Source organism: Camarhynchus parvulus, chromosome 3 (assembly GCF_901933205.1).
Source record: "Camarhynchus parvulus chromosome 3, STF_HiC, whole genome shotgun sequence".
Taxonomy (NCBI): Eukaryota; Metazoa; Chordata; class Aves; order Passeriformes; family Thraupidae; genus Camarhynchus; species Camarhynchus parvulus.
Window position 1 is genome coordinate 49071473 of NC_044573.1, and position 72089 is coordinate 49143561.

The 72089-nt window shown below is 40.7% G+C and overlaps 2 protein-coding genes across 2 annotated transcripts; both read left to right on the forward strand.

Moving 5' to 3' along the window:
• Window positions 1-514: 514 nt before the first annotated feature.
• PEX7 (peroxisomal biogenesis factor 7) lies at window positions 515-41742 on the forward strand. Its single transcript, XM_030945697.1, has 10 exons — window positions 515-662; window positions 2046-2103; window positions 3592-3742; window positions 8121-8198; window positions 8501-8609; window positions 18857-18963; window positions 19357-19470; window positions 22466-22521; window positions 28837-28936; window positions 39092-41742. Exons 1-10 carry the CDS (start codon window positions 539-541, stop codon window positions 39158-39160), a joined length of 966 nt encoding a protein of 321 aa, XP_030801557.1. The 5' UTR covers window positions 515-538; the 3' UTR covers window positions 39161-41742.
• Window positions 41743-44935: 3193 nt separating this feature from the next.
• On the forward strand, window positions 44936-49691 carry SLC35D3 (solute carrier family 35 member D3). Its single transcript, XM_030945774.1, has 2 exons — window positions 44936-45371; window positions 46514-49691. The coding sequence occupies exons 1-2, from the start codon at window positions 44936-44938 to the stop codon at window positions 47341-47343; spliced, it is 1266 nt and encodes a 421-aa protein (XP_030801634.1). The 3' UTR covers window positions 47344-49691.
• The last annotated feature ends 22398 nt before the right edge of the window (window positions 49692-72089 follow it).

A 72089-nucleotide genomic window follows, 5' to 3' on the forward strand; every position in this document is an offset into this window, starting at 1 on the left:
GCTATGAATTTTCTAAGCCTGAACACCCCCTGCCCACCTCTTCCTTTCAAAGGCAAAATTCCCGCTGTGTTAAACAGAAGTTGTCACAGGTCTAAGAAGTTTATTCATAAAAGGACTACCATAAAGAACAATTGTATACTGAGAAGAATGATAAAATATGCACCTCTATTCAAGAAATTAGGAGAATGAAAAGCTTAGGTGGTCTTTCTAAATGGAAAAATGAAAACTAACGCACACATTTATGATGGAAACATCTCATGTATTCAAGCTGATGCACACACACCGAGCGGATCTATGTGGCGTATAAAAGAGCGGATTGTTTCTGCAATTTGGCAGTGATTCCTCCTGGGCAGAAGGCGATCCCGAGGGCCGGCTTTCCCTTGCTCGCCGCACTGCCAGCGCTGGGCCGCCCCCTGCCATGGCCAAAGATGGCGGTGGCGGCGCCGCGGCTCCGGCACCGCCCGGCGGGCGGGCGCTTCCGCCGGGGCCGGGGGCGCGGCGGCTCCTCCGCGGCTCGGCGGAGGCCCGGGCAGGGGCCATGGGCACGGCGGCGGGCGCGGGCGCCCTGCGGCTGCCCGGGCTGCACGGGTACGCGGTGGAGTTCTCGCCATACTGCCCGGGGCGCGTGGCCTGCGCCGCCGCGCAGTACTACGGCATGGCAGGTGCGGGGGGCGGCGCGGCGGGGGTGACCGGGAACGTGGCTGAGCAGGAGGAGGCTGGAAACGTGGGTGTGCGGAAGGACAGACGGTGTCTGTCAAATGCCAAAGCATTTGGGGACGGCTTCCCTTTCCGCTGCGTTTGTTCTGCCGTGAGACGGCGGCTGTGCCCCGCGGGCGGGCCGGGGGGGTCGCGGGCGCTGCCCCTCGCCCTCCACAGCCCGGCGGGATCCGCCTCTTCCCAGCTCGCCGCTGCCCTGGTGCTTCTCACAACGCTCTCGGAAGGAGCGCTCGTTTGATAGGGTCGAGAATAAATGTGGTAGTAAAGACGTACACAGTGTGAATAAAATGTCTGAAGATAACTTTCTCCGGTGACAGGACCCGAGGGAATGGCCTGAAGTTGTGTCAGGGGAGGTTTAGGTTGGATATTAGGAAAAGGTTCTTCACCCCGAGGGTGGTTGGGCACTGGAACAGGCTCCCCAGGGAAGCTGTCACAGCACCCAGTCGGACAGAAGCTCAAGAAGTGTTTGGACGATGCTCTGGATGCTCTCTTTGGGATGGTGCTGTGCAGGGCCGGGAGCTGGACTCGATCCTGGTGGGTCCTTTCCAGCTCAGCTCATGCTGTGATTCTGCACCTTCTTGAGCTGTTCCTGTTTGAGTCCTTGAGCGTCCAGGCAGGCCCTGCTGACCCCGTGGTCTCTTGAGAGAGCCAAGCTGAGCGTTCTTCAATACTGGCATATTTTCCATTTCCAGTGGGAATATTGCTCCCTAAAACATCATTTTAAAAGAAAAATTCCAAGTGTAGAATTACTTTAATGAGATCCCCATCAGATAAGGAGGAAAAACCGATGTGTGTTTTATCAGAACTGAGGAAAAACCGATGTGTGTTTTACCAGAACTGAGTTATTTATTTAGTTTTGGTGAGCTGTGTTTGTATTACTGTATTCAGGAAGGGGTGAAAAAAGTGTTTGGTCTGCTATGTTACCAAAAAGACAAAAGGGAGCTCAATGTTGGTATGTCTGTCATGTGAGGCCCATGGGGAAAATGCACTTTCATGCTTTATAAGCAAGTCTTTTTCAACCTCACCGACAGATATACTGGAGTAAAATTAAAAAAAAAATGACAACAAAAAAGCCAAAAAAACCCCCACCACCAAAAAACCAAAATTAAACCAGGATGATGTGATGTAAATTAATTACTGTTTTAGAGAACATGAGACCACAAGATGTTTAATTATGCAAGTAATTGTTTTAAGGCTAAGTAATTTTAAGGTTTCTTAAAGTTCATGCGCCCTTTGTGTTTGCACACTGAAGCTACTTCAGAACCGCCCCAGTCTCCTTTGGCATCGGGCAATTAGTTGTGATGTTTTGTTTCATTTTGCTGGTTTAGGTTGTGGAACTCTGGCAGTGCTGGAACAAAACGAAGCTGGGATTGTTCTGCTCAGGAGGTAATACAGGTTTATCTTTTCTTTTTGTAAGATAAAAACTTACTTTGTACTTGTGAGTACCAGGCGCAACTGAAATATTTTTGGTTATTTTTAGCGATATAAAGTATTTTTTCAATTCTGAAGTAACTACTGAATGCAGGTCTTTTTATTTACATAGAAAGTGATGTATTTGTATTTACATACAGTACAAAAGATATGTTTACATTTCTTCGGTTTTGTTATGGGAAATCATCTGGTTTGCACCATTTCCGTAGTGTAAACCATTTTGTAGAAAACTGACAATGTGAATTAAGAGCAGCTTCTCTGCCCTAGCTTGAAATTATAAGTTCTACCTTTTTAGGAATAGTGCCTTGATACCTAGATTTATACCCTTATGATTGATTTATGCTGAAAATAGAGCAGGAAGCTACATCAGGTCATGGAGGTCCTTCCTAGGAGATACAGTTTTCTAGGGGTTTTAAGGAGATGGATTTTGTTGTGGATGGAAGGAGGAGAAAGGTTAGAAAGGAGGGGGTTTAATACTTGTCTGCATTTTATTAACCTAAAATGTTTTAAGGAAAGTCTTGAAGCAGTGATTGTTTAGATTAAGGTGGCTGATGTGGAAATGATTAAAAATAATTAATCATGTTCCAACAAACCTTTTTTTGATTCATAATTGTAAAACAAGACTTTTTGAAGATGTTCAACACTGTTTCTTCTGGTAGGTACTCTGGTTTAGTACAGTTAATTTCTGTTTTCAGTGAGTCCACTTCTTTTGTGGTAGAAAGTCTTCTTAAGTCCTGACCCACAGACTGTGTTGTTTATCAAAGTGTTCCATGTGCACCTGATCATTGCTGCAGGGTGCTATCAAATTTGACCTAAGCTTAGCTAAAGCTTCAGTGAGAAGGGAGTAGGCATTCTTTTTTCTCATCAGATAATATTGCAGTAATTGGTAGCTGTTGCAGAGTAACTAATGTATGGCATCAGATACCATATGGTGAATTGTAGGTGTGTTGAAAGCATTTTCAAGGGAGTGTAGAGTTCTTCAGTAAATTCATGACTGTGTTTCTGTTGGGTTTTCATTGTGGCTCAGATTCATAGTGGTGTGAATTGGATAAGGCTCTCCCAGCACAGTTTTATTTCTTTCTTTATCACAGTTGTTAGAAACAAACTGCCTCTTACATTCTGGAGAAACCATAAATCAGACTGAGCCGTGTTGTACCTCTGTTTGTGTGGCAAGTTTTAGACTGGAATCAGAGTTCCTTCTTTGTGTGTTGAAGGTCCTTGGCACATTTATGCTTTAACTTAATCAATCTATTCTGGCATAGAGTTGTAGAAATTGACATTCAAACAAGTAAATTAATAGGAAATTCACTTGAAACTCAAATATGTAAAAATGCTGTTTAGAATGGTAAAAAGGGCGATTTAAAGATGTTCTTTGCATGGAACTAGTCCAGACTTTTATGTCATGCTTTCTCACAGACAAATATCTTCATTTTGTCAATTTAGTTTTGACTGGAATGATGGCCTGTTTGATGTGACCTGGAGTGAGAACAATGAAAGCATGTTAATCACTTGTAGTGGAGATGGATCTCTGCAAATCTGGGATATGGCTAAAACCAAAGGTCCACTGCAAGTCTATAAGGAGCACACTCTGGAGGTAAATCAATCGGACTTAAAAAATGTAATAGATACTCTTATGTTGGAATAATTAAAATATTTATTTGTAGTCTTATAATCAAAAGCAGCTTGTTATTTTCTAACTTCTTTGGGTCTGTGCTTTGAATTAATAACTTGAATATAAAGTGGATGTACATATTCTTGGGCATGTTCATACACTGTAGTATGTGCTGCTTGATTACACAAATCTAATCTATTCTGAAAATAGCATTTGTGGTTCCTTACAGCCTAAGTAATCATTGTGATGTATGAAATTACTGCAGTTACGCTGTGATTTTTAGAGCACCTTATTAGCTAGGTCTAAATGAGACAGCTGATACATCAGTCTTATTCTTGAGGTTGTGGAGTGATGCACATTATGCAGATCCTTAGCAAGTGGATTGCGCTCAGATCTGCTTATCCTTTTCCCTCCTAGCATCTTGAGATCCTACTCAAATAACAGCAGTCAAATGTTGAGACAGTGTGTATGTTTTTTTAGCCTTGGTTTGATGCTGTTGCATTTGATTTTCTTAAAATCTCAGTTTTTTTGAGCAGTGGTGTATGGGTAGAGAAGAATATTATATTCAAGTTCATAAATATATTTGCATAGTTTTGAGGATATCTATTCTGTAGTACATATATTTTCCCTGAAGTGATTTTTCTTTCCTTTTTTTTTAAGCTTTCCTTCTAACCCTCCACTCACTTAATGAGTTTCAGCCTGCATTTTACTGACTTTACTGATACATTATCTAAAGGACATCAATCTCAATAAAATAATGTAGTAGATATGCAGTCAAAAAGCTGATTGAGGGAATTCAATTTCATTCCCAAAAACCTCAAGATTTTTTCAGATATGAAGCACTAAGCTAAAAGCTGAGTGACTGTAGTTACACAAGAGCCCATCTTCTGTAGCTTACTTCTTTGTAGTTTTTCTACTTTGGTTTAATACACTTACTGTATAAAGTGAGAATTTTGAGAGAGAAGTTTCTAGTTGTGGTCAGGATTTTGGTAATGTTCAAAGGGTGATAGTAGTTACAGAAAGATGTAGGTGAAGCATAGTACCAATTTTGTTTTGTTTGTTTCGGCCATTTTCTCATTGAAATTGCGTCAGTAAGTTTATTTGGTTCTGTTACACCATCTGTTGTTTGTGAAATAAACATTTCTATGTCTATGTCTTAGCTGAGCTGGTAGCATGGGAGGTGGACATATTCAGCTGTGCTCAGAAAGACAGTATAGGAAACATGGGCTAAGTGAGAGTTTATTGTGAGATATGAAAGGTTTGTATTGATTCTTTACGAACTTGTGTTAAGAGGGTAGAGTTCAGAAGGAATTTACCTAGCAATTTCTGGCAAACACTGGCACAGACAGTGTTCCCACTACGTTCCTAATCCTTAATCCCTATCTGACATTTTTAATGGCAGTTTTTTCACTGCATTTTATATTATTTCTAATGCATGATTGACAGGGATCTATTTCTTTTTTTTCTAAATGAGATCATTGTTCCTTCTCAAAAAGAATGTGCATTTTTAATTTAAGAGTGAATTTGCATTATCAAAGGACGATGAGTTTTATTCCAGCACTAGTTAATTGCTGAATTTTATGAATAAATTAGTCTAATTTACTTTGGTTTTGATGAAATCTAACTGGATTGTGAGATAACAGAATGCTTGAATTAAATTTGTCTTGTAAAGTGAACCTGAACATTTATTTTAAGCTATTTTTTATATTTTTACATCTTTTTTTCTTCATTTTTTCATCCTGCCTGAGGCATTTCTTGCTGCTGTTTAGGAATAAGCTAGGGTTCATTATTTTATGATTGAAGATAAAGCACTAAAAGATTAACAGCTAAGGTATATGCTGTGTTATTAGTCTTTCCCAGTTGGTCAACACAGCTTCCATTGAAGTGTCTATAAGTTTATGTTGGAGGATGGCATGAGAAAGAAAGAAGAGTATAAGTGAACCTTACTGGGTTGTTCACACTGTCTTCTTTTCATCCTCTCCCTATTACCTAGACCTGTCACATGCCAAATGGACAGGATCTCTTGTTTTTCCTGAGCCTGTTGTCTGTTCTGTTGGTAATTCTTGCCCGAAGCAGAGTTTGCCCAGGTGCCGCTGCCTCTGCTGCAGCTGCAGAGCGCTGAGCAGTGCCAGCCCTGTGTGCCATATGTGCCCAGGCCTGTGTCACAGCACCTGCTCTGCAGATCTACATGCTGATAGCTTGGGGGGCAGCTGGGAGCCCTGTGTGTGCTTTGCCTTATCCCTGCAGTAGATCTGATACATCCCACGTAGGATGTATTGAATGGCAGCTACATGGATTGTGTGACACAGGTGCCTGTTTCCCAAAGATCTGTTTCTCTCTGGAAAATCTTGAATATGAGAGCTAAACATTGAGCTGTTACGTGAAAGAGGCATACTGTGTAGTCATACAATTAGGGGCATTTCCAAACAGCAGCAGCTTAGGAGTTGAGTTCAGGCCACCACACAGATTCGAAGGCAAAGAGAGAAATATTTGTGAGGAGCTTGGAAGCCCCTTTGGAGAAGTGTCGTGTCTTCCGTTCTTAGAATCTATGGAGAGGTACTGGTGTGTTTCCTTTGTTACTATTTTAGTGGAAGAGTTAGAGTGGAAAGGAGCATGTTTTAATGAACTGTAGTATAAAAAGTTAGCTAACAAAAGTAAGAAAAGTCAACAGTATGGTTGGTAAAAAAACCCGAAATAATTACGTCTCAATTGGTTATATGGATTTTGTTAAGTACTGTCCCAGTGTCTTGTACATTTGGGCTGTAAGCTCCTCAAGGAAGGGAGTTCAGTACAAAATGGTTCTTAGAGCAGTTTGGCTTTCAGTATATGGAAAGTAGGACTTTGTCAAATAAAAAAGGAGAGCTGCAGATAAAACAGCTTGTTTTTCTCTGGGCAGTGGTTGTGTTCGACTTCTGGAAGATAAGCAAATAGATGAAAACCAATTCATCTAAGCTAGCATAGACTGAAATATTTCTTAGAAAGGAAAATGCTCAGAAATAGCTAAATATTGCCTCAATTTCCATTCTCACACAGGACCCTTTCCATAGAAGACTTCCAGACAGCTGCTGGATTTCTTTCCCTTTCAGCTACTCTGCTTTTTTAATCTGGCAACACAGATCCAAGCACTTCCACCTTCAAAACAGGGTTGCTGTTATTAAATGCACAGTTTCATCTATCCAAGACAAACCCAATATTTGCTGACTTGCAGACCATATCCAGTGCTGTGCTAGAACTAGATTATCCCAGGTGGAGTATGAATCCTTAGTGGTTAGTGGCCCAGCTGTTGAGAGCAGTGCCACCTACTCTCGTAGGTAGCGACCACATTTCTGAGAAGTGCCCTGGGAGTTCTGATGGGGTCAGGTGGTGAAGTGAATGAACTGTTTTATCTAATATTTGTCCACCTTACACTGAAATGGTTTGTGTCCCACTGCAGGTTATTGAATCACTTTGGTGTCAGGTAAAACCAGACAAAACAGAATGCACCTTCCATCCATTAAAGATGTGAATTTGAAGATGGAAGTTGTACATGTACTTGAGACTTGAGGATTTTAAATAATTTTAAGAACTACCTTAGTGCATTTGTTTTTGTGAGGCAGCAGAGCTGAAAAATCAGCAGTGAGGGGTGGAGTTAAGGTATCCTCTGTCAAAGCAGGGGCCAGCATTAGAATATGCTGTCAGGGAGGAGGGAGCTTATTTCAACTACACAGTGGAAAGTAATTTCTTAATAGCTGAAATGAGTAGTTATGAGGGAAAGTGAGTTTTTAATTTATTCTATTTTACTTGTTTGAGAATTTGGATGGTAAAAAAGAGAATGCCATAGAACCTGGAAAAGATGGTAACCAGGAGTATCTTAAGACATATATTTCTTAGGAGAATTGGATATAATAAAAAAGCATTTATTGTTAGTCAGCTAAAATCTCAAAGTCACCTGTCAAGAGAGATGGCATTTACAATGAGAGATGACTACCAGTTGGAAACTGTAGATCTTTGAATAAAATTGGATTAGTGATAAGAAATCAAGTCTGAATTATGGCTTTTAAAGTGGTAGACTCCTAGTGATGGCAGATGTATGTGGATGTTGTTACAACTTTTTTTTCCTCCATTTTGGCCCATCTTTGCTTTTTCAGATACTTTTTTTAGCCTGTATGTACCTTTAATGTCTGACTGAGAGGCTACATTTCGTTTTTGTTCAGGTAAATGGCATTGTTGGCAAGTTTTGCTCTGCTTCAGTGGTATGTTTTTCCAGCTGACTAGGATACAATCTGCAAATCCAAGTCTATTTTGTGAAATTCTGGCTAACTACAGCCTGAAACTTGTATTCTAATGCTCCTTCTAAATTATGCTCTTATGTCATCTACAGGCATATAGTGTTGACTGGAGCCAAACTAGAGGAGAGCAGCTAGTGGTGTCTGGTTCATGGGATCAAACAGCCAAGCTGGTATGTTGTTTTTTCTGTTGAAGGTGAAAAGTGTGATTTCTTTTGGATCTCTTAGTCCTTTGTGTTACGAAACAACATGGATTCTCTTTTCCTGTTTATTTTTATCCTGCAGCTGAAATTCTGCTTTAATTGAGAGGTTGCTTAAACTCTCAGATGATACCAGTTGAAGCGTACAAGTGCCTTTTTTAAAAAACATTCATCTAATCCTTTCTATGTGTATAAAGTTGGGGTTTTTTTCAATGTATGAAACCTTTCCTTTCTTACTGACTCTGCGTCTCAACAGTCTTTTCTCCTTTATTCAGTGGGATCCAGCTGTGGGGAAGTCATTATGCACTTTTAAAGGCCATGAAGCAGTAATTTACAGCACTATATGGTCTCCACACATCCCAGGTTGTTTTGCATCTGCTTCAGGTAAGTGTGATGATAAAGAGGTTCTCAAAACAAAAACCCAAAAGCCGCCTTCTGTGTTAGTGGATCAGTTCAGCACTTTTTCCAGCAGATGGTAGTGTATGTCATATACACTTGTTCCATAAAAATGGAACAAGGAAAGATAAATGTATTGCTGCAGCTGGATTTGTAGGTTCTGTTACAGTCAGTAGATCATCCTCTTGGCCATTTAAACGGGGCTCAGCAGTTTTCTAGCAGTGACCTTGTGGCAGTTTTTTCTGTTATTTTATGTATCTCTCTTCCATTCCTCTCACTCTTGTTATTGACCACTAAATCATGTTATATACTTTATTTTGTGTTCTGGCTTATGTTTTTATTCAAATTATCTCAAGTATTGGTAGACTATTAACTCTGTGAGAAATGTAGTCAGTTCCCACTGAGCTTTTTTAAGCAATTCTGTAGATCTCTGTGCCTTGTTCAATCAATTTTTGTTCTCTGCTTTGGCAAGGGCTGTGGGTCTTGCTGGTAAATACAATCACAGTTGAGTTGGGTGTACACAGAGGCAGAGAAAGGTGAGGTGGTAGTGTTTTCCAAACACTGCTCCTGCTTCAGAGGCACAAGGAGAGCTCTGCAGTGAAACCTGGGGCCCAGCTGATGATTAACTGGCAGAGAGGTGCTGTGAGCCGCAGAGTTTGCCTGGGAATTAAAAGGGCTATAAGGAACTGTCTTAATACAAATATTGATAGATTAACTCTGGTGGCCTAAATTTCTCAGATTTCATATCTGTTGTACTTCTGTACTGATTTTAATAGAAATTGTTTGACTCTAATATCGAGAGGGTAAACATAACTATGTTCTCCTGTTACTGAAGTTGGAGAGACAGTGTGTGCACACAGATACTAGTTTTTCCTATTCTGTGGGAAGTCAGATGAAAAAAGTACATGTGGCTTTCGTAAAATTTCAGTCTGGCTGTTTCCAACTGATTCTGTCTGCAGAGTTTAGCTAGAATGATGCATGAGTAACATTTATTTGTTCTGTGTAGTAGTGCTTGAAAGCCAAATGTTGGAGCATGGGTTTTTCCACATTATGTGATGGATACCTGTCTAGCATGATGTGCAGAAACTTGTGGGATTGAGCCCTGTACACTGTATGAACGGTTCTACAGAAATACAGCTATCTATATACTACAAACAAAATAAGTACCTAAGTACCATTTGGTCAAGGTTAAGTGCTTAAGTGCTTTTTGCAAGTTCTAAAGAATGTTCTCTTTCAAGTCCTGCTTAGAACCCTCCTGTCCATGGTAGTCGTACCCATGCAAAATTTCTGGCATTCTAGATGAACAAAAAGGCTTTGCCGATGCAACTAATTACTTCGTATTTGAACCTCTAGGATATGTAGCCAAACTTTCTTCTAATACATTGCCCCTTGAACAATTTTGGGAAACATTGATTGTCAGATGCCATATGTTGTGGTACCTAAATTTGGTACAACAATTGATCTGATCTTTGAGTGACTCAGTGGATGCAGCTGGTGGAAGTTTTGACTAGAACACTACAGAGTTCCTACTCTTTTGTGAATTTTTACTTTGATGCTTGAAAGGGACTAATATGCTACTGGAGCCCAAAGCTAATTGCAGTCAGTTTTCACTCATTGATGGAAAAACAACATGCACAAAAGACACATTATTTTTCTTCTCTAAGTGTGAAGTTCTCACTTGGGTGTGAAATAAAAATCTGCTATTGGTACACTGATAGTGTAATTGTGGGTATAAAATCATTAGATTTTAGAAGAAGAAGTCTTCAAAATGATGATGAACTTTCTTACAGTTTCCAAAATAAAATGTCTGGTGTACTTCTCGATGAAATAACACAGAAATCATGACAGGCTGATGTGGAAAAGGTTTTGTGTTTGCATTGTTTGCATTGAAATTTTCCTGTGGTTTGATTGGATTGTTTCACTACAGAAAATACATATTGGCAGTCATTTCTTTGGTCAGCAGGATTGTGGATAGTAGAAGGACTCATGACCCTCTAGCTCTGTGTATAAAGGCCATTTCCTTTTAAAAAAGTATATCACATAGTTGGTGTTCAGAGCATTTATTGTTCAATGCTTAGTGACATTCTAGTCTGTCAGTCAAGGTATGTGATGAAAGTAAAGTGGAACTGTTCAAGGAGGCTGGTTGTCCTCATTTAAAACTTGCTATGATCTGCATACTTTATGAGGATGACAGAAAATCATGGGACAGAAAGCTAAATTTCACTGATGATTCATCTTCTATTGAGCTAAAGTTGGAGCTGGAGAGAAACTTGAATCTCAATGTGATAGTACTGTGTCAAATTTAGAGCTGTTCCCTTCTTTGGGATGTGCTTGCTGGAAAGGTTGACCTGCGGTTCTGTGGTCTCTTATTTTGCAACTTTTTGTTGTCTTGAAAATTAGTAACTGAAATGCTTCTGGAGGGAAATTTTATGTACTTCTTTTCATCTCACTTGGGTTTCTTCACTTTTAAAAACAATAACTTTTTTTGGATGTTGTTGAAGATTATTGAACCATTCCTTTCTTGAAGGAGTCTGTACTGCTTTGGGATTGTAGGGTGTCTGTGTGTCTGTGTCTTTTTTTTTCTCTCTTTTGCCCCACCTGTCTCCTTTCTCATCCCACCTCACACATACCTACTCACAACCATGTACTTACTGCTGTCTTAATAGTGTGGTTGTAATACTTGAGGAATGAACTGTTTCATGTGGCAGCATCTTCAATTCTGCATGTACGAGTAAGGTAAGTTAGGTATGTTGTGAACCACTGATTGGAAAATATGTTGCTCTTTAAATACTTTAGATTAAACTAAACGTAAGTAAAACAATGTGCTCTTTTTTTTCTTTTAAAGGAAGTAAGCAAGGGGAAAGAAGGTCTAAAAACATATTGCATGCCACACCCCTGCCATTTTTTTGCTTTTATTTGAATCCCCATAGAATCCTGCAGAAGTTTAATTTCCATGTAATTAATTAGTTTGTGAACACTGAAAACAGAAAACTATACAGAATTGCAAACCACAGTAAAATAGCTGTTCAAAAGGATCAGCCTATGCCTGAAGCTTATATTTGATTTTGAAATATGGCTTTTTCTCAAGCTATTATGAGACTAGAAAAGGAATACAAGTGAAGAAAATGAGAAATCCAAGATGGCAATAAAAAGCAATTGAGAAAGAATTTGATACTGGGTATAGCTTTTTTGCTTCATTAAGTCTCCATTCTGAATACATACAAGAAAACTGAGCTTGTCTGCAGTGGACAATAAAATGCAATTGAATTGCAGAAGATATATATGTCTCATGCTTCAGTCAAATTAGGTTTTATTCAGCATCTAATAAACTTCCATTTAACATTTATGGGGATGTGTGAGGTACTTTACCATGCTGTTGTCTTCATGCACAATCATTTGTACTCCAACACCTGAAAGTAAATGGCCTTTTTTTTTTTTTTTTTTAAAGAGCAGGCTGTTAATTCTGGATATGTAAATACGTGCTGTTGTGATGTCAGTAACAATTTCTGAGCAGATAAGCAGGATGTTCAGGTGTGCATGTGGCACCAAACCAGAGCCCTGGTAAATGTCTGCCTTATGCTGAAAATACACTGATGTGGAAAATGTCATTAAAGAAGTGACATGAAGCCACTAACAGTATTAACAACAGCCTCATGGCTAAAGGGGTTTAATGAGTCATTATGTCATTTGCCTAGATTTTTTTTTTTAACCCAGACAGTAAATTGGTAAGAATCTCATAAAAAAACATTAGAAATGCACACAACAGTAGTATTTAGTCAAATGTTAATCGGTTCTGCTAAATGATTCTCCATGGCTGCAGAGCAATAGGCCTTGCTTAGTCCTGTGGTTTAGAAAGAAAGCATCCTTTTTTGTATCAATTGGGTTTATTGTCCTTTAACAGTATAAAGTACTTAATAAATACCATTTTAACTTTATCTGCAAGTATTCTTTGATACAGATACAACACTGACAAGTGAAAATATGGATGTTTTGGATTTAACAAAGCCCAGATTTAGAATGACTGATAGCTATTTTATTAAATACTGGGGCCTTAGTTTTAATACTGCTTTCCTTTTTAAATCAGTCTTTAAGTTTACTGATCAGGGCAGGTACATAATTTTAATATCTTAGTTAAGGAATAAGGGAAAGAAATTTTTTTGAAATCTGCCTGACAATGTCTGTATTCATCAGAATAGATCAATTAATTGTATTCTTTGCTCAAAGACTTGTTTTTCAGACTCAAGGGCAAAAAATTTTCTTGTATCACAACAAGATGTGATAATTTCTGATACAGTTTTATTATGTTGACAGAAGTGTTGGATGACAGTAGCCTTGCTGCTTTACAAATGAATCTGTAAATCTAAGTCCCACTCTTTTAAGCCCTCATTGAGTGCTAGACTTTAATGTTGAAACTAAAAACCATTGTTTATCTCGTATTCTGTTTTACTGCCAGCCCTGAGTTAGTGAGTTGCCTTTTAAGAAGTCTCTTCTTGCTTACTGGTCTCTTGATGATAAATGTGTGTAGTAAAGGGATTGTCAAGCTGAAGTTTCATAGATCAGGCTGGAATGTAGTCTTGGTGCACCTTTCTATGTTTGGTATTCAAATTGTAAAAAACCTATGATTGAACAAATTATATTGCATGAAATAATGAGATGGGGAAGGTGTACACTAGGTGTCCTAGTGAGAGAACATTTACTGAATTAGTGCAGCTTCTCAGTAGAGGTGTTTTTTGTGTTTCTGGATCAAAATTTGGGGTTGTCAGGTTCTTGACATCAGTTTTCTAAAGTTTCAACTCACATTCCTGCCTCAGAAGTAGCACTGAGCAAAAGAAGGAGCCATTGGAGAGTAGGACTTACAGACAAGTAATTCCAAAAATGCTTATGTTTGTTGAGGTTCCGTAAAAATGGAATAAATAATCTGCTGTTTGGCTATGAAATTGGTTTCTCATGAGTTCCAAAGCACTGTTTTCTAGAGGCTTATATTCAATCCATTTGTATGCAGTGTGGGTCCACTTTTTGCTTCTTATGACTTCTGGTTATTTTCCTGTTCAGTGTGTTAGTAGAAATGCTAGACTGAAAAAGGTTCAAGGCTTTGCAAAAAAAGGGTCATTTTTGAAATCCAGACCCTAAAGGGATAAAAGAATTAGATGCTTCAATTTGTACAAATTCCTGTACAAATCAAGCATCTAGAGAGCAAGCTGACTGTGGAGTTACTGTGGCTTGGTGCAGTTCAGCCAAACTGCTGTTTATGCTAGAAGCGTTTGAAATACAATTTACTTGCTTAGTTTGTTATGTCAGGTTTATGTAGTGATGTGAGGGGAGTGTTTTAATTTGTAATCTGTTATTTCATGACTTACCAGTACATTATTGAATTCCCCCAAGTCTTGTGCTCCAGTGTTGTGGTTTAACCCCAGCCAGCCACCAAGCCCCACCAGTAGGATCAGGGAGAGAATAGGTAGGGTAAAAGTGAGAAAACTCATGGATTGATATAAAGACAGTTTAATAGGGAAAGGAAAAGCTGTGCATACAAGCAAAGAAAAACAAAGAACTAATTCACTGCTTCCCATGGGCAGACAGGTGTTCAGCCATCCCCAGGAGAGCAGGGCCCCATCAGGTGTGACAGAGACTTGTGAAGACAACCAGCATCTCTCCAAATGTCCTCCCACTTCCTCCTTCCTTCCCATACTTTGTATACTGAGAATGATGTCATAGGTCTGGAATATGCCTTTGGTCAGTTGGGGTCACCTGTCCCAGCTGTGTCTCCTCCCAGTCACCTGTGCATCCCCAGCCCCCTCATCAGCAGGGCAGTATGAAAAGCAGAAAAGGCCTTGGCTCTGTGTAAGCCCTGCTCAGCAATAACAAAAACTTCTCGATGTTAACCCTGTGCTCAGCGCAAACCCAAAACATCGCCCCATACCAGTCACTGTGAAGAAAATTAAACATACCCTAGCCAAAACCAGCGCATCAAATAAGCTTTACTAAGTCATTCTCTAATGTACAAGATGAAGTGTTTCTCAGGAAATGGGTTTATCCCTCAATTTATACTAAGTGTTAATTATAGTGAAGTACCATATGTATGTATATAGCACATGCTATAATATAATGCACTTTCAGGTTCTAGTATTTTGTATTAAAATCTCATGTTATAAAATGGTTTAGTGTTCAGAAGAAATAATCAGTAACAGTTTTTTACAGTAAATTGATTTGTGTTGTGTCATTTGGGTTACAGGTATCTAACTAATATTGCCATTTGCTGAAGAATGGCTTAATCATAAGTCATAACTTTGGTCAATTTTGAAAAAAAAAATTGTCCCAAGATTTATGTATAATCCTCTTGGGCAGCACTGAAATAAAGATTTCACTAACTTAAATTTTTTTGTTTGTTTGTTTGTTATTCTTTTTAGAAGGAGAATTAGTTGGGCTCTTCACTAAAATAACTTAATACTCTTGTAATTATTAGCTTGACAGCATTTTGTATCAGACTAGAATTGACTAGTTGGAAAGTATGTTTCCACTGATATTTATGTGTACTTGCTAGGTGAATTGTGCTACACGGTGATAGATTTTGTGTATTCAGTAGTACTCTTGGATGACTTAACTGCAGCTGTTATTTGTGTCACTGTTATTTCTGTCTCTTTGTGTAGAGCTTTATTATTCCTGCTCTAAGTTTTCTTGTACTGTTGTATTGGTTTAACCCCCATTGACAGCTCAGCCTCACACAGCCACTCAGTCACTCCCCACAGAGAAGGGAGAATCAGAAGGGTCAAAGCTGGAAAACTCATGGGTTGTGGTAAAGACAGTTTAATAGGTAAAGCAAAATCTGTGAATGTCAGAGCAAAACAAGGAATTCATTCACCACTTTCCATGGGCAGGCATGTGTTCTGGTGTGTCTTGGAAAGCACGGTTCCATCATGCATAATGGTTACTTGGGAGGACTGGTGCCATCATTCCAAACATCTCTTTCTTCCTTTCTCTTCTCCCAGCTTTGTAGGTTAAGCATGATGCCTTGTGTTATGGGGTATCCCTTTGGTCAGCTGTTCTGGCTGTGTCCCCTTCCAATTCTTGTGCAACACCAGCCTTGCCACTGGCAGGGCACCATGAGGAGCTGAAAAGTCTTGACTTAGTGCAAGCACTCCTCCATGACAACCAAAACATCAGTTGGTTATCAACATTATTCTCATCTTAAATCCAAATCACAGCACTGTACCAGCTACTTGGAAGAAAAATATCTCTATTTCGGCCAAAATCAGAACAATTATCTGTGATAGAAACAATTGACATAATCATTTTAACACGCATAAAAAGATTGGGTTTTAGAGTCATGAGATTTGGGTTTGGCTTTTAATTTCCCCGCAGATTTTCTGTTTAATTTGGGCTAAATAATTTAATCTGGTTCAGTATTTAAAAATACATGTAAGTCAGCAAGTAATGTAAACTTGTAGTCATTCAGTGGCACTGCTTTAGTTGTGATGGTTTTGTCTTTTTACAAATGAATGTATTGAAGTAGAGGTAATGCTTTAAACTGAAAGAGGGTGGGTTTAGGTTAGGTATTAGGAAGAAATTCTATACTTTGAGGGTGATGAGGCACCAGAACAGGTTGCCCAGAGAAGCTGTGGATGCCTTATCCGTGGAAGTGTTCAACACCAAGTTGGATGGGGCTTTGAGCAACCTGGTCTAGTAGAAGCTGGTTCCTGAAAAACATTGTACCTGTCCTTGTTAGAATTTTTTTCCCCTTCAGATATGTTTAAGGTTTTCTGGGGTTTTATTAATCTCCCAAATACCTAGCTATTTTTTGTAGTTACTGTTACACCTCTGCACTGTTTAGAAATGATTGCTTAGCTGGTTGTTCTCACAGGACTTTGGAGATGATGATTTATGAATTTGGGTAAAATATATCTGTGAATATAAAAGATAGTATTAAACCTACATGAAATTTAAATCTTGAATAAACTTTATCTTTTCACTATTAGACATTGTCATTCACATTAGCAATCTTTATCTTGTGTATAAGAATGATGTACTTGTAGATTAGCATCAATTGAAAAGTTTTGAATAGATGAGTGTATATTGTGTAGTTTTATTGATTCGTCCAAGATTTCACAAATATTCATTAGAAAGAAAGAAAGCAAGTACAATGTATCAACAATTCTGAAATCATAATAAATTATCTAACCGACCAGTAAAAATCTGTTGCCATAGAGAAACTGCTTCTTACAAAAATAGAAACATTTTAGGGGAGAAATGTTGGGTACTTTTCTGGTTGCTTATTTTGGTATGTCAGCTGGAAGTGTCTGTTAATAAATATTATTGTACCAGGTATGTTTTCCTTGTACATTCTGTTATTATTATCCTACTTTTGCTTTATCTTGTAGAAGTGCATCCTCAGTATTTGTAGTACTCATGGAAATGTGAAAATTGTAAAATTTTTAACGGCAGCTTTTGTTGAAATGAAATGTAAATATATATATATGGGTGGAAAGAAGTTTGAGGTTAAAAAAAGTTTGTTAAAATGTGCACTGTGTCAGGATTGCCCTTTTTTTATCAGTTTTTTTTAAAAAATAATCTGATTTTTCCACTTTGGACTTTTGTTTGCCTTTAAATCATTCTTTTCTATTCACAGAAAGGTTCACTTTCATGTTGTGTTACTCTGTTAAAAACGTTTCACTGATAGTGCCAGCCAGAATTAATAACTGCTAAGTCTAGCTTTTTCAAATTAAAAACAAAAAAACAAAAAAACCCCAAAACCAACAACAACAACAAAAAATCCCACCCCTGGAAAGTAACAATTTTTTTCCTTTTGTCATGCATCAGCATTTTCTATTAAAAAAGAAGTAATTGGGGCAATTTTACATTTAGTGTCAAAATTGATATTGGCTGAATAACTTACTTTTCCAAATGCATTTGGCCCTCATAATGCTACTGTAGCATCTCTGTAGCAGTTCATTCTAGTTCACCTGGATTTATATATTTATTTACTTGGGGAAAATGATGCTGTCTGTCATGAAATATGTGTTTCCCCTTCAAATCTATGTTATCTGATGAAATTAAAATAAAAGCTTTTTAAGAAGTCCATTATATCTCAGAAAGACTTAAAACTCAAACTGAGCTGTCCTCTGCAGGCAAGCAGATTAGCAAGGCTAATGGAGAGTGGATCCAGGGCGTGCTACCTGTTCTTTTGCCAAAACCCTGCTGCTCGTGTTTCTTCCTCTCCATATGTTACCCTGTTTTATAAGCTCTGTAGTGATGTTTGAGGCTTCAGCTGGCGGCAGGGTGCCATTGTCAGGAGTGCTATCTCTGTACTGAGCAGCAGTCTTCCTCTTGGCAGTAGGGGAGGGGAGTGAAAACGGGGAGAATTTGGGTGTTGTTCCCACCTTACAGATGAGGAATTTATCCACCAAGAGTGCAGCATCTCTCCCAGTACTGAGGGCTGAGGACGAGCCAGCCAACACCAGAGCAAGCTCCCCATGGTCTCTGTGGTCAGAAGGCTGGGCTTGTGACATGTAGTGAACCAAGTTCTCTCTGCCTTATTTATTTAAACTTCCCAAATGTTTCATGGGATTTTTTTTGGGAAGTCTGCAGGGTCTGGTGGTTCGTGCAGTTAGGAATATTGCTGTGGCTCTAGGGGTGGTTTTGATCTCTAGCCAGTTTCTTGAAAAAAGCCATGATTTTTCTTGTGCCCAGCTGTGTACTTTACAGCCAGTGACCAACAGGGCATTAAACATCAAAGTGCTTGTATATAAAGGGCATGAAAACAATAATTATACAGAATTATCAATAATTTCTTCAGTAGCAGCATAAAACAGTGTTTTTTAAATTTAGGTAGTATTGATACAAGCTTCCTATAGAAATCATGAGTGTTTTAATCACCTTTTAATGATGAAATTTGTCTCTTGAATGAACATAAGCATATTAATAATAATAAATTCAAATTCATTTCGTCTCTTTGGCAGCTAGAGAGCTAGAGAATCCATTTTTGTTGACACAAAGCTAAATATTCAGGGCTTTAAAATCCCAGTTTTAAAAATTGAAAAGCTTAGTTGTCCCGTCGGCTGATGCAGCTTTCAATATCTTTACAAACTGTTAGGAACTGAATTTGTAAGAAGGGTGTATACAAATGCTATAGGTCTTTAGGGGTAGATGAGAAAGCTAAGAAACACTTGTCTGCTAAGTACTAATGGATTAACTGAAACTTGTAACTGATGCAACAACATTGGATCGATTTCTCTTTGTTTCAGGTGATCAGACTTTAAGAATTTGGGATGTGAAAACCCCAGGAGTCAAACTTGTGATACCAGCCCACCAGGCTGAGGTCTTGAGCTGTGACTGGTGCAAATATGATGAGGTATAAAACCATTCATCCCACTGTTTTGCTAATTGAACCACTCTCATTAAATAGCAGAGGGTTTTACTACAACATTATTGCATCTTCTTTTTATGAAAACATGCCTAGTTGCATTGTTGCTCTAAATTACTATTACATCTCCAGAAGAGCTTTGTTCTAAGAGATGGTCAGCCCAAGGAGATCAAAGATTTTGCTTAACTCTAGTGGGCAGAGTAGTCAAAAATGGAAGACCAGTTTGTGTTTCTCTGTTTTTTAATTTACATACTGGGGATGTCACTACATTTATGATTTATGAATCTGTATTTTTTGATTTATCTAACTTTTGTATCCAACATATAAATTGCTACAATTTAGTAATTGTCATGATGTATCTGTGTTTTATGAAATCATCAGAACTTGCTGGTAACCGGTGCAGTTGACTGTAGCTTAAAAGGCTGGGATTTGAGGAACATCCGGCAACCAGTGTTCGTCTTGCTTGGTCATACCTATGCTATCAGAAGAGTAAAAGTAAGTTGTGTGTTTTTTCCCAGTGACCATCACTGAATTATTACACAAATTTTTCTGGAAGCCAGTAATATTTTATGTTATCTCATAACTAAGGAAAAACCAACAGGATGTTAGAGGGCTTGGAAGAGGATTTGAAGGTTACTTCAGCTAAATTATAAGGGAAATTTGAGATGGGGAAAACACTTCCCCTTACTCATTTTTAAATGATGCTTTTCTCTTTCTACACAAAGGGCCAATATTCACAGAAGAGAAGATACAAAACACATTGTGAATATATACTTTTGTGTATACAAAGAAAATATTAATGCATTCAAAGGGATTTTGAAACTTTATGCATGAAAGGCTACAAGTGACTTAAATGGATCTGTGTACAGCTAGAATACCCACCAATAAGAATTTGCTCTCAACACAGAATGACATTTTTATCATGTTGTATGAAAATATGTATCCAAATATCTTTTTAGGTAAGCTCAAAAACTAAAACTGTGTTTCAGTGTGAAACATTGAAACTAGCAAAGAGTGTGAGAGTCAAATACATCAATATCAAAGTCTCCTGGAAAAGGAGATAGTACCTAATTCTTTTAAAGCCTTTCTGGAACAGGTATGTTTATTAATATTTTCTAGGAAATAAACTTTTTCTGGCAAAAGAAGTTATCCTGGGTTGGTGTTTTGCTTCACATGGCCTTGATTTGTTTCTAACATATTTAGAAGTTACTGTGCTTAGTTTGTAATTTGTCAGAAAAGGGTGTGACTCAGGTACTCTGTATCACAAATCCTTTTCATAGTCAGATAACATGAGAAGCTCCTGCTCTCCTTATCCCAACTACCCCTGCCTGTTCTCCCCGCTGGTGATTGATGCTGAGACTTTTTTTCTAATTTAATGCCTGCATGACTATTCTCTAACCTGGCTCTGTGAAATGTTTTTCATAGGAGAAGATGCATCCATGTGCAAAGGAGGCGTACTGAGCACATGACTTCTATTCCATCTTACTAGGCTTTTATTGCTTCCATTTCAAGACAGACATAGTCCCTGAGCACATAAGATATGACAGTGTGGGCCAGCACATCGAGGTGGTGCATTATCTCCACTTGTGTGGTGTAACTCACCAGTCACACTGAATTGAGAGAGAGACCTGGATGCTGCCTCTATAGAGGCAGCTGGCCCTACTGATATCCCTTCCCTTGTGCTGTGCTGACACAAGCGATTGTGAAGCTGCCGCTGATGGCTCTGACTGAAAACCCTGTCCCTGAAAGTGATTAGTTTCTGTCTGGATCATTAAGCTGTTTCAATTTGTTGCTCAACCACACAATTACAAGCCTTGACACAAAGGAGGGGGACAGGAGTGCACAGTTTGAAGTGGAAAAGAAAGTGGAAACCACAAGTCTTGGCAGCAGATCTGAGGCTGGCAAGGAATTCTACCCAACGCAATACTGTCCGGATTCCTGCAGATTTCTTATGGTCTTTCACTGCAGTACAGGGCATTATCAGTGCACTGAGGTCATCTGGAATTATTTTTGGGTGATTTTTGATGTTGGTGCATTTGATCCTCACGTTCTTAGCCGGCTTCAATATCTTACACTGAAACACAGTTATAATTTTCAAGTTTACCTAAAAAGATATTTGGATATGTTGGAGTCAGGATGGATGATGTGGTGGTATCTTCTGCCTGTATAGCAGGCAGATGATAAAACTGTAGTATCTTACAGTTAAATTGAACAGAATTTTCTCTTGTAGCAAAAAGACAGTATGCAATTTCTTTCAACTTGCATGTGTAGCACTCTGCTAAGTATTTTGATAGAGTTTGCTTAGGTAAGTTTCTAGGATACTTCAGGTTAATGACAGAACTTTGACAGGATGGTTTTGCTTTATCTTAAACTCTGAGGACATGCAAAGGGGGCTTATGGAAAGTGTACCATTGTTTTTTGTTGCCCATTAGACTTCTTCCCCTCTATTATTTATTTTCCTGAGGATGCAGAACCCATTTTATTTTGGAGTTTTTTTCCCCTCAAAAAAAATTGCAGGAAGTCAGCAGAGGTTCAAGTTCCAGCATGCACATTCCTCAATTCTGCTATAATAAAGAGAGCTCTGTCAGCACACTTCAGCAGCCATCAACATACATTGCTCTCTTGACAACTTGGGCAGTTGTGGCAATAGCCTAGACTTAACTTTTGACTTTGTAGTTGCTGTGAATAATATTAGAAGTCTTGCAGGAAGACTTAACTGTGCACCACCACAGTGTGGGGGGACCTGCATTTCAAACTCAAGTTATGTCAGTGGCTTGATGTATTTCTTGCTGAGAAGTACAGATTTTAAAATAGTTGGAAACTGAAGGTTGCAAAAATCTAGAGCTGAGATGAATAATTTTTGCATAACTGCATCCTTCTTTTGCTGCAGTTGTTAACCCAGTCTGCAAGAGTCCATGGAAGAGTGTATCCTGTAAAATGCCCTGTAGGAGAGGGGGAAATCATGAAGTGATGTTATTTTCCCTTCAGTTTTTCCACTTATCTCCAATTTTCCCATTTGTATAAATAATTTCAAAATTGTGGGATATAGAATTGATGATGGTAATATATATTCTCTGCAGTATGGCACAGATTTTGTCTCTTAAAATAATTAACTGGTCACATAGCTGATTTGAAACTTGATTTATATAACAAGATGAAACTTAGTCTATTAGCCAAAAGCAGAACTTAATGACTGTTTATATGACTGTTGCAGAACTTCTTAACTTTACAGCAGAGTTATTTGGTACTGCTGTAATGAAATCTAAGCAAAACAGGATCCCACAGAGCGTTCCTTGTGATATTAATTCTATGATTCCTTGTAATTAGAAGCATGGGGGAGAAATACATTGATGTAGTCTGTTTTGTTGCAGCATGATGTCGTATGAACCAAAACCATTTAAGTGGTTAAACTTTGATAACTTGCTGCTTACAGTAAGCCTGTGTATGTTCACAATGTTTTAACTTTAAAAGTTGTTTTGTTTTCTTGCAGTTTTCACCATTCCATGCAACTATATTGGCCTCTTGCTCCTATGATTTTACTGTAAGGTACAGTATTTTCTCTAGATAAAACCAGAAAGGTGATCTATTTTAATATGGCTTGCAATAGAAAATAGTTCCAGAGTGGATATAGTGGAGAGCACTTAATGTTGCTGTCAGATGCTTCATAAGCTATGTTGAAAACACATGGGTTTGTCACTTAAAGGCCAGCTCAGTCACTCTGCTGAGCAATATCTGCTCTGTCGGATGCTTTCTGCAATCCTTTTCACATCACTCTACTGAACATAGTTGCATCCAGCTGTGATAATGTCTGATAAGAAGGTAATGCCCTCTTAAATTAAATTAGTTGGGTGAATTCATACGTTTCTGTGACACATTTTTATTTAGACCTTTTATGAGCAAAATTTTTGTCCTACCAGTATCTGAGGAAGCTTTAGTAGTGTTCCATAGTGTGTATGCTGAAACTCTTTAGACAGTACTTCTGCAAGTTCCCCTGGTTGCTCAGTATATCTGATACTGCTGAGGATCTCATAGTACCATTGTTTTAAAGCTAATTCAAAGTCCTAAAGAAGTTTGATTTGATACTGGGATTTCTCTAAGATACATGGTATCACAAGTCAGTACACTATAAAATATTCCCGAATACGTCAACCAAGTTCTTTGATCTACATTTTAATTTTCTAACATGGACTGAATGTAGTAGGCAGTACATTAAGAAATGGGAGAAGCCCTCTTGCTTCCATAAAGGACTGCAAAGTTATCCCACTTGTCCAGATTATCTCAAGTAATGTCACTTCTGGTTGTGTCCTAATTGGTCTGACACCGGACCTAGAGAGGTTCTTTTGCCAGAGGGTTCTGTTGCTAATTCTCAGTGCCTGTATGTGTTGCTAAATCATAAATCTATCCAGTCTTCTGCCGTAGCATCATATAAAGTTGCATCACGAAGTTAACCCATCAAGCATTGAAGTGATTTGATTGTATTGTCATGCTCTTCCCCCTTTTGACACCAGTTATATATCCTTCAGGTTTGGTGCTAATGTGCTTCATGCAGTACTGAAATCTAGTGCAATTTCAGCTCAATGTCAGCTCTGACATTTTCCTATGTGGAAATTGTCAGCAAAGGTGGAGAGAGCTACTCGCTCACAAAGCATCATGTCTATAAATGTAGAGCTTGGGGACCTCTTCACAAAATTCACTCTAGGCATAATTTTTCTGTTCAAAGATTTACTTGTCATTACTAAGGGGAGACAGCAGACTTGAAGAGATCAAATAAAGATTTTTAACAGTTTTCTAAAACTGTTGGATTTGGTATGAGTGAATAAACAACAGAGAAGGCCAGGTGAAAGTCTTTAAAAGGTATCACAAGCAGAATATTCTGTATAATGGAGGAAAATTGTTGCCATAAGAATTTGGGAACATCTCTTTTAAAGAGTATATTGTACCTCTACCACATAGTGTCATTTTACTGGATGCACCATAGACTCCACATGTACATACATGCTCACATCCTGTCATATGTGCACATACATGTACCCCACACACACATGGATGTGAATATATGCACACATACACATACATTTCAATTTCAGAGTAAAAATCCTTGATCAGTATATACAAGGTGGAAGAGAAGTAGGGATTCTAGTACATGGAATTAATTATGGATCTTGTTGAATCTGCTCAAGGCCTGTGACTTTTTAGCCCCATTTGGTGGTGGTGGTGGGGGTGCTAAATTTTGATTCTTAGAACAGCATGGTATGGCAGCCCCTTAAAAATAGAATCACTGCAGTGTTGTTTTAATAGCAGTTTATGATATTGTTCATTTATATTCTTTGGTGTGTCTGTTTGAAGCTCAGAATTACCTGCAAGCATTAGTTTATAGTAGGTAACAGAATAGAGCACAGTGTTGGAGCAATCCTTTACTATCGGAGTTCTGTAATCTTAAAAGTTACTGAAGCTTTATACTTTAACCACACAGCTGCAAGTATTAGTTCAGATTATCAAACTACCATGTAAGAAGCAGGGGTTTTGTTTATTTCAGGTCATACTGCTAGTTTGGCACATAATCACAACTGGATATCTAAAAGAAAAAATAGTAGGTTGAAAACAAAGTTAACAATGCTTAGCTTACTCCTTTGCAAATAGTGTCATCATTGAATGTGAGCACTGTAGTCAAGCTACTGAAAAGAAACCTAATTCACATGCCAGCTTGACACTGGGAGCTGAGAAAAAGAGGATGTTGATTTGAATTTGAGTTTTTACATACCTTGGTATAATGATTTATAATCCCTATCCAGTAAATGCTTCATTCAGACAAATGTTTTCTGTACCATTTCCTTACTCTTTGGAAGAGCTCAGAAAAAAATGTAGGCTAATTAAAGAGCAGATTGAACACAAATGAATCATTAAAATGCCAGGAAATACACAAAGTAATGTAACATTTCCAGAACTACTTTAAGTCTGCAGGCATATTCTTAAATGCTATCTCTGTCAAAATTCAGTTTGGAAGAACACCAGTGTCATCTTTTACTGGAATCACCATTTTGTATTTTTGGACTCTTCTGTATAAAAAAGAAATCTTGGTGCATTAGTCACAGACAGTGCTCACCAAAATCTAAACAGAAGAGCTGATAAATTATAGAGCTTCATTAAGCTGGTATCAGGCCAGATCTTGGATCATAGTCGCAAAAGCTTATCCCTAAGGCAGAAAGGCAATTTTTGTTAAAAGTTGTAGTATACTGGACATGATCTCTGCAACACACTGTAAGGTAAACCACTACCTCCAGCTCTCCATCACTGTGTACAAGTTCAGTAACTCGGATCACAAAGAAATCTTACAGAATAAGGCTGATCATAAAATAAACTGTGTTTCATTTCAGCTAGGTATCCTTACTATCCTTGTATTCTTTTTCTGGTATTTTCCTTCAAGGTGAAAAGGTGGGTGTTTGCTCATTTGCTTTTTTTTTCTTATTTTCCTCAAATGGAAAGTGTCCTTCTATACCCAAATTGCTTAATAATGCTGTTACTTCACTGGAACTATAATGAAATAATCTCTTCAGAATATTAGTGTGGAAATAGTTAGATGTTCCCAGTTAATGCCTGAAGTAACATCATTGCCCTGATTAGCCTGTATCCAAAAGTAGCTTGACACTAAGCTCTCCTCTGACAGAAATTTTTCTAGTTTGCAGGAAGAACTTTTACAAGTCAGAGCAGGAATTAGAGAATAGGAGCAGGGGAATGAATTGTGTGATACACATGTAGTAAACTGGCACTGGGTTCTGTGTTGCTCTTGAAAGGTTCTTGGCTTTATACATCCACATGCCACTGTGACTTGTGCTTGGTGTGGTTGTGTGTGAATGCTAGCATTAGTCGTTGAGTGGGCTTTTATGGAAAGCACCCTCTAAACATCTGCTTCACACCCACCTAAAAATATTATGTATGAAGACATCGTGTTGCCTAAGAGCATCAGTAAAGCTTTCAGGAATAAATATTTATCATTAATATTTTTTCCTTACCCAGAAGGATGTAGCCTTGATGAGTTGTTCTTTGTGTTTCCATCTGTGCATTTTCATAGAATCATTTCCTGGAGTAACTTTTCAACCTGTTGAAAACTTAAGTAGATTTAACAGGAAACTTGTAGTCTAAATTTACAAAGCTTTAAGCTTTTACAAATTTAATGGAAACTCATAAGCACGCAAGAGAGGGAAACCCCAAGTACTGCCTTAAGGAAGGTAAGAGACGTAGCATGAATTCAACACCACAAGTAATCATCTTAGTGATCTGCTAGCACCTCATCATGCAGCAACAGGCTGTCACAACACATGCGTTGTACAGACACTGGATCTGGAATGATACTTGCTACCTCTTTTTTCCCAACCAGTAGTGAAGGTGCAGGGGCACTTGGTAAGGGTAGAGTGGGGGTGAGGACAAGGTAGAAGATATGGAGGACAGACTATATTTGGGTTGGTAAAAGTGAATTGATCAGGGAGCACAGGTCTTTGTGACACTGCTATGGGTGGTACAAAGTACAAAATCCATAACTTGACGGGCTTTTTCTCTTCTCATAATACCTTGTTCAGAATAAGCAGTCCACTTATTCTGCACATGCAATATATGTGCAGCTGATGAATTGCATGCCAAGTACATGTAAAACAAAGAAACTGTAGAGAAATGAGGGAGAATTTATATTTTTAACAATTCCAGCCTTAAAAGTTTAAGAAAATGCACTCCTAGGTTTTGGGGTTTTGTGATCAGTGCAGATGTGACTGAAGTTGTGAATTCATACATAATATGGGTAAAAATAACAGTTTAAGTGACATACCTGTGATTGTACAGGCTGTACAAAGCTGTAAGGGACCCTAAAAGCCTATGTGGTTGTCTGGCCTGTGCTTTAAGTTCATGCTGCTAACTCTGTAGATACACTTACAACTGAAATAATTCAAGCACACCTACTTGTGCTGTGAATGCATCTTCATTTTCCTGTACAGCCTTCCTGCTGTGGTAAACAGTGTCTTAGAAAAATTGCATTGCCCTCTCAGTCTGCAGAATGTGGTGGAAGTTGACTCTGAGGAAAGCATTGCTGTCACCATGGTGGTTTTGGAAGCTGTGCAATAGACCAGTGTTTCTCGCTTTGGAGTGCAAAGTTGTTATGAGAACTATCATTAATTTGCCATCAATGGTTCTCAGTCCTGAGAATGAACAATTTTTTGAGCTTTCACTAGTAATTATTTATATATTAAAAAAAGGTATCAAAGCTTCCAGTCAGTCTGTTGAACTTGAACTAAGTTGCAGTACTCTTGATCTCTAAACTGCTTCTTTACAACATGACTTCATATAACAAACACTGTTGTCCTGCTATTTTTTAAATTGATCAAAAGGTATTTTTAGGTTCTTTATTCATGTAGATCTAAAGTTATCTCCTTTAATCGTAGTTTTCAGTTATGAGCATCTGTCTTTCAAGAATTATTAGAGAGCTCATGTGGCAAGGAAGGCTAACACTATTACTTAGAAACAAAAAGATTTGTTTCCTTACCTTCTTGTGAACAAATGTGGGAGGATGAAAATGCTGAAATGGTCTTTTGCTCCTCTCTCCTGCAAAATAAGTTGTTTATTTTAGATCTCAGGTACTAGGAAAAAATTAAGAGGGTTGTTGCTATGGCATAGCCATTGTGCTGATACCACTCTCCTTGTTTATGAAGGAGATAACATCTACATATTAAACAAACTGACCCTGCTGGCTCCAGTGTTTGCTATTTTCCCTGAATTGGTTTGAACTTACAGTACTTCCACTGCAGTTGGTCTGATAATGAGCTGTTCTTATTAAGTATTGTCACTTTTCCCAATAAAGGCAAGGCAAAGAGACCTCTATGGCTGTTGCAGAAGTAGTAAAGCATATAATTGACCCCTGTGTGAAAATGCGGGCTGTAGAAAATTTGATTACAGCTGACAGCCCACAAAATGTGCTGTGCTGTGCAGCCTGTGGACTTTTCTCAGTGGTGTATACAACACAAGAAAGAGAAATAAATCTTTGTTCTGTGCTAGCATACGGGGTTTTGTCAGTGTGTTATTATCTGGAAGTTCTGTGTTTGAATCCTTTTTTCGTGGCTGGTTGCCTTTTACCTCTGTTTTAATCCCATCTACTCTTACATCTCTCATATTTCCTGTTAATTGCTTTGATGGATGCTGCATCTATTGGGACAGTAGGTGGGGGAAGTAGAGGACCTCAGAATTGTAATTTTCTAAGTATTTTTTATAAACCAAAGCTCAAAAGAAAAATTTATTTTTAAAACATAAACTAGTGGAATTAACTGTGTAAGGCAGCTGATCTGTGTAGTACAAATTTGTTACTAAATTATAATACTAAATTCTGTTTTACAGGAACACAGTCTCAAATTTGACTATGTGCATGACTGAGATCTCTGAATGAGTGTGTAATTTTTATTTAAATAAAGACCCCATAGTTAATGATGCCAAAAACTGAGAAAAATCACAAGTTGTGCTAATATCTTTCAGGGATAAAATTCCCCAGCCATCAAGAAATATATTCTAGCCTACGTTTTTTCTTCTCTTTTACTGATGTCCCAACGACTGCTCCTTGGTGCCAACTTTGATATCAGTTTCTGCAACAGGACACAAAGATGGCTTTGCCCAGTGGGGTTTAATTTATGCAGATCAGCAGATGGTTTTACCAGGAGTATGATTTGTAATGTTTCCTAAGTGGATGAGTTTGCTTTTTTAAATACCCTGGTAGCAACAGATTCGTCAATATCTTGCATTATATTTTTGAAATGGCCTTTCAATTACTTTAATTGTGGTTTGTTTGATTTTTTTTTCCCTTTCTCTCTCCCTTCTTTATTTTCTGTGTAGATTCTGGGACTTTTCCAAGCCTAATCCTTTGCTGGAAACAGTTGAGCATCACACTGAATTTGCATGTGGTCTTGATTTAAGTCTTCACAACCGTGGTCAGGTAAGAGCTGGGATGCATGTACTGTTCACTTGCCTGTTATAGGCACTGTGGTCGTGACTGGGCTGCAGGACTCAGATCCTGAATAAGTCACCAGATTGCAGTAAGCTTCTGGAAGCGAGTCTGGCTGAATGCTTATCAAATAAACCTCATTTCAGGTCCATTTTTATTTGTGAGGCAGTTCCTTGCATTGGGTAGGAGAGGAGGGCAGAACAGACAAGACTGCAAAATCAGATAACCGAAAGCCATAGTGAGCTCTGGGAAAATGAGGTATTTTGTTTCAGAAGGAAGAATAGAGAATAGTCTAGAACACTAAGCTGAGATACAGAGTTTCTTCCATCTACTTAAATTGTCAAGTTAAATGTTGGTAGTGTCACACATGATGCCTAGACCTAGTTTGGCATACTGTTTAGAGGACTAGGAGAGGCTTAATCTGTGGCTGAAATTCAAATACCCTCAGCTATTAAAGGGAATAAGTAGAACCTATTTTATCACTAGCCCCTATTTGTGTACTGGTTCTGTAAGGACTCCCCTCTCCTTCTGTTACTACAGTTATTTCTGTTTTGTAAACAGACGATTCTTCTTTGGTAGTATGATTTTTAGACAAGAAACTTTGAAAAATTAAGTGAATTTTTTGCTTTAAAATGAGAAAGCCTTTAGTTTTCTGCACAAAAATTACTGTAAAGATATTAACTGTTATTAATGCACTATTTAACATGCCAGAGATATAGTTTACATCTAGATTCTTCTCAAATTCACAGTAAAATGATATTTTTTACCCCAGATAAAAATGGTAACATCTGCATTCACATTCTGTTTGGACAAAGCAAATTAAAACCATTGTAATTTCTGCTGGTAAAAGGACACAGGAGAAGGGTGTAAGTTTGGCCAAATACTTAACTTACTGCACATGGAATCATTCTAGTTAAATGATAGCTTGATGGATTTTCTGTGTGGTTGGTTGTTCCTTAAATTCTGTTGCTTCAGTGGTGGTGCAGTAACTATACACGAGGCCGTGCTGTGAACATGGGGGAATTTGTAAGGCTCAAAAAAGCTTTCAAGATTCAGGTTATTTTTCATCAGTGCAAGGCAAGAATACTTAAAGGCCAGCTGCTGGGGGTGGAAACTTCATCCCAAGTGACTGCACAGGTACGATTTGGCGGCAGTGGGTCCAGAGGGAGCAGTGAGCATAGCATAGTGCATTTAGGGCTTCACAGTCTCACAGCAGTGTATATGCTGAGCCCAGCTCAGTTTTCCATGAAGTTGGTGTGGGTTTGCATTTGGTCTGAATGAAGAGAGAAGATTTTTTCTTTCATTTTGTATTGAGGATGTGATTACTTTGACTACAAGCCCATTGCTTCATGGTAGATAATGAATTGAAAGAAAAATGCACATGCACTTTTACCTCGAAAAAAGGAAAATGATGGTGTGCATACCCATCAACACTAGGACATTTGTGCATTCAGGTATCTTCTTTTCTCACACAGAAATTCTACAAGTCTGATGTTGGACTTAGTGCAAAAAATCTATAAATCTGGGATACATATCCATATTTACTGAGTGCCAATGTGCGTTCCAGACAGAAGTTTGGCATTTGCAACAGCTTTGACATTCCTCTGTTTTTTTCCATTGAGTTGATTTAATGTATTGTGAGGGTTGGATATCACAGCAATGCAAATTGTGAATGGGTTTTTTTAAAGAAGTTTAAAAATCTGTGATAAAATTAAACTCTGACCAACTTAAGGAGTGAACACAAGGGAAACATAGCCCCCATTTTTATAGGAAGACCCATGAGACATCACCTTGAGTATACTTTGTTCAGCTCTGAGTAGGACATGGACCTCTTGGAATGAGTCCAGAGAAAGGCCATGAAGATGATCAGAGGGCTGAAGCATCTCTCATACAAAGACAGGCTGAGAGAGTTGGGGTTGTTCAGCCTGGAAAAGACAAGGCTCCAGGGAGACCTTGTAGCAGCCTTCCAGTACCTAAAGGGATCCTCCAAGAGAACTGGAAAGGAACATTTTACAAGGACATAGGGCAAGGGGTAATGGCTTCAAACTGAGAGATCATTGGTAGGTATAAGGGAGAAATTCTTTACTGTGAGGGTGATGAGACACTGGAACAGGCTACCCAGAGTTATGGATGGAAGAGATCAAGGCCAGGCTGAAAGGGACTTGGAATAACCTGGTCTAGTGAAAGGTATCCTTGTGCATGTTGGGGAGAGGTTTGAACTAGATGGTCTTTAAGGTCCCTTCCAGCCCAAACCATTCTATGATTCTATGAGCACCTGCTGAATAGTTGCTTCCAGTATGAGCCCTTGGAGTCTTTCCCTGGCTTCTGCATCCGTCCAACAAAGATTATTTGCTTAAATTTTATGCTGCTGTTCTCAATAAGTAGGTTGTCTTTGTTCTTTATAAATCTGATTATGACCTCCTTTATTTGTTTTTTTCATTTTTTTGCATGATTTGTGATTTTCACTGTTTGCTTTATAAGGAGTTGTGGCTTCAGATTTGAACTGCTTCTCTCCTCCAGGGAGAAAGAGAAGGATCCAGGGAGAATGCAGGGTATTTTATTTATAATGGAGAAGCTATTCATTTATGCTCAAATTAAGTACCATTTTGGTCATTAACCTTTGCTTTCATTCTTAATGATATCTTTTGTTGTCTAGACAGATTATATTTTCTTTGACTTTGCACAGTGAACTTCAGCATTTTTGAAGCATTTTTTTACACATCAAGGAAAAATTATATGCATTATTGAAAGTGTTCAGAATAGATATTGTGATTAAGTAGCTAGTAATCTAGGAATTACAAGACATTCCTGTGGAACTGATTGAGCTTTGAACAGAACCCTCAGGCAGAGAGGTACAAGCTGGTTCTTGTGCTAAGGGAGGCAACGTGGAAAAAAATCTGGTCATAAGGAATGTGAAGAGACCCACTAGTATTAGCTAGATGAAACTGTAAACTCCTTTGTGCTTAATTGAATATTCTAGTATCTATTTTGGATTATCTGCCTCTATGTAAAGTAGGTGTTTTTTGAAAGCTTTGCATTTTGAAACTCAGATGTTGTTTGGTTTAGGGTTTTTTCCCCCACTATAATGTTAGTATCAGATTCATAGAAATTTGAGACAACAAAGAAACTTTCAGGTGCATAGAAAAATGTTCATTTTGCGCTGCAAAGCATTAACAGAAATGATCCTTAGGATATTCAGTGTATTTCTCTGTTAAACTGCAAGTGCTGCTGTGAGAGTTTGCCAGGCATGTTTTCCAGGAGAAAATACTCCCAACTCCAGCTTTCAGCCAAAGTAGCCTAGGCACATATGAGAACAGTGACAAGACCCTAAGCACCAAAAATCTGTTAAATTTGTGATGTTGTATAGTATTAAGAACTGAGAAAGTCTGTTTACCCTGTCAGCAACATTAAGAGTATGCAGTTTTTAAAACCAGATAGTTCTGGCCACAATTCTCCTCCCCATGCAACCTGGTGGGGTCGGGGTGAGTGAGCAGCAGTGTGGTACTCAGTTGCTGGCAGGGATTAAACCATGACACACACACAGTACCCCATATTATGGAGACAGTGGTGGTACCAGTGTGGTACCCGTGGCTCTTGTGCCCTGTGTTACACTGGCCTTGTGATTTGGCCTTCCTGAACTTCCACTCTCTTCTTCCTAAAGCTGTGGGGTGTCATCAGCATGTTCTGCCCAGCCACTGTCTGCTCCTTCCTTGCACATGGCCAGTGGTACTGAGAAGAAGTGCTTGCATTGGTCTGCTGATCTAGTGAAACTGATCGTATCCTGCATCACTAAAATTTTAAAGCTGTAATTTCTTACTAGCTGGAGGGAGGCCATGGCCAAACTATATACAGTTGACCTGCATGCCCTGAAGGTGGCTTGAAATCTAGTTCTAAATTCATCCAGCTTTATGGGGAAATTTTTGATCATTGTCAAGTTTTGGTGTGCAGGTTTGTTCTGCTTGTTTTCTTTGTGCAGCTTTTGCAGTGTGCTGCATTAACTGTGCCAACGCAGGAAGCAGAAGGGACAGGAGGGGCTGCAGAAGCTGGCTTAACCAGTATAGCCAAATATAAATGCAGATGATGTCTTTAGTAAGGCTGTTTGGCTATGTATTTTGCTGTTCATTTAAAGTAATTGTGGATGCTCAAGAGGCCCAGAAATGTTGATTGTTCCATATAAAAGTGGAGTTACATCTTGTGGAAATGTACAGAAGAACAGATACTCTCTGCTTTTTTTCTTTTGATCACTTGCTCTTATCTTTTACACTTAATTACTAAGGACCTGATAGCTTCCACCCAGCTGTTGTGGCTATGCTACTGCTATAATTATAACACTATCTGTACTTCATTTTAGTCTCTCCTTATGGTCCTTCTCTAGGATGCTACTGAAGTTATACACTTTCTTTGATTCTTTGAGATAAAAAGAACCTACTTACCTAATTTCAGAGTGGATTTTTGCATAAAATATCAGATTTTACTAGCTGCAAGTGTTAAATCAATCTGAACACCTTACTGAGTTGGAGGGGCTAAAAGAAGGAGATATTTCTTAGTGGTGCTTACTGTATGTCTTTCCCAAACTGTGAAAATTAAACTTTCACTGTGTAAGTAAAGCCAGGCACTCATGAGTAATGGTCACTATTTGCCATTGTCAGCAAGAGTTTTTGGTGTTTGGAAAGGTTTCTGTCAGGCATCACAATTTTGTAAAAGCTGCAAGTGTTTGGAGAGGAAAATCAATTTTGATACAGAAGTACTGGGGAGGATAGGAGACAGTACTTTCTTACTCAATAAATGTATTGCTTGTGCATTTTATTTGGTGCAATGGCTTACAAATACTTGCTGCTTCTGTGAGCCCCATCTTTTACTCAGTGTACTGGATTCTGTTACTCTCCTGCATGACCGGTAAACATTTGAGAAGTCCCAGTGAATTGCACAAGTGAAACTCAGGGGAAGACAGCAGGTTGTTGCAGCTGTTACTGAAAATAGTGTTTGGCTTATGATTATTTGTGATTATATCCCAAAAGGAAGGAACTGAACTTAACTCTGAGCTGAAGGATGAATTTGAAGGTCAAATAGGGTCATTAGAAAACAGTTTCACTGGTGGAAATTGTCTGCATTTGGAGTCACCAAGGTCAGTATCAGCACAGAAAGGCATTTTGCAGTTCCAGTATACCTTCTACAGAACTTAAAATAGACTTATCAATTAAACTAGTTCTTGGAAGACTGTCTTCCTCCTAATTTTTAGAGTACAGGGGAATTGCTACAAAGTCTATGGAGATTTCAAGGATTTTTTTCTAATCTGCAACTCACATCTCCATTTCCTTTACAATTTACTGATGAAAGCACACTTGGAAGATTTGGATTCAGGAGTGTGTGGCATAACTTCCAAGTTATCTTCCTGTTACCCCTATCAGAGCAACAGAACAAATGATGAGACAGCTCTTGGCTTCTTAGATCAGTTCTTTGTGACGTATCTCTGCAATGTGAAAAATAATGCCCCTCATGTTTCTTATCTCTTTTTTTCCTTAAGAAATAAATGGATTTTTAAGCAGCATTTGGAGCATCTGTTTCTGATAACTCTAATTTTAACCTAGATCTTTATAAGAAGTTCTGTTCCGGGTTTGTTTCATTTTGTCTTTACTGGAAATAATAATTAAATCAAAGTGTGTTTTCTTAAAAGTAAATAAAAAAAATATGGTGTTACTGAACATTGAAAATAAAAAGTTTTATTTGCAAACTCCCATCACTTTCATTCTCATGTAAAGGTTGGCATCATGCACTTCACTCTGGCAACTGCTAACCAAACAGGCCACAGTAGTGGTCCAGATTTTCTAGAAGAAAATAGGTATTGAATGAGTTTAAACTCATGCATGATCCATTATGGACTTGACCAATTAGTTTTAATGTTCACCTGTGAAAATAATTTGATGAGTAGCAAACCTAATAGCTTGCTTTATCTTCAATTAATCTCCATCCCACAAGCTTAGAGGATGTTCAGGATCCCTCAAAAACATGTAATAATGATATAAATAGACCATTAAGTTATGTTTGACAAGACACAGAAGCTAAGAAACTAAAAGAGGAAGGGAAACACAACTAATGAGAGTCAAGAACTGATTTTTTTTTTCTGCTGGCTCTTCTACAGAAAAAAGAAAAGACAGGTCTCATTTGAAAATGGGATGGGGAGAAGCTGAGAAATGGGTCTCTCTCAGGCACATTTACATATTATCACGTGATTCATTATGAGCACTCTGGGAACTCAGTGGCACCAAGATAGTTCTGGAGATACTAATCTAGAGAGGGCTGTACTTTGTTCTGATTAAACCCTTTCATAAAGGGTAATTGAACTCTTAACTTTTTAGTTGCTCTTTTGAATATATTTAATCTTGATTATGCTAGCAGATTTATTGTGCCTTCAAGTGCTGAATAAAAAAGTTGGTGGCTAACTTGGGAGTTTTCTCTTGTTCTCTTGCTTCTTCTGAAGAGTAAAGAGGCAGAATGTCATGCAGGTAATTGCACTAGACTGAGTGGATTGCCCTGGGGTGCTGGAAAAGGTCTAAGTCTATTGCAAGGCAAGATGATTGTGATGAATAGGAAACAGAGGGCCTGTCAAGGGAGTAAATCAGTTAGTGAGTCAATGGAAATGGCTCTGATAAATGAATGGATGTCAGTATTAAATCAGTTGGTGAAAAACATTGTTATACTCTGGGACAAGGATAAACATTTCAATAAAATGCAGGGTAGCTGTTTTAGCTGAGTTGAACTGTGATTTTATAGTCAAGCAATTAGCTTTCTGGGATGACTGCAGTTTCTTTGTTTCTTTGCTTGCTTTTCTGGCTTTACTTGAAGAGAAATACAGTAATCCCCATTTTTTGGACTTGTTTTTGTATTTTTGCTGGCAGATAAATTGGCAAGATATTTATTCTGCAGTAACAACAGTATAGTACCTTTAGTGTATATGCTGGTGTCATAACTTTGCTACTGAAATAAAAGCATTAAAGACAATTAATAAATGTCATTTTGTTAGACTGCCTTTGTTCCATGTAGCTTTTGTTACAATGAAAATTACCAGGCTTAGAATGCTTCTTCTATTTGTGCTATTTCTTGATATAGTTTAGCAGTCGGTGCAACAAAGAATATTCTTGTTTTACCATTAAGCTCTAATTATTCTGCTTTTCCCTGCTATTCAATAGTTAAAAGTTTCTATAGTAAAACTGCATTCTATAGTTACAAGGGTATTCATAAATGATAGTGAAAGTTGCATGATACACAAAATATACCATGCAAAATAGTCAATATTATAATGATATTGCAATTTATACAGTTCAACAACCCAAACAAACCATGCACCCTCTAAAAACTGAAATCAGTGAGATTTGTTTGAATATCAGAGTGAAATTTGTCCCCAAGATAGCAGACATTTTTTACAGGACGACAAACTTCCATCCCTTCTTGCTCCTAATGGAGGGATTTTTATCAAGTGTGCAAATCAAGTGTGAGTCCATTTTCAGTTTTCCTTTGTCTTCATCTCACCACAGGAGGACTTTCTTCACCTGTCAGTTACATCATCTCATTGATCAAAACATAAACTCCAGGAACTTGCCCCTTTTTGTATGCTGTATTTATTTACTGTGGTGTGCTGGATGAGGCCTTCATCCCAATGAAATTTCTACCTCTATTTTAATATTTAGATGGGTACCATTTAGTTTATTTTTTAAAAAAGCCTAAAGTGATTTGAAGTATGTATTAAAAATGGTCATATTTTTATGGAGAACTGACATTTCTAAATATTTTTAAAGCACTTACGTTCAATATCCCACACTGTCCTCTTCTGGGGAAAGGCACACAGCTGTCATACAACTGATGTAAGACCACTGTATAAGACAGGTCACAAGATAAAAGGCAAAATGCAGGGAGAAGACATTTTGTAAACAGATGCAGTTGCTGCATGAAGTCCTTCTCTTCATCTTAGGATTCATCTTAGTCACTTGTATCTGAGGCAGTGACAATCTCTGAGCTACAGCAAAGGGGCACGTGGCACTCTCCATCAAAAAATGCTGGCTGCAGCACTCCTAGCTTACAGTTGCCCCTTTCTCTGACAGTCTTGCCTGCATTTTGGGGAAAGTAAGGAGAAATGGAAATGTCATTCATTTTTTAATGTTCTGCCATGCTGCAGTGTCCCAGTTTCCCACAGATACCTGTGTTCTGTTCACATGTGTATTTTCATCAAGGTTTCTGGTATCAGTATTTCCTTATACACTTCCTGCTGCACAGGAGAACTTGATTCACTGTTACTTACTGTAGCTTTTGTTTTCCTCTTGTTGGCTGACTATGTTTTCTCCTTTCACATGGTATCATTAAGTCAATGAGTTGGGCAACTTATCGCATGTGATCCTTTTCAAACTCTTTTAATATCCCCTGTTTATTTTTAGTGTTGCTAGATTAAATGGTTTTATAACTAAATTTGTTCAGAGGCAATTTCAGGGATGTTAATTACATTGATAACAGGTGGGAATTCCCATGGGATTTTTTCCAAATGTTATTTTTGTTTCTTGTTTCTTTACAAAAATAGAAAGTATTGCCTATGGAACATTGATCTGTAGCTGTGGAGAATAGTAAAAAACCTGCAGTTTATATGATTGCCAGCATTTAGTGGAAAACTCAAATTTTCTTTTTGGTATGATTTGAGAGACTGCAATGCAGCAGAAAGAACATTATGCTACAGAAAGCTCTATTATATCGTATGAATAGACAGACATATTGTCAAGAGTTTTTTTGACCCATTTAGATGTATATGGAAAGCACTTCAAATAACTAAGTAGAACCAGCTAAGGAAGCAATGAAGATGAATAATAGTGCAGTATAGTAAACACAAAATGGGCTAATTATAGTCTGAAATCAAATACTGTAGTTGGATTTCCAAATTTTTAGTGTGCAGCTGTTCATTCTGGCTCCAGAAGAGAACAGGAATTGCAGGCTGCTGCAGAAGGAAGCTTGTTGTGCAGAGGATCCAATACTGTATCTTTTGTAATCCCAACTGGAAATGACATTGTAAAGATAATGCAATATGGTTTCAGCCAGATTTGCTGGCATTTATTTGTGGACCCCCTCAGGTTTTTCTCTTTAGCTCTCCTCTTTCTTCCATTTGCCTTCTTGTCTCCTACAATATTTCATGAATATATATCATACATAGGTCATCTTCTTGAGTCATTGTCAGTGTGGTTAACCCTTTCACTTTGTTACAGACTCTGAAGTGCATTTTCAATTTATTTTCAAACCTAAAGCATTCTGTAGTCTTTTTCCTTGAAGTCTTGTTATTTATTAAGATCTTTAAACACTACAAACTCAGGTTAACCTTCTGGGTTTCTGGTTTTAAGTTCAAGCCTTCATCTAGAATAGAGCGTGGGCTGATGAATTCAGAGAAGTTGTGGTTATACTCAAATCAGTCACTGTGTTTTAAGTTGCCTTTGTCACAAGTGGCACCACTTCTTATTAGACTAGTGTGGGTCTAGGTAGTGCTTGAAACAACACTATGGCCCCCAAATCCCAATGACCAGCAAGTACACATCTCTCTTCTCAACAATTGACGGTGACCTCATGGCTTATCAAGCATGAGACTGAAATTCTGGCTTAATTCTTCAGGAAACTTCCTGTATAATTTTGTTGAACTCTTTTGATTTTCCATTCCTCAGCACTAGACATTAGGAAAATGTCTATAACAAATTTCTGTATCTGCAAGTATAAGAAGATTTTTCAGATTTGGTCATAAAATGTTTAGATATTATGGTGAAAGGATCCTATGACTCTGCAAAGGGAAGAAACACGGCAGGGTCTGGACTTCTGTGTGTCCTTCCTTAATTTAATTTTCAGTTATATTTTTTTGCCTATTTGGAACAATCAATTGAAACCCAAAGGTTTCCCTGGTTTCCTCATGAGGAGTATGACAAATAGGAGGTTGTTAATTTTCATATTTTTCAGTAAAGTTAAAAAAAAAAAACCCAAACCAAAACCAATTTAGTTATTTTATAATTTAGAAGCATGCTAAGTCAGAGTACCAACTGATACTAAATTCACAGTATGCATTAAGTTCCCTATGGTTTTTGTAAAAATGACACTTGTGAAGGACCTAAATAGATTCTGTTTGCTTTGTAGGTGGTGGACTGTGCTTGGGACGAACTAGTCAAGATCTATACTCCATCATGTCTGGCAGTTCCTGTTTAGAAGAGAAGATGATCTGACACGCCAGGAACCTTTCTCTCTCTGCCACAACCAGACTTGTGCTAAAGTGTCAACAGTGTCACTAATCTCAGTATCTCTTTATAAGTAGAACTTCTTGAATGGAGTGTTGTGCACTTGAGCATGTGGAGACTTCAGGGCTGAGTTTACTGTGCAGGTAGTACTTGAGTAGCAAAATGTTCCACAGCTCCTCAGAGGCTGAAGAGTGGCCATAGCAGATATCAGTGGTGTCTTCAGAACAGAATAACCAACATGAGTTTGTGATCTGTCTGGCTAATGGTGAGAGCAGAGGCCTGAATCTTCTTGTCCTTATAAAGATTAAAAAAAACTGGCAGCGTGTTTTGAGATGTCACTGTAGAAAAGAAAAGAAAGGAAAGGAAAAGAAAAGAAAAGAAAATAAAGGCTTTTTACTGTAAAGTACTGTAATGTCAACTGAAGTTTGTATCACCCAGATGCATTTATGTTTTGCTGTGAGTCATGTTGCATTATTTTCTTTTGCAATATGATGCATTTACTCTTGATCGACAGTAAATGTCATAGTTTGTAGCCAGTTGATTTGTTTGACCTTTTTGATTGCCGCTTCACAAAGATAGTAAAGGTGATTTTCATATATTTTTCCTTTGTATCTCTTTGAGTAAAACAGTTGATGACGTTATGTAGAAAGATACTCTGATAATAGAGAAAATGGTTATGAAAAATGGAAATATATACAAAACTAATTGGATCATAATCCTCAAGATTTGGAGATAGGGCAACCATCTCTTCTATTAGACTTGTCTTCTATTTTCACTTAGAAAGCTCTTGCAAGAAATAGAAGTGGAAAGTGGCCATAAATCCAGTGTTTCAGGACTTCTGACAGCCTGGCCAAAGTGAGAAGTGATGTCCAGACCAGTTGACCTATATACATGCAGATTAGTTGTGTGATACAAGCATAGCAGATCCAGCATGGCCAAACTATTGCAGTCACTACAATATGCACAACATGTTCTAGCTATGTTGAATACTTTGCCTTCCCAGTTTGACCCCTCAGCCCACATGCTGATACTTCCATCTAAGTTTTCTGGGGCAAGTAGAGATGTTCAGATATTATGTTTATCCAAACATCTCTGAATAGTGTTTTAGGATTGCAGCACTCATTGGTATGTGTTAGCCTTCTTTCCTTGTTTCCTGCTAGCCATCTTTTTTTACCTTCTTAAAACTGTCTCCTTTATGCTGTTAGCCCATCTCAACTACCACTACCATCAAAAGACTCTTTGCAGGTTGGGTCTTTGCAGATCTCTGGCCAGGTTTTCATAGTGGTGTTAATAAATGCTTTACCCTTCTGGGTTGTAGCACTCATAGATCAGCCAATAGCAGACACTGCCAGATCTGCTGGGTGCTTTGAAGCAAAGAAGGAAAGAATTCAGCTGAGCTAAGACCTGCAAATTGTAAGGAAAGACTGATTGATCTATCTTGGAGAAAGAGCCAGGGAACTAACAGGTAGCCACAGGGAAACATGCATATATTGATGGGGTATATAGGGCTGGACAGGAAGAAACTTTCTTCTACAACATGGCAATTTGGATCCCATTTGGATCCTGCATTTTTCTTGGTCAAATGCAAACTGCCCCTGGACTGACATCTTTTTGAGTTGAATTAATAACAAAAAATAGATTTTATCTTTTTTTATACAGTGTGCTGTACCAAATCCGAACCTTTTAATGCACTTTAATTCTGTGTGCTGAGGAATAATGCAAAATAAAGCTGTGCTGCATGCAGCTTTCAGCAGTACCATGGGCCATAAAATCTAATTTTAGGCATTAAAATTGATTATTTCAACTTCAATAGTTCCTCCACTCTTCTGTTTTATCTCCCTTTTCTGCTTTGATTACTAGTTGCTTATCTGAGTGGAACATTTTGATGGCAGGTGTGTATTTTATATGCATGTTTCTGGGGGGACAGGGAGAGTGGGTTATTCCAGAATGCTGCCATAGCCTATCAGTTGGAAGGGAAAATGTAGAAAACCTAGTGCAGGGGGAAAAATTAGGAATTCTGAACATGCACACTCAGCACATGGATTAAATCTTTCCTCAACTGCCTTCTCTCCCTTCATGTCCTGGTTAGCTTCAATGCTGAGGGTTGCTGTATCCGGATTTATTTCTCTTGAAAGATGAGCACATCCAGAAGATGCACATAGTAAATAAAAACTGTGGCCTTTAATCTTGCTGTGTGATCTTTGAATGGCGAGAATGTGCTGTAACATTTCTGCACTGTAACAGAAAAAACAATTTGGCAATAGTTGTTGCTGATTCTTAATTCTCAGGGAATATTTGCTATAGTTGTTTTGAAAAAAATACTTATTTTATGACCAAAATACTAGCTTCCAATCTTTTTTTTCATTTACTGAAACAGTTAACAACAACAACAATCTAAAACGTGTAATGTTTTCTGCTTTCAAACTTGCTCCTGTGAAATATTTTGTTTTATTTAAGTCTGGGTTTCTCTTTGGTTTAAGAAACATATTGATTAATCAAGTTCTAAAGGCATGAATTTGTTGTTCTATAATGCTATTAAATTAATTGCACACAGTATCTTTGGCTATACTCTTGTGTTCACTTCCCCAATTAAGAAATGTTGTTCAAAAAGTAAATGCTGTGAAAGATACTGAGAGTATCTTCTAAGAAGAATATCATAACCATGGTTTATTTAATGTATGAATACTGGGTGATGGTCACATTGTTCCCCTGTACTGGTAGAGACCATACTTTATGCAACTTTTCCTAGCTGTGTGCCCCATCAGATATTCATTTTCATAAAGGAAAGCTATTTCAAATTATTCTTTGTGTCTGCTTGTGCAGAGTATATGTCAGTGATGAAGTGATCTCTTTCTTCTAGCCAAGTACAGTGCTGGCCTCAAATTTTGCTGCATAAGCAGGCTGTACTGTGCCTTTCAGTAGTACTGCTCAGCTGTGCTCAGGGTCATGCAATGGGGAATGGATACAACTCTACACAGTTCTTCCCTGATAGACCTGATGGTTGCATTAGACTCTAATTAAGGCAAATTTTCCATTGAACATTTTATAGTGGTCTTGAACATTTTCATCCAAGAAGCCGTTATAAAAAATCAATGCCCTTAGCAAGACACCAATTTGCTGCATTTTTTGTTTTCCTCTCACCTGTGTCATTGTAGCTAGGTGAAATGCAGAACTGAGCCTAATTTCCTTTAAACAACAAGAGTTAAGGTATCATAATCATCTCATTAGGGTAAGGAACCACAGAGCCATTCATTGCTATGACCTGCCCCACTGCCAGGCCAAAATTTAAACAGAGTCAGTGTATGAACTGAGCAGCCACTGTTCCCTCTGGACACATGAACAGCCAGTGTGGGGAAAGTTCCTTCACTGCAGTGTCCCGTCTGATAATATCTCCCTGTTGCTTTATTCAATTCCTCCCCAGTGAAGAGCAGGAGAACACTTTGTGTGACTGTGGAGTGGTGGAGAGGCAGTGGGAGACTAGTACTGAACCTGGCCTCCATCCATGTTGAGAAAAGGGTGGCTTGGCAAGGGACAACAGCTTCCTCTCCACCTCCCTTTCCTGTCTATAGACAAAATTAGGAGTACCATGAGAGAGATTGCAAGAGAAGCTGCCCTTATAGCACAGGTGAGTTCCAAAAGATAGGATTTGGCACTTGGAACACTTGACTTTCCAAATTGAGCATTGGTGCAGCTGCTCTTTGAGTTCTCCATTTAGTTCTGGGCCCCACAATTTAAGGAGGATGTGAAGTTCCTTCAATGCATCCAGAAGTGTACCTCAAAGCTGGTGAGAGGGCTGGAAGGCATGTCCTGTGAGGAGAGGCTGAGGGCTTTGGGCTTGTCTAGTTTGAGCAAAGGAGACTGAGAGGAAACATCATCACTTTCTGATGCTTCCCAAGGAGGGCAAGAGGATAGGGAGCTGCTGATCTCTTCCCCTTGGGACTCAAGTGATAAGATGTGTGGGAATGGTTCAAAGATGCACCAGAGGAGGTTTAGACTGGACCTTCAGAAGTATTTCTTTACTAAGCAGGCATTCAAACACCAACAGACTTCCTAGAGAGGTGGTTGATGTCCCAAGCTTGTCAGTGTTTAAGAGGCTTTTGGAAAATACCCTTAACAACATGATTTAATTTCTGCTCAGCCCTGAATTGGACAGGCAGTTGGGCTAGGATGATCATTCTACAGTCCTTACAAATGAAATAGTCTATTAAAATTTTTGTTTCTGATGCATTTGTTTTTGTGTTTCAGTCAAGGAACTATTTAGCCCCCAAAGCAGTTTTTCAACCTGATATTCTGTAGTGTCAGAGATTCACTTCTCTAGTGATAATTTCACTGGTGAGGTGACAAAATTGTTTCTGCCAGAGGATACACTCTGGTATAGTCCAAATTACTACAGTGTTTCCAGAAAGAACAGTCTGATTTTTTTCCATCTGCACTTACCTGGCCGAAGGAGTTGTTTTTATCCCATGTGCAAACACTGTCAAGGTGATCCACACTTTTCATTAAATTTTGTTGCATGTGGGCTTGGGGTGAGTCCAAATAGAGGCTGATGTAAATGTATTGGCACTTTTCTCCAGTGGGTTCTGAAACCAGGCTTGGCCTCCAGTACCTACGGTTTCTTTTCCTGGCTTACCAGTTTTCATCTTCAGACACTCAATGCACCTCGTTTCATTTTATAAGCCTTGCCCTATCTCCTTTACCCTGCCTGTCCTGATGAGAGAAATCGATGGATGATTATAAGGTAGCTCTGAATAAAATTATAGTTTTTCCTTCCCTTGTGTTGCCTGACACTGCAGGAGAGTGGTAAAGGGGACAGGCTGCCCAAGAGAACTGCTTTTGCGTTGCCTTTTCCTTAGAGTCGATATGGTCTATTGCCATCTCCTGTTAAAACTTTCATCTGTAAAGTCGAGAAAAGCGACCAGCTTTTTTAAGCTTTACCAGGCTTTAAAACATCACTTTTAAAAGCTGTGTGACTACCAGCTTTTGGTGACTTCTCAAGGCAATTCCCTCTGATAGAACCCGATTCTCCCTGCTTTTCTTAGCAGCGGTCCCCGTTTCTGCCGTTCGCAGCCCGATAAGCCGAGGCAGCAGGGGGGCAGTGGGAGGGATGCTGCCGGCAGGCTCGGTAGATGCTTTTTCCCGGGAGGCCGTATACTTATGGAGAATAGGAAAAGCGGTACTCCCTGCTTGGGAATTTGCGGACCTTCACTGATCTCCCCGCTCCGGGAGACCTGGGGCTTCCTACGGCCCTTACACATTATTTTCGGGCCGGTGGCACTCGGCTGCGGAGCTGAGGGCGCCCCGCGGCTTTCCCGGCACGGAAAGCACCTCAGTGCCCGCTCCCGTGCTGCACCCGAGCGGGGTCGGGAGGGTTTGCGGACAGCGGGAGGCTTCCCATCCCCGCTGAGCCGGGCGTGCTCCGGGGGACACCGCGGGACGAACCTGGAAACACGGGGGGCGGGGGCAGCCGGATGGGGGACACCGAGAGCGGCGACGCAGACACACCGGGGATGGCGTGGGGACACACCGGGGGCGGGGAGGGGACGCGGATAGGAGGGGAGACACGCTGGGGGCGGCGCGGGGGGGACACGTCGGGGGCGGCGGCCGCCCTGCCGGGAGCGCGTCCTGCCTCCTCCCGCCCCCTGCCTCCGCTCCTCGCCGTCCCCCCGCGCCGCCGCCGCCGCGGCGGGTGGCCGGGCGGGCGGGCGGCAGAGCCGGGGGCCCGGCGGCGGGGCCGGGCGCGGGCAGGATGCTCCGGTGGCGGGGCCGGGCGCGGGGCGTCGCGGTGGCGGTGGCGCACGGGCTGTGCTCGGGCTCGCTGAACATCCTGCTGAAGTTCCTGCTGGCCCGCTACCACTTCGCCTTCCTGACGCTGCTGCAGTGCCTCAGCAGCGCGGCGGCGGCGCTGGGGCTGGAGGCGCTGCGGCGGCGGGGGCTGGCGGCGCTGCCGCCCTTCGGGCCCCGCCTGGCGCGCCCCTTCGCCGCCGTGGCCGCCCTGGCCACCCTGCAGTCCACCCTCACCCTCTGGTCGCTGCGCGGCCTCAGCCTCCCCATGTATGTGGTCTTCAAGCGCTGCCTGCCCCTCGTCACGCTGGTCACCGGCGCCCTGGTGCTCCGCGACGGCATGCCATCGCCCGGCGTCCTCGTCGCCGTCCTCATCACCACCTGCGGCGCCGCGCTGGCCGGTGAGCGCGACCGCGACCGCACCGAGGGCACGGGGCGGGACGGGACTGGATGGGACGGGGCGGGACGGGACGGGCGGCAGCAGCGGTAGCCGCTCCCTCCGGGCTTCGGGCGCCGGACCGGGAGGGCAGCGCCAGCCCGGGAGAAAGACGCGAGGATACGGCGTGCGTGCAGTGCTGGGGGACAGCTGCGGCCCCACGGAGCCTCACGGGCGGGCAGGTGCAGCCTAGCAGGAGTGGATGCAGCCCCGCTCTGCTTGGCGCGTTCTTGCAGGGCTCGGTACAAGGTTTTGGAGATAGGTGCATCCTTAGGCGGGTCCGTGTAGGAGTAGCTGCAACCTTATTGCAACCCTACTAGGGAAGGTGCAAACTTATGGAGTGTAGTCTTATGGCGGGTCGGTGAATCTACAGGGGTAGATGTAATGTTCTGAGAGCAGCTGCAAGCCCGTGGGACAACTGCTGCCTTGCTGGGGCAAGTGTGGTCTTATGAGGGCAGGTGCAAGCTTAGGGGTGAGCTACAGCCGCCTGGGGCCAGGGGGACCCGTGTTGCTGTCCAGCCGAGGTGTAGGTGGGGTGGGAGGCAAAGCTGGCACTTTGTGGCCCGACAGCACTCCTGGGCTGGGAGCTGCCTCAGACAGCAGAGCACATGCAGAGTGTGTAATTTAACCTGCAAAGAGGCTGACAAGGGGGCTCAGGAGGGAGGTGTTCCTTCAGGGGTCCCGTGGGGCTCTGTGGCTAGAGGGTGCAGAATGGCCAGTGGGTTGGAGGGCAGGCAGCCCAGGCAGCCAGAGCTGGCATGGGTCTGTGCTGGCAAGAGGTTGCTCTGCGTGTGTGTGTGTGTGTGTGTGTGTGTGTGTGGTTTCAGCTATTATATTTCACAGTGTCTTCACAAAAGGGAGAAGGCAATCTGATTTTGGCTGTGAGATTTAGAGGGGGTATGAAATTCAGTCAATATATTTGCAGCTTTAAAAAATGCATAAGAGATTTGTTGGGAGGCAAGACTTGGACAAGCATGACAAATCCTAGGGGTTATGGAAAGTGCAATGATGCCTATTTCCTAAATACCCCTCTAGTCCAAAATGGTGCTCTCTTTCTGTCTCCCATGCAACACCTATGCTGATTTCTCTCTGTGACTCTCGTGACAGGAGCTGGTGACCTGACTGGGGATGCTATGGGCTATGTGACAGGCGTGCTGGCTGTGCTGATACACGCTGCCTACCTGGTGCTCATTCAGAAAACCAGTGTAGACAGTGAATATGGACCCCTAACAGCTCAGTACGCCATCGCTGTTTCGGCCACCCCCTTCCTCATCATCTGCTCCTTTGCCAGCATGGATTCCATCAATGTCTGGTCCTTCCCGGGCTGGAAGGACCCTGCCATGGTATGCATCTTTATTGCTTGTGTCCTGATTAGCTGTGCCATGAACTTTACCACCCTTCACTGCACCTACATTAACTCGGCTGTGACCACCAGCTTTGTAGGGGTGGTGAAGAGCATAGCCACCATCACGGTAGGCATGGTGGCATTCAATGATGTGGAGCCCACAAAGTTATTTATAGCTGGGGTTGTGGTCAACACCTTGGGGTCTGTCATTTACTGCGTGGCCAAGTACGTCGAGACCAGGCGGCAGAGCAACTATGAGGACCTGGAGAAAGAAGCTAGAGAAGAGGAGGGGAAAAGGCAGGCTGGAGACCAAGCTCTGTTTGCCATGGAGACAATTCCCCAGCGGAAGGGGGCTGAGGAAGCAGCGGTGGAAGGATCACCCACAGGGCAGAGACAGAGTGGAGAGGAAGAGAAGGACGTCACTGAGAAATCAGCCACGGCACTTGTGGTTCAGGGAAAATCCACCATCACACAAGAAGTGAACAGAAGCTCGCTGAAAGAAGCCTATCTTGGAGTATGGAGGTTGGTGAGGGGTGCTAATTATATAAAGAAGGATTATTTGATAGAAAATGAAGAGCTACCAAACCCTTAAAAAGCAGATTTGAAAACGTATTGTTTGAGGACAGACACCTGGTTTTCTGTACAGGGGGAAGGCAGAGCATACATTTCCACATCAATGCTTACAAATCCAAATCATTCAGGATGACTTTACCTCATTGTCAAAAAGCTAAAGGTCATAGTTTGCTCATGCTTTGGGCTTGCTTTCTGCTGCTTTCAGTATGTCACTTTAGACCCACCTCAGCTAAGGTGCTGACACTCTGCTGCAGACACAGAGAGAGCTGGGTAAGGGGAAGCCACGGGGTGCTTGCCCAGCAGCTGGGAATATGAGGGATATCAGTGCCACTGGGATACTTGGCAGTACCAGTGACACAGCAGTGGCCTATACCTTAGATTGTGTCTGGAGCCTAGTGATTTTAACACATTTGGAGGCTCTGTCAGTGTGCTTCTGTATCTCTATCCATCCAATTATAGGTACTCTACGTAACCAACTCCTACAATATAAACTCGTATTAACTGTACTTTTTTGTGCTCCTCTGTGTCAATACAATTACAACAGAGCTAGAGGTTGTGCCACTTCAGTTATATTGGTGTAAAATCACTCTCTTGTCTGATGAATTGAAGCCTCCAGGCCAACCTTGGACCTGGTTTACCTTTGGTGCTTTGTGTCTTCAGTAGAAATCCTTTAGTCTTGTGGTGGTGTACATGAAAGCAGGACCAGATCTGAGCTTCTGAGAAGCTTTGACTGGCAAAAGAAGGATGTTTGTCTATGAGCTTTAACTATACATAGCTTTCGGAATATTAGCTTGACTCAAATAAAAGAGTTTGAAAATGTTGGTATGTATTGATTGGATTTGGGAGGGCTATAAAAAATTAGGGAGAAAGTGTGTGCCTTGTGTTATCCCTCCTTGTACCCTAAAGTCAGATGAATCAGAGCCTGGACTGGAACACAGATGTCCTCTCTGTTAATTCTGTCACAAGCAGAGGCTGAGAGCAGAGCTGGGGACACCAACTCTGAAGTTCCCTGGAGTGCTTTTGCAGGACAGGTGTGCTACATCCTGGCCATGTGCTGGTACTTGGCTTTGTGCATATCTGCCCTCTCTGTCCCTGTGCTGTGCTGTTCTGTGGAACAAAGCACGGGCAGGCAGCAGGAGCTGCCCGGGGCTCCAGCAGATCCCATGGCTTGGGGAGCGAGATGCTCGGTGTGCTTGGCACTCATGGGGAACTCAAGCGCTCGTGAAGGAAGTGGGAAGCAGGTGCTCCAGCGAGGCCTCTGGTGAATATGCTAGTATTTTGTCCCACATCTGTTTAACTGAAAAGACTGTGGAAACAAATGTTTGAGTGTTTCTTTGCCTGAAGATACTCGTTTGGTAGGTGGGAGTACTTGGGTGGAATCTTTGCTCGGACTAGACAGAGAAAAGATTTGACTGTGAGTACTTCTCACCCCAAAAGGGTGCTGCAGCCATTGAGGCTACCTTGACAACAGACTGAAACAAGTTGTTACCATTTTCTGAAAAAATGAACCAAGTTTGTTGTTGTTGCTGTTTTTAATATTGTTATTGTTGTTATTAATAATTATTTATTATTGTCTATTAAGCCACTGAACTGAAAATCAGCTATTCCCACAGCCCTAATTAACCAGTGCCTGGCCCAGTGCTCTCTCCAGCTGAGCAGGCAGCATTAGCCTCACAGCGTGTTCAGTCTGAAGTGAGCAATTTGCCCAGCAGGGAATATTTGCAAAACTGCTCTCTGGGGGAGCTTTAGGTTCTTGTCAATAAATGCAGGCAGAAACATCAGGTGCTGCGGCACTGTGTTTTCAGAATGATTGCAGAAGTTGGCTGACCTGGCATCACCCATGAATTTTGAAAGAGATGGCTAAAAGGACATTTATACTAAAAGCCTGGAGCTGCTGAGCTGGGGGACAGGGCAGGGAGCTCTGTACATCACATGTTATGTATAGCTTGTGTTTAAGAGGTACTGGCTGTTTGCCAAAATACGTTTACCTTCTGTTCGAGCTCCATATGGGATCTTTTCAATAAAAGTACTATTTATTGTTTCTAGGCTAATATAATAGGGCTTTTGTTAGTTTTTCAAATGCATCCTAGGCTAAAGAAGTTTGTGTTACTTATAGTTGCTGTGTTAGTGAGCTCACTGTGATCTTGAACTGCATTGTAATCATACAGATGGCTGGAGAGAAACACACAATTCTGATCTGTCCTCACTGTGCTCAGTGTTTTTTGTCCACAAAAAATGTGGATCTTCTTACCACCTGGATGCCAGTCTTAGATCCCGTAGTGCACACACCATGTTTGACACGTGCTCTAGGAAGCTCTCCCTCTGGACTCTTGTTTCAGGACTTTTTCCTGTGGGGAGGTTAAATGTTTTGCCACTTACTGTTGTTAAATTATTAGTAGAAATCTGTGGAAATTCAAACAGTTTTGACTATTAAAAAGCTGCTGTTACAATGTTGTACATTTGCATGTATAGTCGAAATGTGATTATATTGTATTCTGTTTTTACCTGTAAATTCCCTAAATTAAAATGGGAATTTGGCAAATGCAATCCAGTTTTTCAGTAACAGACACTGTCGCACAATAAAATGAAAATACTGCCTCGTGCTGAGGTATTTTAATAGCATCAGCGGAAGACGGTAGAATGAGATGTGGGAATAAAATGCACTGCTTTCCAAAAGCTTTCTGCTTTTCTTATTGTTGCTACTCCGGGGTGCTCATTTTTGCTTCATTTATAGTTATTCTTGTGCCTTTACACCATCCAAGTTTCCTCAACATGTGACCACACACTATAAATACTGTCACGGACAGAGGGACTAAGGACAGACAAAGGAGCACAGGATTCTGAAGTGCTGGAACCTCGGTACAGCTCAAAATTTCAGTGGTTCTCAGTGGTGATTTTTTTGGTTACATATTTAAGATGATTTAATGTCACTGGTGTAGCTGTTATAACTCTAGGATTAATAAAAGTAAGATGAAGCTCATTATTAATAGTTCCATTATAAAATGACAGCCTTATTAAAGGACATAATATTAATTTCATTTTACAATATTAAGTATTTGTAGTATCATCTACGTCGCATGGCAGCGCTAGGAGATGACTTAAGCATTAATTTTTACCTGTTTGCTTTGGATGAAAGGTACATAATACGCCTGTGGCTGAAATTGGGTTGTGCCAGACCAGGCTGCGGTTGGTGGTTATTGCTAAATTCGTCTTAGAGCTCCACAGAAATGTGCCTGCAGGTTGATTTAGAAAAGGAGACCATCCTTGTTGTCAGATAATAAATGAACCTGATGCACAATGACTGCTTTGAGAATAAACAGGAATTTCAGTGTCAACACATCCTTGAGTAACACCTGCTGTAGCGCTCCTAGACGTGCACGTACACGCACATGCATGCAAACAAATACACATGCAGCAGGACAACAAAAGCCAGACTGGCTATCTTTTTTGAAATGCATTCTTCTCTCTAAGAAATTAAAGACAGGACAGTTTATTTTGAGGCAGGTACAGTTAAAATTTCGAAGAATAAATTAAAAGTTTGCATCACTAATCTTGTATTTGCCATCACTTCCACATGGAAAATATGCAGCAACCTACAAAGAACCATCTGAGAATGAAAGAAATTTTACAGTTTACTAACCAACACTTCAGACCCCTGCATACGTCCAGGGATAGTTTATTGCCAGTGTTTAATAGCCTCTTGTAATTCTGTTTGCTGCAAAAATTACTGTTTACTGCAAAGGCTTTAGTAGGCAAAAAGGTGCAAGACCTTCAGCTCTGGTCTCTAAATTAACATTTGAGCATTTTGCTGCTAATCATGGTGAAGGGTTAACACCTTAACCCTCTCTGCCTGCGTCCTTTATAATTTCATGTATATCTTTGAGGTTTCTTCTGTGTTTTTCTAACTGGAATCTCTAAGTGCAGTGGAGGCAATCAACTCTGCTCTCAATGAGCTGCTGTATTCATGCTTCAGTTGCTTGTTGAAGGTCGTCAGGAAGCTTTTCACTTCAACCCCGTTCTTGTCAGGAATTTATGAGCATGCACATGCCCTCTTTTCTCATCCTTTGTTGCTGCTGTTTCTCCCAGATCTTTTTTCCAGTGTCCATCCTGAAAATCGGTGCAAGTGATGGAGGACTTGCCACAGAGGCTTCTCCTATTTTTTTTTTTCTAGAAGGGCAAGGAAGGGATGGACCAGCAGGATCTTGAATGTCCAGATTGCTTCTTTCTACCTTTGTGCATGTTTCTGTCCACCAGCTCTCTGCATCCCAGGTCCCTATATAGCTCAGCCCTGGCTGTGTCCCAGCTTCTCGCGGAGCTGTGCCCGGGCTGTGTCCCAGTGTCCTGTGGAGCTGGGCTGTGCATGGGACAGGTGCTGGAGTGAGGGCCCTCCCTCTGCCACACAGCCAGCACTGAAACCTGGCTGGGCCTGCCCCTGTGGAGATTTACTATACACACAGAACCAGGAGATCTTTTTGTAGTAACAACATTTTAAGTAATAAGGCTATAAACATGCTGTTGAGCCAGGCTCTGGTTTTTTATAGATTGAGACTTAAGAAAGCCAGTCACACTGGCTTTCTTCAGTGCTGGACATTGTGTTTGAACAGAAAAGAGGCAGCCTGAGGTGAAAACCCAGGTAGAGAACATGAAAACTATGCTCAGAGAGGTACATGGGATGGGATAGAGATGGATGGGGAAAATATGTGAGCTACTAATTAGGATGGGTGGGGAATATGCAATAGTTTGCAGAAAAGAAAAATATTCTTGCATGAAAAAAAAAAAAGTGACAGCATTAGAAATCAATGGCCAAAAAGTGAGGTGAATCTGCAGTGAATGCACTTGAATTTGGGCTCTGGAAGAGCAGTGCACATGAAGGAGAGAGGCAGAGTGAGCAAGCTGGCTGGGGGAAGGATGGCTGCATCGATTCTTTGTGGTTCTGTGATATTTTTTTTTACTGGACAGTTGTAAGAAATTTTGCTCTGGGCACATTAATCTTGTTAATAAGTTTGTCTTTATCAAGTAAAAGCAGTGTCAGCTCTGTTCTCAAAATTACGGTACTTTTTTTATTAGGTGCTATTGATTTTGTTCCTGACAAAACAAGAAGATCCCAACAATTATTTAACAGAATTCAGGATTTCTCTGATAAAGAGCAATAACTTCTGAAGACACAGACCATTTCTTACCTGACATGGGGGTCAAATGAGAGAGAATAATGATTTGGAACTGGCCATAATAGTAAACCAGGCAGGTTTACCAGCTACTGTAAATAATGATCAGTATCATCAGTAGATGAAAACAGCTAAAGGCTGCTGTGTATATCACCATTAACTCCTCATGTCCTGAATTGTCTTAATTCTGTTAAGTGCACTTTTTGTCTTCAGAGTGTCTCTGCAAATTTGTCCTTATGGTAAGTCTAATTCCAAAACATGTGAACCTGGTTAAAAGGTAGAATATGGATTTTCCCTTCTGTTTCTCAAACCACAAGCTAACCTGGGCTCTGAAGCGCAGAGAGGTTCCCTTTGTCAATGCATCTTCTTGAGTGAGTGAACATTCATGAGAACAGAAAAGATGTCCAACAACATATGTTACTACAAACATACGAAAACCAGCTAAATATTCCCTTATCACAATCGTACAGGAGCAAAATTGGGTTTCCTTAAGCATAGTGGCCAAGAGGCCACTGAGTGATTCTTCATTGAATATCAGAAGGCTGAAGCACACAAAACACACCACAACTGAGTGCACAGCCACACAGTTTTGACCCTGGGATTTACAATATTTTCTGAAAGAAAAGAGACTGGGGAGCATTTGCCTAAAGCTATGGGAGAAATTGCTTGACTTAGGGAAGCTGGGATGCAGGTCTCTGTGAAGAATCACTGCCAAGCCAGCAGCACATTTCCAGGATTCCTGAGACAGGGTCGGACTTTCAATATTGCTCATCTTTTTTTTTTTTGGGGGGGGATGGGGGGGGGGTCTGTGTTTGCTTGGGGTTTTTTTTTTGGTTTTTTTTTTTGTTTTGTTTGTTTTGGTGGGTTTTTTTGTTAGTTTGTTTTCTTTGGGTTTTTTTTGGGGTGCTTTTTTTTTGTTAATAGATATTATGAATGAACAGAATCATCTGTAATACCCAGTCATGTCCTGGGGTACATTCTGGGTGCTGATCTCTTCATCCAACACCTGGATGTTGCAGTGGCTCAATATAACCAGTACAATTTCATTCATGCTGTATCCAGCTCTGTCATCCAACACAAGCAGAACACTTCATTTTTTTGTCTAGGGAATCTACTTAACAGTGATTAAGTATGCTTGTATACTCAGAAAGATCTTTTATAGCTGCTCCAAATATTCAATGCCACAGTTCAGGAAAGAAGCTAAGCAATAGCTAACTGATGTAGAGGATGCAAATGACAGCTAGAGCTGCCTTTTCAGTGGAAGGTTGTGGAGGGATAGAATGTAAGAGAATAGTGCAGAAGGCAGTCTCACACCTGAGGAGTTGCAGCTGTACTAATCACCAAAGATTAGGAACAGGCCTGCCCTTAACAGGCCACAGCTGTGTCCAATAAGAAGAGTGCTACAAAAGAGTGGGTTAGCTGGGTGAGGAGAGAGTTGGAGTTTGTTGGTTGTGCTGTGAAGAGAGATGCAGTTTGTTGGCTGTGCAATAAAGAAGAAGGAGTTAGTGCTGTGAGGAGATACCCATGAGAAATTGCCGAGACAGTATGGGAGCTTTGCAATAAGATGACAACAGAAGGTTTTGCAGAAGGAGTTTGGGTTATTTGCTACCCAAGTTTTAGGCTTTCCTCATCTTTATCTACTTCAGTGCCTTTCGTCAAAATCTGCTAATTTTGCTCTTGACAGATATTTAGTTCTTTTCTTTCTGAAAACTTCACCTCTGCCTATCTCCCTGTTGCTGGTCAGGTAGGGCACAACACCCAGAGGCTGTGCCTGGCACACGCCAGCAGCCAGCAGACAAAAAATGTCAGATGCCACTTTCAGGGTCAAAAATAAGGACACGTTGTTCTGTACTTGAGATTCATTTGCATTCATACTCATCAGGAAAAGCACAGTGAGTAAGACCTTCACAGCCAAGAAGGCTTTGCTGCATCTCTGCATTTAAAGCATGGTATGAAAACAGGGATTATTTTTTAGTGGGGCTCCCCTTTGTGTTTTGTATAAATTGGCAAACTTTAAAGAAAAGCTGCAATGTGAACAGGTTCCTAGGTGGCAATATAGAGCAGTCACCACAGCCCTTCCTTGCCATCAGGAACGCTCTCATTCATTGCACTAAAACATTTCTGCATTTAGTGCCTTGACCAAGCCTTCATTCAGTAGGACATGAGCCTAAATGAAAGCATTTTGCTGCATTAGGAGCTCACTAGTGTCCAGTGTTCCACCTCCCCAAGCCAAGGAGAGTGTTGGAGGTGGATTTTAGGACTATTTTCTATCCTGCCAAGCAGAGATCTGTGCTTGAAAACCTGCCACTCAGAATTCCAGCAATGCAAAGCCAGAGCCCCTCTGCCCCAAATCTATTAGGTGATGTTGCTGTGGCAATACAGCTGATGGTAAAAGTGGCTGCTGCAGGAGAAAGGAGTTTCTGTCAGTTTGATGTGTTCTATGAAGCCACCAGCTGCCAGGGCCATGCTGGCACCCTCAAACATGCAGAGCTGTGACTGCAGATGCTATTGGAGAGTCGCTCTGGACACTACAGCTGTGTGAGTGAGTGTTCCTCCTGTGGGGTCAGGGGTTTGCCCCTTTTCCAATGCTCCTTATAGGGAGCTGACATGGGAAAACCCAGTCCCTCCCTGTGCAGGGTAACAGGCCAGCTCAGCTGCAAAGTGGTATCATGGCAAGGGAAAGAAACAGCACAAATTTTACCTGTGCAGTCCAGATAGGCTATTACTGCAACAAAATTCTTCCTTTATTACATTTTTTTCCCAGGCATAGTTCCCTCTGTGCTTCTGAAAGGAAAAATGCAAATGCACTAATAGTTTTTATAGAGGAAAAGATTTATTTCAGAAGAGAGTTCCTGCAGGCAATACAACTCCTGCTGAGCTTGCAAAATCATTCAGTGCATGGAATGGATTAGGTTGGGGGCTGTCTTATTTTCATTGCCTTCCAAGTGGCTGGGAAAAAGAAGATGTAAAGGTAAGGACTGTAATAAAGAATGAGTTCTGTAAAGCAGCTTTGCTACGGTGAACCTTCAAACCCATCTGAGAATGTCAGGGATTTGCCATTATTCTTGAAGCTGACTTGACAAACAATTCTGGCATCTTGACAGCTGAGCCTTAGAATGAAAAATGTCACAAATTCAATCTGCTGCTAGATAAGGAGTGGCCAGCTGATTCCCAGGGTGCAGGCAGCGCTGATCTGCCCTGCCATTGATGAGCTCTGCTGCAATGGGATATCTAATTTAGGTAAGTGCATTTCCAGCATTAGGGTGCATGAAGTTTGATTGTGAGTGGCTGCCAGTAGAGACACACAGGATCAATTTTGCAGATTCGGGCAAAAAACTGCTCTCATTTTAACTAAAATGCTAAGCTTGAGTAGTAATATTAAAGTATTATAAGCTATCTGGGAAGAAGGTAAGCCAAAGGAAGGAAAGAAACCTAGAATCCCACAGACACATTTCCAAAGATTTACAGTGCTGTTACTCTGCATTTTTCAATCAGAATAATGAATAAACATTTGAGTAATAACAAGAAGGACATAAATAATTTTGATTATTTTAAATCCAGTGCCACTATCTGATGCAAATGCAGGTGCAGGGAGCCCACCAGGGTCTGAGCCGTGGGCATCCTGGTGCATCATTGTACTTTCAAGGCTGGAGAAATCCATCATATAGAGGGATCTGGGAGGCTGGAAGTAAATACATCTGCTGCCTTGTTTTGTCTTTGTGTACCCAGATGAAATTTAAAACTTCACAGCTGTTTCATTTGCTTCCTGCTTTCCTTCAGGAGCAAATGTCTCCCCAGGTTTTTTTTTTTGATTTTCTTTGGGGTTTTTTTGTTGGGTTTTTTTTGGGGGTTGATTTGTTTGGTTTGGTTTTTGTTTTTTTTTGTGATAATGCCTCAACTGACATTCACATTACAGTATTACCAGGAAAGTTAAAACAAACCCAGAACTGTAGATTTATATTTTTACCACAGCGTCCAGGTTAATTTAGTAATCTCTTTTCTTTTTCTGCTAACTTGCTTTCTTAAAGGTGAAGATTTAGATGAACCACTCCATTTGCTTTTGATCTATCTCATATGTGAGGTAAAAATTAGACAATCCACCAAAGTTGGCATTTTTGTTACACCAGTTGTGACAGGAGCTGCTGTGTTGCAGAGCTGGTGTCTATGTTTAAACAAAGTCCACCAGACTTGGACTATAGCCAGGTCTTTCATTGCTGGGACCTGTTCAGCTGTAAATAGAATTGCACTCCCTCTGAAATTTTGCTGTCACTCACTTTTGTAAGAGGACACATGAGTATTTGGGAGTTTCATCCATCGATTTTGGACTGTGGGTTACTTCAGTATATTTGCAGAGATCAATGGGCTTCAAAACAAGCAAAGAGCTGGCTATCTTCTGCTACACTGACATGGTCCCACAATGCCAATGAAATTGATTGGCAAAAAGCTGTTTCAGGACAAATAGGTCCCTCACGGTCTATAAGCATCTCTCCTGATCAGGGAATGTTGGACATAAAACTACAGTTTTCTGCTGTGGCAGAAGAGAGAAGCATAAAAACTCCTGTGGAGGGGAGTGTGATTTTATATACCTGTCTTAGGGGCTGCTGAGGTGCAGCTCAGGATTTTTGCCTTGTTTTCAATATCCCACATTCTGGAACAGTTCCTTGTAGGAATTGTCGTCTACTTGTATTTAGGGATTTCAGAAACGGAGAGATTTAACTGGCTGGTTTTTCTCTTGGTGTTACAGGGCTTGCTATGATTTTGTCATTAATTTTCACCCCACTCCCTGTGTCTACAAACACTGTGCTGGGAGATACCTGCCTCTTGAGTTCAGATGCAGTCTGCAAGTCATGAATCTGCTACTTGGCAAAATGCAGGGGCAGGAATGTCCAATGCAGGAAACGGGGATTGGGTGAACTCAGTGGGGGATAGAAAGTTCCTCAATCTGTGCCAGATCCACTTGAGGCAATAAATGCCCCTCTCCTTCTGACTGTCCATTGACAGGTTCCTCATCCCATCTTCCTTGTAGCAGCATCTGAAATGATTAATCTTGAGTTTAGCTAAAAGTTACATTATTTTATTCTTCACTGTTCTGCTGCATTTCATACTATCAAATCTCAGGCTGGTCTTGCACTGCTGACCCTTCCATCCATATTTACACTGCAAATGGTGCAGAATTATCATGACTACTCAGTGCCATCTACATGGCCTCTTCCATGTTTGGCCCTTAGTTTTCTTTGGGTGTCATGTACAACTATCATTCTCATTATATATATATATATATTTATCCAAGTAGAATTATCTGATATAATGGGAGGATTGTGCTGTAGCTCTGGATTCAAAACAAATAGAAATGTCCTTGACACAGAGAGCATCAGACTGGTGTCACTTGCTGCCAAAGGATGCAGTGGAAACTGAAATTTTCCTTTATGTCATAGGCACAGTGAGGAGAACTCCTTATAACCATGTACTCCAGGTACCTGAGGGTTAATAAGTACAGAAAACCTCATATACATCAGGAAGTTCTTTGAGATTGATATGTGTTCAGTCTGGGAGAGTATTCAGAGGATGTACCATGAACAGCCTCCTGCTCTCATCCCAAGAACCTGCTCATGGTTCTGCTGAGAATGGGATACCAGGCAAGATAAACCTTTGGTAATTTGTATGTTTTCTTTAATGCATTCTCGAGGAGGAGCATCTATAAGTTTCTTCAAGACACACTCCATCTTCAAAAGTCTTATAAATCCTGTCCTTCAGCAATTTACTTACTCTTACTCTGCTGCACCAAAATAGTTACTCAACATAGTTAGAAGTTAAGAAAGGTCCTTGCAAAGGCCATTGAGTTCTGCTGAAAAAGTTCACCAGAACTGACTACTTTTGAGTGTATGACCTGCTGGATTCCCTCACCCCCTCTGCTATAAAACACCACAGTAATCACACAGGGACACGTGATATCTGTCATTATTACAGGCAATGCCCACTTACACCGTGTTCCTAAGACGGAGCAAGTATTCCCTGTAAGTGAATGATGTACCTGGTCCAACGCTCTCAAGGAGCTACTAGACAATCTCCAGTTTACAAGCACAGCACAAAGCTGTGTCAACAGATAGTCATCAAAACCTCCATTTTACTTCTTCCATCCATCATTTCTGTTCTACAAAACTTGAGTGGAATTGGGCTGGTGTCTTGCTGCGCAGCACTAAGAATTGCTTGCAGCTATAGGAGGCAATGGTCTTAAATGCTTCCCCTTTGTTGTACCCACCATTTGCTTTCTGCTTCCACATCCTTTGCAAGCACCAGCTTGCAGGATGATAGATGTGCTTCAGGGTGTGGCACAAAAGGTACTCTGAAGCTGATGAAAATTAGGATCTGGAGGATTTTATAGCTAGGTCTTCTGCGTGGCAACAGAGGAGAGCTTTAAAAAAACCAGCAAAATTCTTTAGTAAATCAGGTCAACCACATCTAATGGAAATCTGTAACCGCATCTCTGAAATAATCCCAAGAGTACAATAGTAAAATACTTCTATTGATTGTATATATTTTAATTTAATGACTCATGCTTGATCTGATTTGAATGACTAGATTCAATTACAATTTCATTCACATGGCTGGAAGATCTGTTTAAAGCACTAACAGCTGAACAGAGGCAGGGCTGAACTCTCCAAGGGCAAAAAAACCCAGCGGTACAAAACCTAGTTTTAGTTATTCCTCCAGTTGCAGAGCTCTCCACCCCTGTATTAAGGTGACCAGTCCCTCCCAGGAGCCCAAGGAGTATCTACGCTGTGTAGCTGAGGTGCAGATTTCCCTGAGCTGTGTGTAGACAACAGGGCTGTGAAAAGCAGGATGGGGGCTGTGTGTGTTGCATCTGTGGCTTGATGTAAGGAGCTGAATCCTCCCCGCTCTGGCTATGCCAGCCAGCTCAGAGCTCAACACTTGTCTCCTGTGCCTTGAAGAGAGCTGAGACATTACGGCAAATTTCTAACTGCTGCAATGGTTGGATGCACTGATGGAAACTGGGAGTAGGGCTGGAATTCTATAGGTGGTTGGTGGTCTGATGATACAAGATTAAAAGACTGTGGACTTTAGAGACAGGCAGCAGCTGAGTTTTCTCAGCTCAATATTTCTGTAAATACCATGTCTGTGTGTTTGTGTTTCTCCTTGGATGTGTAGTTTTAACTTTTTCCTCATGCTTTTGTAGTAAAAGTACAAAGTTTTAACTTTGTAAAGCAATTGGCACAACACCAAATGGATTATGCCAACTTTATGGAGTGGAAGGGCTCAGGAATAATTCAGTCTTGTGAATTGATAATATTTAGAATTTTCATCCCAGAAGTATCTGGAAGACACAGACAAAAAGAGGTCCCTAGTGCACGAGGCTCTGCTTATACAAGAGATGGTCTCAGGCCAAAGACTTGGCAATCAAAATACAATGTTGAATGATCCTCTGCAATTGTATGTGCTACTAGAAGATAAAACTGCATCAAAAGCATAATAGAATTGCTTGCACTTCACAAACCTGTCAGGGCAGACAGATAGCATTGCCTCATCTAATACCAGCTTCCATCTGTGGGTAAATCCTTCTTAGGAGAAGACATTATGCAGTACTCCTTAACAATTCATAATAACTCATACCTGAACAGAGGAAGATGAAGTAATGAAGAGAGATCACAGGTGTAGAAGTGTGATAAAGAAGTCCCCCTGTAAAGCAGCCACCAGATGTTCTTTTACTCTGTGCAGAAAAGCCCTCCCAGCCCATGGTGTATTGCTTGCAGCACAAGGGTCAGCCGAGCTATCGCTCAGGTTTGTACTGTCTGGGGTTCTGCAGCAATGAATTGAGCAAATATATTGCAGATGGAACATGGGGCTGGGACTTCTGACAGCTCTTTTTACTCTTTGATAGAGGAAAAAAAAATAACCTGCCTCTGACTGTGAACCAAGTAAGAGAGAATAAAGTGTGGGGTTTTTTTTAATATGCTTCAGAGACAGACTTCTGCTTGTGGAGTTACTGATCACATGGGCTTGAGCTTGTATGAGCATGACTTCAGAAGGTAAGTGGAGTGTGAGTGGTAAACAGCTTTTTTATGTGCTTCTTGTTTAGTTTATGGGAGTTTCATAGATTACTCCAATGGGATCAAACAGACCAACAATGAGGGGTCATTTGAAGAAATCTGGTGAATTTCATGCATGAAAAGTGCATGATAAAAAGTGTTTAACTCATTTCACTGGTAAGTATTAGTCTATGCTGTACTTATATGCTGTAAATCTCTTATGTTTTGGAGGCTGTCTAGTATTTACATTTGGAAGACAGAGTTTCTGGGGAGACTAAACATAGAAAGAGAGCTACAGGATGTAGAGGATTTGGTATGTCCTTGTTACCTATGCAAAAATTACCAAATTGCAAACTTCAGACTAGACAAATTACCATGGGCACCAAATGAACAAAAGAGCTGAAATAACAGGGTCTTCACATACACTGCCTTGATTAGCATTTACTATGTTAGCAGGTCATGGTGGCAGCCTGACCCTCCAGCTCCTGCCCTTTAGCATCCATTGCTCTCCCGAGCCATCTCCAGGCCTGCATCCCTCCTCGGGGCAGAGGGCTCCACCAGGCAGTAGGGAGCCTTGAAAACAGGTACTGCCTTGCCCAAAGCCTTCTGCAGGGCTCTGAAGTTCTTGTTCCTCCTCCGCAAACTGGGTTGGGACACTCCTGGTTTGGTCTGCTTTGGGAATTAGTGTATGAGTTACTCTCAATAGCTCCTTATTGTTTTTGGGAAGATTATCACAGGTACAGATTTGCCTTAGGTGCAGAGACACCTGAGGCAGATCTGTGTGACAGCATTGGATTACTTGGATTGATTTACATGGGTGTAGCACCATGTGAACAGAGCTGCACTTCTCCTGAGCTGCCCAACTCACATGTCTGGCCTCAAAAGCCCTGGCAAGGCAGACTTGTGCGTAATGTATTTATTTATTTATTTATTTTTAAATCAGGTACCAGGAATCTACTATGCCTGATACCAGAGCCCATGCTATGAGACTATAGAAGTAGCCACCCAGACACCTGCGACAGTACACTTGCTGTTCTTGTCACAGACAACTGTTTCTACAGCAGGGAACAATGTATTCTCCAGAAGTAAGTTAAAATGGATGTGAGAACCATATGCTGTAGATAGAGAATGATGGGATAGTGACCATCAGAAGATTGCAACAAACAAACCAAGTTTGCCTTCTCCAGAGACTCTCTCTGTGGTCCCCAGTCTGGGGATGTCCATGAGAGAGGAAAAAGCCCTCAGTGGGGTCAGGCTTAAGGTTTCTATTTCCCAGTCCTTAGAGTCAGAAGGTTTGGGAATTTAAAGACTGGAGCTGGAGCCCACATGGGAGGGCTTGCATTTTGTGAGAGGCAGCAGATGGTTGTCCTCTGCCCAGGGAAGCAGCAGTATTGCTCTGTCATGGCTGAGTGCAGCCAATTTCTTTCTTTGTGTCCTGCTGTTGTTGCTGTGTTCTGCAGCAAATGCAGCTCCCAGCTCTCCTCTTCCCTTCCCTTCACCACAAGCATGGCAAAGGCGTGTGGTATATTGAACAGCAGGTAGTTCTTCCACTTAATCTGATATGTGCTGCAATCTATTGCATTGCAGTATGGTGCCATGCTCCAGCCTCAGCTTTTCCTGCAGTCTCTACAGCTTCCCCAGTCTCTGATCCTTCCTGAGTGTTTATGTGAAACCACTTGTGATTTCTCAAACAATGTGTCTCTGCAAAAGAATAGGCTCCAACTAACAAAAAAAGTTCTACACTCTAAAAATAAGATGAAATTTTAAAAGGGTTATAAAAAACTGCGTCATTGGCTCTGGATGATCTCCATGGAAGAGAGAACAATATTCAATTTGTCTAAAACCCCAAGTTCTTCTCAAAAGGCGCTATAGAAAATTGTTCAGCAACATAATGTAAATTAGAGAGCCACAAGCACAGTTCATACTTGAATGAAATTAATTCACACAGGATACAGCAAATATGGCATAACTACAGCACCACTCTTACTTTTTTCTTTTTTAATACCACAAAGCCTGTATTTCCTTTGAAGATGGGTAATTGTAAGGAATACAGTACTTTTTCCTTCTCATGTAGAATTGCTCTCACCAGTCTCTCTATGTTGCACAGTGTATTATCTGCAAATGATTAAAGCTGGCCTCCTGTCCCTTTGGATGTTTTCAGAGACTGTCAGTGTCTCCACGGGGCTGAAGTTACCTAGAAGAAGACTCTATACATGACCATAAAAGTACCTTATTTATCTTCAAAGAGAAAATCAAGAAGCCTTGACAGATCTCTTGATTATTTTGGTTTCCCTGTAAAAGGGTTTGCTTTTATCTAAACAATTTTAAAAAGAAAATAAACTCAAAGCAAAATACAAATTTCTGGTATTATTGTCCTTGCAGCATTGCTACCAGGTTCACATGGTCATCCTACCTATGATGTTCCTACCTGCTGAAATTTTATTAATCTTGAGTCATTTATTCAAAGTATTATCAGGCTGTTTACAGTGACCTGAAAGTGTTCCAGGAAGCTTGGGCAGTACCAGCTTTATCTTTCAGAACACTTGCCCTTCCAGGAACAAATCTGCCATTTTCTAGCAGCTCTACGGAAAAAAAAAAGATGGAAGCACCATAATTCGCTTTTCCTGATGGACCAGAACAGAAACCAAGAGAACTGCATTTTGGCTACATGCCTTAGTGCTAGTGCTAGGAAAATTAAGTTTCAAATGCATTTTTTTGGCATTGCTTTGGCAGAAAGAGGAAGCACCCGCTGCAGAAAAAGCATCCTTCTCATCCCTGCCTGTGAGACTTCCCTGCTTCCCTGGCTTTGCAGCCTTATGGTCTGGCACTACAGGCTTCTCCTTGTAAGAGTGGCAGGACAGGACATGGAGGATTGCTGTCAGCATCCATTTGTTAGTAAGATGTAACAAAATGTTCCCACTCATTTTGAGGACTTGTGCCTCTATGTGACCATGCAGGAAATAAGGAGATGGTCCAAAACTTGCTTGAAACATATCAATTATAGACTACAGCCAAGACTGGGAACTTCACCCATAGATAATGTGAAATCTGAAGAACTGGAAGCAAAATTTGGCTTTGTCTGCCTTATTATTTGATCTGGCTGATTTTTTTTTGTATTCTAACAGAATTTTTAGTTCCACAGAGGGGTCATTGTGACAAACCTCTAAGGGATTTTGTTGACTCTCTGTTCCATGGTTTAAAAATATTTATCTGGAAGTGCTAAGGATATCTAGGATTATTTCAGTCCAGTCCTTAGTCCCCTTCACTAATTTATGAAGCTCCAGGTTTGGGCTCTTTCCTGCTACTGGAAAGACTTTCAGAGCTTCAGCTCTCCAGTTATGAGAAACTTTGTTCTCATTTCTAGCTTTTCCCCCCCCCTTCTCTCTCAGTAATTAAATTCTGTTTCCAAATCATGGATAGCAATTTTCAGTTTAGTATATCCGTGCCCCTGAGGCATTGTGTCCACCTGCTCATCCTGTCCTACATCATGTTCACTGGTAACAACTGAAGCTGAAAGTCTGCTACCATCCTTGGATTAGTCCTGAGTTTATGTCTGGTTATTCAAGTGCTTCTAGTCTCTCAAACTACAATAGTATGGAGGGTTTTTTTACATTGTTATACGACTTTTATCATGGGACATCTTTGTCTTCTATGCTTCCTATTCCTCTCTTGAAAGAAAAAAATAACAATTTGGGGAAAAGAATTCTTCAATATCTGGAGGTTTGGGGACTGTGGAACTGTGTTATTCAAATAGTAAAAAAGGTAATTCAGATTTGGCAACATCTGAGCCTTGGCAGGAGGTGTATCTCAATTATGTCTCAGTCTGACTAGGATTCAGAAACCTTTTTTTTCCCCTAAATCCCCCCTGAGGGCTTTATCAATTTGTCTATGCTGATAATGTCTCATAGATACTGACAAGTCTGATCTCTGTACGAGTTTTATCCTGGCAGCAGTGTTCTCCTACAGAACATCAAGAGCAGGTGTCATTTTCTCCTCTGTAGGCAGCATTTACATTTGTGCATAAATTAGATATCTAGGATTGAGAGCAGAGACAAATATAAATGACTTCCTAACAAGAAAAGACACAATTGCTTCCTCTTGTGCTCTTTAAGAGAGGTGGAATGTCTTCCTTCTTGAATTGCTATATAGGCTCAAAAGCTCCTGCTGTGGGGTATATTCACATTGACATGGATTTGGATCCCTCCTTGGGCAGAGGAAGAGGCTAATTTCTGTGACCCACTTCTGGGGTGGATGATCCAACCTTTCAAATATACTGGTGATCCCATCACCACCTAGTGATCCTGCTAGAGAAAAGACTGAGACTTTCTTGCTGTGAATACCTGCTTTCAAAAAGTATTCTTTCAGGGCTCAGGGTTCTGAGCGTAGGAGCTTCCTGTCTTTTCACTTAGCACAGGGTGCTGACACCTTAGAAATGCGTGAGATTTCCCTCTGCACATTCCTGTTTGGTGGCTTGGCTTGGTGACATAAGATCCATTAACAACTGAATGCTCTGGCACCTCATGGGACATCTGACTGTCCCTATTCCTTCAGTAACAAATTTGGGCACCAAATCAGAGCCTGGAGTCCACTTTGGGCATGGTGTCACGAGTGAGTGTTTTAGGTCTCTTTAAGAAGGGACTGGGGAGTGGAGGGGAGGGTGGTGATGTACTAACACAGCAGGTTTCTGCACTTAAGATTTTTCTTGAATTTTGCTTTGCTCTCACTGTTTCTTACAAAATTGGGAAATATACATATCAGAGATAATGAGAAAATGGTGAGGATCAAGTGCATATGGAACTACTAGAAAGATTTCCGGGCTACAACCCCGCAATCTGGAAAAAGTAAGACAGGACAACCCTCAGAGAAGAGCCTCATGGGGAGCTTCTAGACAGATAAACAGAGCTACAATACATGTTCCTTTGTGAAGCCTGCCTTTCTATGGCTGTGTTCTTCAGCCAGCGTTTTGGTGATTACTGTGTGCAACTTTGGGCAGAGACGATGGGTTTTAAAAGCTGCATTTAACCCACGTCCCTTTCCAAAATGCTGCTGATGTGAAGATATTTGTCACAGAATCCTTTCTGTGAAAAGAATAAAGAGAAAAATACCCTCTCTAAGGTTTTTTTTTGAACCTAGACACACTCATGCAGTTAAAATACCTGCAATAGGAGTGGTGTGGTTTGACCCCACTGTACTGGGGGCACTGACAGCAACTGAGTTTCACACAGCTGCTCACTCACTCCCCCTGCCCCCTCGGTGGGACGGGAAGAAAAATTAGGGGGAAAAAAGTAAAAATGCTGGGTTAAGACAGTTTAATAATTGAAACAAAGTAAAACATTATAATGATGATGATGATAATGATAATAATAGTAATAAGAAGAAGACAAAGAGATACAAATCCCGAGAAACACAATACAGTTGCTCACCACCCACCAGCAAATGATTTGCCCGTCCCCAAGCAGCAGTTGGTCCCTCCCAGCCAATTCCCCACAGCTTTTATACTGGCCGTGATGTTCCCTGGGATGGAGTGTCCCTCTGGCCAGTTTCCATCTGCTGTCCTGGCCATGGTCCCCCCCAGCTTGTTGTGCACTTCCCTGCTGGCAGTCCATGGGAAACTGAGCAGTCCCTGACTTAGAGCAAGCACTGCTCAGCAACATCAGTGTGTTAGCAACACTCTCATCCTAAATCCAAAACACAGCACTGTGCCAGCCACCTAGGAAGAAAACTACCTCCATTCCAGCTGAAATCAGGACATGGAGACTATATTTTATTTCACTTGAAGGATTCACAGCTGTTGCTGTATTTAAGAACTTTTAAAGTGAAGTGTTAAAAATTACACGAGTGCACGTAACTAAGAAACTGGAGGGAAAGGAATCACGTTTTTATCTTTTTTCTTTCACTTCAGCCTCGCAGAAAAGCCGGGAGCACCGCGACCGCCAGGCGGCGCCAAGCCCCTCCTTAAAATTAGGAAAGGGATAAATTGGGAAACTTGATCCGTGCGAAGCTCGGAAGAAGAGATGTCTTGTGCTACAGAGCTGTCAATGGCAAATGCTCCAGATAGGCACAGGAGACTGTGGTTATTTGTGCCTAACAGGGCATCCCAAGCAAGCTAAATATGGATTTTGGGTACATGGTAAAATAACGCCATCACTTTCCCCAATTTGATCGAGGATAATATTTTCCACACCAAGCACTTTAAGCAAGCCAAAATACATTGACTCTTTCTTAAAGAAAGAAATACAAAGGAAACTCCTCATCCTTCCCCACCAGCCTGCAGGAGCTGGGGAGGCACAACACTGCTGGATCACCAACAGGCCTTTCTGTGTATCATAGCAGGGCTGTGGAGGGGACAAATGGGTTCCAGGAGTTTGATGGGTTCAGTGCCCTCATCTGCTCCTAAATAACTGGCACACCAAAGTACTGAAATGCAGAAAGCTGCCACCCCAGCTAAAAGCTTGCCATCAGCCTGGCTTGCAACCCAGGAGAGGTCATTTACTTGTGGGTTTAGACAGATAAGTCAGTCCAGCTGCCAACTGCTGGTTTAAAATTTTCCTTGAATATACTGGTGGGGAAGGTGTTGGGGAGCCTGGAGAAAGATTCTCACATAGGTAAAAAAATAAGAAAGGAAAAGGTTTGCAAGGAGTTCTTGCAGTTATGTATGCCAGGTCTCAGAGGTGTTTGGGCTGAGGCTTAGGGTTAAAATTAGGGTTGAAAAAACCCACACAATCTAGAGCTCCAGGGACACTGCAGCTACAAAAGGCATGCCAAGGGGAGCATGGCACTGCCACAACATTGCTCCCTCCACATCTTGCTCCTTGGCACCAGCCATGTGCTGGGAACCTCAGCTGCTTTTCCTGCTCTGCTTAGGGTTAGGTCCCAGGTTTACATTAGAAATGTGCTCTTTTGATGCTCTTGGGCATTACTGCAAAAGCCTAGTAATGTGGCAGACACCAAGTCCTTAACATTGCAGTTGCTTTGACCTGTAACTCTTAATGTGCTTTTCCACCCTTAACAGATTTCTTCATATAAGAAATCCTCGGTGACATGATTTACTTTTGCGCCATGGACAGTCTTCTGGCTGAGTCTTTACTAAACTCACAAGCAGTTCAAAGAAAAGCATAAAAACTCAGATGCAACAAAGCCCATCTTTCAGTCTCTTGGTGTTACCTATTCTGCAAGTGGACACATAATCCTTCTGGTTCTGAATTTATAGAGTGGTTGAGAAAAAAACCTCTTTGTTTTACTTTCACTTGTCCTGAAATCCAAGGGTACCCCTGTCCTGCTTGTGGCAGTGTGACCAGAGGTCTCTGACTCAGTACTGCAGCCCATCCAGCAAGAGCTCATCCCCAAGTGCTCATTCCCCCCTCTTCCATAAAAGATGACTCTTCTCTCTGAATATGAAGGTGTCCTCAGACTCAAGTTTGTGCTGTCCTTCTTGCAGATGGATGAACTGTTTGGTGAACAGCTGGGTGCCTGTGTCTGAGGTTTCCCTTCAGCTTGCTAATGAGAGGTTTCCTGTAGAGGAGCATTCCGATGGACACACGATAGATGAAACTGCCCAGGCAGATAAACCAGCTAATGCTATTTAGTGAGAGACGCTAATTTTGATGAATGGAAATCAGGCAAGATTATAAGCAGCCCTTGAGACTGGATGCAAAATATATCATATATATCAAATATATCAATATCATGAGATAGCCTTTCTAAAGAGGTCTCATTTGGAAATAAATACAAATGGATGGATGAAAGAGAGTCTGAGCAGTGTGTGTGCTCATTTGTGATTAGTTACAGGGCCAAGACTGCTCCAGGTTTCTGCAGTAGCCTGAGTTATGTATCACACTCATGCTTCTTCAGAACAGTCTGTCTGGTTTAGCCTTCTAAAATGATGTTGTTGTTATTATTATTATATTATGTTATATTATATTGCATTATATTATGTATTGTAATGTATTTATCTGGGAGACAATCACTTGGTTTATGTTTTTAGATATTGAAATAGCAAGTGGATTTCACTCACTGCAAGTTTTTGCCTCTGAAGATGTACTCATTATAGACCAGAAGGCTCGTGCTGAATCTGCCATTGCCATTTTTGTTCTTTTTGTATTACTGACAAGCTGCAGAGGAAACAAAGTGGGTCTGAACTGAGCTCTGAAACTCTTAAAACCTAGACAAGTAACACAGAAATGGAGTAATTGAGAAAAAAGGCAGCGAGAGGTGGGATTCGGCATAATTCAGAGTAGCCAAATTCCCAGTCATCTTCTCTCCTTGAAACTGTGACTGACAAGTATCTCACTCTCTACTTCCTCTTGCACTGCCAGCAACACCTTTAAAATGTTAAAAAGATAAAGCAGATTTATTCTATCCATTTAGTCCATCCATTTAGTCATTTTAACTTCCTACTCCATTTGTGAAGATTTTCTTATTCAATGAACAACTTCCTTTGGTAGGCTTCCCTCTGCATGGGAAGACTCAAACATCCTTGGTTTCTGTAAGGCACAAAGGGCCTGGACTCCAATCCCTCCCTCTGAGGAAGCAAGAGCTTTGGAAAGTTAGGGACTTCTCATCTTGGGGTGCTTATGAACCTGCAGACAAGACCTGAGGTACTGCCCTGGCCTGACCACACTGTGGTGTGACACATTTCTGCCAAGCAGTGTTCATGGTTTAGAGGATGAATCAATGGATTTCCCCTGCAGCTCCCAGTGTTATAAGAAGTTGCAATTTGTCTTGGCAGCCAAAATGCTCCTGCTTCCTTCAGAGAAGGAAAACTGCCTGAGGCAGAATCTGAGTCCCTGCATGTATTGCACCAGGCAGATCAAAACTGAGAGAGATTTGGGGAACTTTCTAAATACTAAACATGGAGTAATAGAGGCAGAAATAGAAAACAGGAAGAAAAAAGATTGGTTTGCCTGAAGCCCTAGTGAAGTGCATTGCAAGCCTAAGGATTAAATGCTAAATCCCTGAGCTGATCTGAACTGCTAAGAGTTTTCCATCTCTAACTGAAGGTACGTGTTGGTATTTCTACAGTGCTTGTTGCCATGACATTTCTATTTTTAATAGATAATATCTACACTATATATTTCAGGTGCCTAGTTTAACTGAATTTCAACCATGTGCACTGACTTTTGCTGTTTATTTGCTTCTAGGACTGGAGAGCACACTGGATCATGGAGTAATGAGATACCCTTGGTGAGACTGTTAGGACAAGGTTCTTCCCAGCTAACTCAGTGTGGGATCTCTTGTGCTCTCTTGCAGAAGAGACAAAACACAAGTAGTAATCAAATCAAACTGAAAGTAATCTTAGCCATCTGTCCTGTGTCATGGTGACCAGAAGTTAGAAGATAAGCAAATTTACAAACCTAGTCTCAATAAAGTTGCTTGGTTTGGTCTTTATTTGTATTTCCTGGGAACTCTGATGGCCTTTCTACAGCAGATAGCTTTCAGATAAATGTTAACAAAGTTATGTGGAACAGATCTGCCTTCTTACTAATGAAAAACAGAACAGTAAAAAGGTAGGGAAAACAAGCCACAACTGGCCCATTGACTTAATGGATTTTGATTATTGCTATTTACTGGAATATTTGGCATTGGATCAGCCATGAGCAAAATGCTAATTTTTAACGGAAACATTAGTAACATGATCACTGCACAAGCTCCAGAGGATAGGTGGGATGCTTTTACTTTTACAGGATGGACCTCAAAACAATCATAGTTATTGTGAAGAAATCTAGTAATGAGAGATTCTGCATTGCTGAATGAAATATCAGGAAATATCAGGAAATTATTGACTGTTATAGAATGTTCCAGGCATTCTGAACAAAATCTTTAGTCCCAGTTCAGTTTATTATCTGCATTACATCAAATGTAGGACTTAGCTCCCATGCTTGGGAGAAGGTGGAATTTCTATTTCAAGTGCTCCAGTCCTTGGCAGGAGTGTCCAGTGCTCAGTGCAACCACAGGATTTTGGATACTGACCACCCTATTTTTCAGACTCCTCAGCCCTGTCAGAAGCCATGGATTTCTCTCTCTCACATTTTTCATGTGGAATTGAGAAGAAAGCTGGCAGTTTGGCAATGGTTTCTTTTGAATGTCCTACATGCTCAGGTGGCCTGGTTACACAAGGGATCACAGAGAAGCACTAAAACATCAGGATTATGCTGAGATTTCCTTTGAGGTTAAGTAGGAAAGGAAAACTGGTGTTAACCTTAAAAAACTTGAGGAAACAGAGCATGGTGCAGGGTAAAAGCAGGAGGATAAAACACCTGCTGTAATAAGGTACCACTGCCAGGAGAATGAGAACAATAGAGCCTGTAGTATAGAGACCCAAGGTCAGCTGCAATGTAATATTGCACAGCATTCTGCTGTAGAGAAAGGTTGGAGCCTAGCTGCCCTATGTCATTAATCTTGGCCAGTTTATTTCTATTGGTGGCATTGATGCAATCTTGGGAAAGCAGGAGTACTTTCTGCTCCATAAGCATACTCTGCAACTTGAACATCAAAAGGATTTGAGAAGCATGCTTAGATTGAACTTGTGTTGCTTATGGGAAGGTTTGTATTAAAGCTAGTGGTGTAAGGGGGCTAGAACTGGTCCCTCCTGAGAGACTTGTTTATAAGAAATGTATTTGTTTGCATAATGGAAGCAAGACTCTTTTCTCTTTGCCACACAGATCAATTGTGTTTACTAATTGGGTAAAAGGTGATGGCCCTGCCACACCCCAGTGTGTTGGAGCAGAATGTATTTACAGAGATGTGGGACTGTTTTGACAAGGGCTGCAAAGCTGAGTAATTCTGACATTTGTGTTTTTGATGATCTAGAAGTACAATTGTCCCAAAAGATAAAAAATCGTGATTAAATATTTGTGATTACAATGAGAAATTAAGGAAGGACATAAATGAAAGGACATACAGGAAGGACATAATGAAAGTAAATAATTGTTTAACGAGTGATGTAAGGTGCACAAAGGTATTGTAAACTAGCCATCAAGAGATGAATGCAGTAGATAATTTGGAAGGTTTTTTAGGTTCATGCTCACATTTGTGTATTATAAGCTATGAGATCCTGTTTGCTGACAAACCTTTGCTTCCTTAGTAGTACAGAAACCTCCAGACTAGTTCACTGCTGGTTCCAGAGGCTCTGCAGAGAGGTTGACATTGCTGCAGGTGACATTGCTTCAGGCCCTTTCTTAGCAGCTGCAATAAAGTCTCTTTGCAAGCAAGAGACTGAGAGAAATGAGCATAAGTCAGATTTCCTATCACTACCCCTATTATTCCCTAATAGTATCATTGCTTACACTACTTACAGAAAGAGATTGAGTGTCAGCTTCAGCCAAAGGTGAAACTTGTAGCTGTAATTAATTTGGAGCCTTTTGCCAAATGCTGTCATTACTGAGGTTGCTAGTAGGTCTGCGCTGGGATGTAGGTACTCTTCTTTCCAGTAGGAAACAAATTTCCAGCAAAAAGAAGAGGGTAAAAAACTCCTGCTGTTGCCCTGGGGTTTGCACAGGGCCTCTCTGCTAATCTCTAGCATCATTAAACTCCTGATTCAGTAGAACAGAAGGCAA

Coding starts and splice junctions, on each gene's coding strand:
- PEX7 (XM_030945697.1), top strand. CDS start 539: ATGGGCACGGCGGCGGGCGCGGGCGCCCTGCGGCTGCCCGGGCTGCAC. Junction 663..2,045: donor GCAGTACTACGGCATGGCAG/GTGCGGGGGGCG, acceptor TTGCTGGTTTAG/GTTGTGGAACTCTGGCAGTG. Junction 19,471..22,465: donor ATGCTATCAGAAGAGTAAAA/GTAAGTTGTGTG, acceptor GTTTTCTTGCAG/TTTTCACCATTCCATGCAAC.
- SLC35D3 (XM_030945774.1), top strand. CDS start 44,936: ATGCTCCGGTGGCGGGGCCGGGCGCGGGGCGTCGCGGTGGCGGTGGCG. Junction 45,372..46,513: donor CTGCGGCGCCGCGCTGGCCG/GTGAGCGCGACC, acceptor CTCTCGTGACAG/GAGCTGGTGACCTGACTGGG.